Consider the following 65,757-nt stretch of genomic DNA (forward strand, 5'->3'; position numbering starts at 1 on the left):
TCCCTGCCCCCTCCCCCAGTGACTGCTGTGCTGCCAATTAGTCAGTACAGCAGGAGACCCCACCTGGTGGCTGCAGAGAGGAGCAGCCACTGGGGGAAATGTGAATTAACATCCCTCAGCCCAGAAGCATATTTATTATTGGTGCAGGGTGTGCGGTGCACAGGGCTGCCCTCAGAAATTGTGGGGTCCGTGACTGACAAACTTGCCAGGGCCCCCCTTCCCCCACTACCTTATTCCTACAAAAAAAATTTGCCCAAAATATATCAAACCTGCCCTCTTATGTGCGTCCAGCTAACCCCACCTTATGTGTGTCCAGACAGCCCTTATGATCATCCAGCAAGACCCCCTTTATGTGCATCCAGCCAGGCCCCTCTTGTGTACATACATCCAGTCCCCCGTATGTGTGTGGCCAGCCAGCCCCCCTCATGTGTCCAGCCAGCCCCCCTTCTGTTTGTGTCCTGTGTCCAGCCAGGCCCCCCTTATTTGTCCAGCCAGGCCCCATTCTGTGTCCAGCCAGGCCCCCCTTCTGTGTGTTTCCAGCCAGGCCCCCATTCTGTGTGTGTCCAGCCAGGCCCCCCCTTCTGTGTGTGTCCAGCCAGGCCCCCCCTTCTGTGTGTGTCCAGCCAGGCCCCCCCTTCTGTGTGTGTCCAGCCAGGCCCCCCAATCTGTGTGTGTCCAGCCAGGCCCCCCAATCTGTGTGTGTCCAGCCAGGCCCCCCAATCTGTGTGTTTCCAGCCAGGCCCCCCCTTCTGTGTGTGTCCAGCCAGGCCCCCCCTTCTGTGTGTGTCCAGCCAGGCCCCCCCTTCTGTGTGTGTCCAGCCAGGCCCCCCCTTCTGTGTGTGTCCAGCCAGGCCCCCCCTTCTGTGTGTGTCCAGCCAGGCCCCCCCTTCTGTGTGTGTCCAGCCAGGCCCCCCCTTCTGTGTGTGTCCAGCCAGGCCCCCCCTTCTGTGTGTGTCCAGCCAGGCCCCCCCTTCTGTGTGTGTCCAGCCAGGCCCCCCCTTCTGTGTGTGTCCAGCCAGGCCCCCCCTTCTGTGTGTGTCCAGCCAGGCCCCCCCCTTCTGTGTGTGTCCAGCCAGGCCCCCCCTTCTGTGTGTGTCCAGCCAGGCCCCCCCTTCTGTGTGTGTCCAGCCAGGCCCCCCCTTCTGTGTCCGTCCAGCCAGGCCCCCCCTTCTGTGTCCAGCCAGGCCCCCTCTCCTCCGCTTTCACTAGCACAGCACATTTAACTTACCGTCTGCTGCTGTGCTGTCTCAGTGTCTTCTCTGCTGAGTCCCGGCCCCTGAATACTGATGCGCCTGCACGTGTTCCCGGGCAGCAGGAGCAAGACTGAGAGCCGCAGCGGGTCCTAGCGCCCACCAGCTCAACTTAATATGAGAGAGACAGCAGCAGCGCTGCTGCTGCTTCTCTCCGTGAAAAAAAAATAAAAATGCTAGAAATGACGGGTGAGTGGAGCGGGCCCTGCCCTTTCTGCCAGGTGTCCGGGCCCGGGACTCCAGTCCCGGCAGTCCCCCCCCTGATGGCGGCCCTGGCGGTGCACATGGGCCCCTGGGTCCAGGGGGGCCCACACCGCACACTATGCACCAATAGTTAGGTATACTTACCTTTTCGCAGATTCTGGTGTCCTACTCTGCAGCGATGGACCGGCGCTGCAGAGCAGCAAAAAAAAAAAAAAAATCACAGGAAAAATGGCTGCGGCATGCACAGTAGATGCTGGCATGAAGCCAGAATCTACTGCGCCGGCAGAGAGAAGGAGGCCCAAATGGTGCTGCACAAGACCCCCTCCTCTCTTAAAACACCACTGCCTCAGCCCCCCAGTGTGTATGTGGCGACTGCTCAGAGGAGCAGTCACCGGGGAAATCAAAGTCGCAATGTTCCGTACATTGCTCGTCTGATATATCAATGACCTATATAATAAAAATCAATATTAATGTTATGTTTCAAATATAATATATATATATATAAATCAGTGAAGATGGTAGTGAGCGACAATAGTGCCACTGCCTATACACTGTATACAATAAAAAAAAAGTGGTGTATATAAAATTAGTATATAAAGTGTCTAGTGCATATGTGCAAAATATCTATGAAATAGATAGTATTCAGTACAATTTTGTTATTAAAAACTTAATTTTATAATGGATTTGCACTATTTTTAACAATTAAGATAAAAAACATTTCATTCACATAAAAAGCAGACATATAAATACAAAAATACAACAAATGCAATTAAAAAAATAGGCCATGTAGGACAGCATAAATATGATATAACGATTTTTAAAAACTAGTACTCCATAAAAGTAAAAATAAATAGATCAAGGGGATGAAGTCTAATTATTGACAGAACGCGTTGGACCTTGCTATACCTCTATGAATTTGGGTTTGAACACCCTATCAAGATAAGCATATGATTTACCTTTTCAATCTATTTATTTTTACTTTTATGGAGTACTAGTTTTTAAAAATCATTATATCATATTTATGCTGTCCTACCTGGCCTATTTTTTATTGCATTTATTGTATTTATATGTCTGCTTTTTATGTGAATTAAATGTTTATCTTAATTTTATAATGGATTTGCACTATCACTATTTTTAACAATTACGTATTTAATAACAAAATTGTATTGAATACTATCTATCTATTTCCTATTTATTTTGCACATATGCACTAGACACTTTATATACTAATTTTATATACACCCCTTTTTTATTGTATACAGTGTATAGGCACAATTGTCGCTCACCTACCATCTTCACAGATTCATGTGTTTTATGTGGTAATTAGCCAATACCAACTCACTGTGGTCAGAGCAGACAGACACTTATAACACAATAAGAAAGTGCAAAACACTACATATATAATAAGGAAGCCTTGTCAAAACCAGTCGCCGAGTCCATTCACACCACACACACACACATATACATATACATATATATATATATATATATATATATATATATATATATATATATATTTTTTTTTTTAGATAAAATTGTGTGGGATAACCTGCAAATAGTTGTCCTTTCCTCAATTCAAGCATTTAAAAAAAAAAAAAAAAACACAAAATCGCTCAGAAATATTGTGCATTTTTTTTTTTGTAAGTTAAGTGATTGTGGGGTTGATTTACTAAGCCTTGGATGGAGATAAAGTACCAGACAACCAGCTCCTGTCATTTTTCAAACCTGTGACACGGCAGATTGGCTGGTACTTTCTGTCTCCATACAAGGCTTAGTAAATAGACCCCTAAATCATCTGTGTGCAGTCCTGGATATCCTTACTCTAAATGAATCGGGTACTAATTAAATCACTTGTGCAGAAAAATGGATATCCTTAAAACCTGGATTGGTTGCTATGGGAAACGCCTCCCCTTGAAACAAGCAGTTTAGTAAAATATACCCCTAAATGTTAATTGCCTTGCCTCTACTAACAATATGCATAACTTTTGTAGTAATACTGATCACACAAGCAGTGGTCACTATTTCCTAGTAAACAATACAATGAACGTTTTTTGATTTTAACTTTATTTACTTTCCACAAAAATATACAATGGTGCAAAACCAGTGCAAAAATTTTAAAATGAACACTCAAATTTACAATGCAGCCATTTTCTCATACTTTGTATTGAAAGCAAAGATTAAAGTTATTAAAAAGGCTTATTCATAAACACCAAGCACAAAATTCTAGTAAAACATTGTTAAGCAATGTATATTTAAAAAAAAAAAAAAAATCATAAAGTACAGTACTACATTTTAATGCAAGACAAGTTTGCAAATCAATGTATCAAAATATTTCTAGTGGTCTTAACTAATGTGGGTCATACATCTATTGCCAGATTCCCTGTTCTGCTGATTAGGGCCATATTCAATTTGAGGCGAAAAGTTATCGGCGATAATCGCCAACATCGTAATTTTTGCCATATTCAATTTCAAAGACAAAAGTCTTTGTAAAAGAACGGGGATAAGTTTTCTCCACTGCATAGGTGTGAAAAAAAAGTGCAGAATTGGGGTTTAGGGGTGCAGAATAAAGAAAAATAGCCTGCAGCCTTTGGAATGTCCCCTTAAAGTAATCTGTATAAACCATTTTTTGAAATCTTCCTCTGGACACCCCAAAAAAGGTACTTTCATTTTGGGGGTGAAAAAAAATGAATGTTGTGGAACAAACTTTAAAACTATCGAAATAGCCTCAGGGGGAAGGGGGTTCCCCATGTATGCGGCAGGTGTTTTCTAGAATGCGGGTTGTTGCAGCAGGTGCATTTTTGAAGAATTTTTAAAAGTCACTGTTGGGACTTAAAAATATGCTTGCACCCATTTTCATGAACCCCAAATTTGATGGGACTATTTTTTTTTTTTTGGAAAAAATAACGCTAAATGCTATTCTTCACCAGTTCTTCAAAGCCGCATTTATGCACCTGCCGCGGCTGTTTAAAAACCCAATTACCTTCAGCAGGCCAAACCGGGGGTACCCATAGTGATCCCCATGTCAAACCATCTTCTAGGGGGTGACAGGCTGATTTTCCCAAAAGTGACAGGACTTTGATACTTACCTTTCCTCTGGGTCCCGTTTTCGCTGATCCCTAATTGAATACGGGGATAAGCGGGCTCACGCCCGCTACTTTATCCCAGGAAAAAACGGCGATGATGGCACAAAGTCTGACCTTGGACTTTTCGCCTCAAAATTGAATATGGCCCTTAGTCTGGGAAATTCAACATGTCAAAAACAAAAAAACACAACTCGCAGATTTATTTTCAGGTTGGAATTGGGGAATGGAGATTGTCCAACATATTGGATGGATCTCTCTAGCATTGGCAGAATGAGGGAATTGCCCCAATACTCAACATCATTTCCTAAACAAATGAAAAACAAAAGTACCGTGCATATCAGACAAGGCTGACATATGCATAGTCAAAGCTACTGTACAAGACTTAATTTATAAAAAAAAAAAAGGGTGTTGATGGGCATATCCAAATTGGCGCAAAGTTTTGTCTGCAAAAACAATCCGTGGATCTAGTGACCAATTTTGGATTACCACGAGTATGCTCGCTCCTGCTACCTGCAGTATCCTATCTAAAAAGAAAATATTGCTGGGTTTTTTTGCGGGCAAAATCCAGTGGGAAGGGAATTTTTTTTTTTTAACTGAGCCTGCGGACGGCTGCAGATGCCATGTGCGAGGAGCAGGTGCAGAGTTAGCAGCAGTAGTGTAGGTCGTGTGCGGGAAGCTGGTGCAGTGTAGGTAGTGTGTGCGGGGAGCGGATGCAGGGTTAGCGTCTGATGCATAGGCATCTTTATAATGGGTGCAAGGTGTGCAGTGCACACGGGCCCCTGGGTCCAGGGGGGCCCACACGGTACCCATAGGTAATTATATACTTACCTCTCCGCAAATTCCCGAAGTGCTGCTCCACAGCGCCAGATCAGCGCTGCAGAGTAGCAAACACTCACTGGGAATGTGCAAAAAAGATGTCCCCCGGGAAAGTAGGTGCGGGCGCCATTTTCCCGGAGACCTGAGCATGCGCAGTAGATTCTAGCATGAAGCCAGAATCTACAGCGCTTAGTGCCGCTGAGCCGCCGACAGAGAGGAGGGGGCCCAAACGGAGGCTGCACATGGGCCCCCTCTATTAAAACGCCCCTGGTCGGATGTGTAGTGAAGGTAGCGTGTGTGGTGATTGGGTGCAGGGTTAGTGGTGGTAGAGTAGTTTAGGTAGTGTGTGCAGGAATCGGGTGCAGGGTAGTGTAGTATGTGCGGGGATCGGGTGCAGGGTTAGGATTAGTACCTGTCCTGTGCCCGGCCGGTCCATGGAAGCGGACTGTGAGGGAAGAGGGAGGAAACTTCCAATTGCCTAGTCATAAGTGGGGTGTCAAAATAATTATAGAGCAAGTGGCAACAATTTTGCCTTAAAATATGGACTTTAGGAAAAACTGAACGTTCTCTGGGATGTGCTCAAACCCTCTACCCCCCCCCCCTATACACACAAAAACAAAAAACCTAGCACCCAATTGTATACCAGAAATCTCGCACCTGCGGGAAAAAAAACCCATGTGCAAGATTTTTAGTAAACTCGCACCTAATTGAATATGCCACTAAGAGTCTCTAAACTTCTAAAGCTCAGGATTAAACAAATCAACTCATGACGAATGGCATTTAAAATAGTGTTATTCGTATATGGCCTTTGCAAAGACTTATTACAATCACATAAACAGGAGTGAAAAATCTACCGTAAAAAAATACTAGTTGCCAGTCCCGTTTACTGCAATTCTAAACTTTCACTCTGGGTCACTGGGATGTCAGAGTTAATCTGTTAAACATTTCCACTGCAAAACAGTAAATTTTAAATGCTCTTCAAAAAAAAAAAAAAAAAACACCCCACAAACCAAAACATGCCTCCCAATGATAAAGCACTTACGGAACCAGTGATTCTATTAAGCTAGTAAAACAATTAAAATAAAGTCTTATTTTTTTTATAAAATTCACCATTTAAAATAAGTATAAAAACATTCATACAATCCGCATTAGTTATTTTTAGTTCAATACACTAAATGCCAAATCGTATCCAGTGATTAACAGGTCTCAATTTTATATGTACATTATATACAAAAAGCAGTTGCAAACAGGTTACATTAGGAATATTTTTTTAAAAAAAGCATTGCTAAGGCGATACAAGAGCAATAAAGTACCATAGGTATCTGACATCAAATAACTATACCACTGAATCTATTTACAGTACATACCAGAAAAAAAGAAAAAATTCTCTATAAACAGTTATTGTTTTGTTACGGGAGTTTACAGCCAACACCACAGTGGCACACAAATGGCAATCCCTATACTGAGCCATTTAACAAATTTTATGCTATTTAGATACATATGGTTTGCCAAAATTTGATGGTTTGGTGGTTGGTTGAACACCTGGATGGCTAAGGGGAATCAGACTTCATGGTCAGCGAATAGTGTATCGATAATGAGGCTCAACTCCCAAGGAATTTCAAATTACCCAAAGCCCTTAGTGGTAAATACAAATGACCAAATTAGTATCTTTCAACAAGTGGCCAGTGTTGGGCATGTTATACTTTCAAAATGTAATAGTTCATATGATCTTCATAGCGCAGCCCTCTGTAAGGTTTACATTTACCAAATGTCTAAAGCTGGGCACACACAGTAAGATATATAATTCGTACAGCCAACAAGCGATATATAATTGCTAAGTGCATTGGACTGTGAATGACATCGTTCAGACATATCGGCGGTACACAAACATATCATGCTAGCTTACCGAAATATCGGTACATTTGCCTGTGTGTATGTACGACCTGCTAACTAACCCATAGGCCGGCTGCAGGAACCACAGACACTGTATTGACTACCGATCCCGGTGGCCAGGCATGTCCAATCTCGGATTGGTAGGTGTGTATGCACAATTCGTAAGTGCTGAACACTTGCCAAATCGTTGGACCGGTTGGCCTGGCAGGCGGGCGGCCGTTCCATCATTCTGGTGTGTACCCAGCATAACACTGGGAGTTGTGATCAGGTGTAATAGTAGATTAATAAAAGAACAAGTCACAATAAAACCCTTAAAAATATTTAAATTATAATATCTGAAAATCCGGTGACAACAAAAATAACAAACATTGTTGAATGGTGATGGCTATCTTACAGTAAACCATATATTCAACATAGAAAGTGTATGCAAGAGCTCTCTAGCAATAACATTTTGCATATGTTTCATATATGTGCACTGTAAACAAACATTAACCTACAACCTATTTAGGGAAAAAAGTCGGTTAACGGTTTCCCCAGATAGGTTTTTAGTTTAGTATGCAAACAGTCAAAGGTGGATATTAAATGCTACATTCTGCAGTGGCCAAACATGTTGTTTTCATTATGTGTTAGATTTTTTTTTAAACCAGGAAACTTTGCATAATGTTACAGTTTATTCACATATTTTACCTATATTCTTAAAAAATATTTAGTATTAAAGGAAAATCATCTTATGTCAGTAATTTAAATTTTGCAGCAAAATGATAAAAAAAATATTTATTTTGAATTAAAACATTTTTGTAGGACGAATGGTATTTCATAAGGATAAGATAAGCCTGTATTAAGCTTGAAGAGGTTGGGTTTAGTTGACTAGTACTGGAGACAGGCTGTGGAGCCAACATACTTTGTATGGGACTGGTTGTGCCTGGCTGAACAGTCTATATAAGCTGGTTCTTGTTGGTATTAGGGCCTCTTTGTTCTGCAAGATTACCATTATCCCACCCCTTTTTTGTGCTTGTTCTTTCCTTTTCTTTGTTGTTGTTGTGAATGGTTGATCCCGTGCGGGAGGAATAAAACATCAAATCAGCGATCAGTTACTTGTTAGAGTGCACTCTCCTTCACAGCTATGATTTTAGAGTGATATCATCACAAACCTTTCACAAGGGTCCACAATGATTTAAGAGGGCTTGGATGCCTTGTATTGATTGGTAAAGACACCTGGGACTAATGCCCCAATGTATGTACTGTCTATCTATTCTCTGCTGCCATATGTTTTAACAGCTGACTTTTTCCACCAAGTTATATATTATATTTTATTTACTGTTATTGATTTAGTAGTATAAGTGAACACTAAAAAAACAGTCCTCAACCATTAGCGGGTTTAGGAGTACTATATAACAAAAAAAAAATAAAAAAATAATTGGGGGTTCCCAGATTGGACCTATTCATCTGAAGATTTTGTAGCACCTAGAATAATTGTGTTTGATAAGCACGGGATAGCCCCTTCATCAGAATTAATGTAACCACCAATGCAGTCAGATTAGGGTTAAGTACAGATAAAACTTTCTTAACTATTGCAACTTTGTGTAAAATTGGTATACATGTCCTGTGACGTAAAGGTTTCCTGAAAGAACAAACTTTTATTTGTAGTCTCAAAAATAGAAAACAGGGTTTGCCAGGAGCTAAAAACCCTCTTAATTCTTAAAATAAAATTTTACAATTAACCTATATTTTGTGAGTAGATTAAGAGCGTGTGTATTGTACAGTGCTGTATTTTGTCACTCTGTTTGTTGATTTCCCTACATTGTTACTTGAAGGTTGGAGTTCTTCTACCAAATAGCCACCCTGATTATAATGGGTATGTCCCTGCATTCCACTATCCAAGATTGAGATACTCTCGTTTACTATGTTTTGCCCACCTGATCGCTCTGTAGGAATGACAACATTCCCATTAATCGCAGATATAGGAGTATAATGCCTCTCTGTCACCAATACATTCTGTCCCATGGAATAGTCAGAAACTGCTACGGAGGCCTTTACATTAGAGCTGGGTCCAAGACGGCGCTCTGTTACCATTACGTATTGTGATTCAAGAGGCTCGCCAATACCCACCAAGCTAGATAATCCTTTATCAGACTTGAGAACTCTTTCCGTTACCATAACATTTTCACCATCAGAAATGTCAATCATGTTATGCAAGGTAGTGGCAGGACGAATAACCCTCTCTGTCACTAGCACATTTTGCTGACGCACTGGCTCAAGAATTACAGTAGGGCCTGTAGTGTATGACTTCTCGGTCACAAGAACATTACCACGCATGATGGGTTCTTGTACATACCTAGAAGATACAAACGATTCTTCAGCAACCACATTCTCCACAGGTACAGATTCAAGTTCTAACCTTTCAGTTTGGAATTCAGATGAATAGGCATTTTCCATACTGTAGCTATGTTCTTCAACAGGTTCTTCATTCTGAGTTATACCAATATATGAAACGGCTTCTGAATCTAGAGCACCTTGTCTGAGTTCGTCATAGGAATTATACTTAGATATTTGCACATCATTTACATTAGTAACCTGACAAATGTCTGCTAAGGCTTTGAACTTAATTCCTAGGTCATCCAAGTAGTTTTCTTCAAATTCACTTTCAATTAAGCTACAGCAGCCAACTGATCCAGCAATTGAGCCAGTTCCTTCCTTTGAATAAATAAGAATGCAATCTTTTGCTGCTTGGGCCAGGTCTTCATCGGCACATGCATTCACTTTCTGCAAAAGGGAAAAATAGAATGGTCATTAACAGGTATTGTTAACTTGAAAGAAGTTCAATCACAACACACAAATGTAGCATCAAATTGTCTTTTAACTCTGATTCTGTTCCCATGCCATATAAATTTCTCCATGTGCAATGTTAAAATTCATCACACTGATAAATACCATGGCTATAAAGCTTGGTTTACTATTAAAATACTCTAATTGTATGAGGTCCCTGTGAGAACCACGGTTCACTCTGAATGACAGATGCAGGCTATAAGCAATATAAATCAATTTTAAATCCTTAAAATCAGCAACTTCTTTGGTCTGAGTGGAGGTAACTGTCAGTCACAGTTTTTTGCTATTAAGCTGCCAGTTTCTTCTGCAATCGATTGTATGTTACCCGTGCTTACACTTCTATTGTGACACTGTGCTACCAGTAATAAAATAAAGTGTAGTATAAAACAGTAAGACTTTAACGTATGGCAAAGGATTTTTTTTTAAAATCACTTTACCATTTAGAAATAAGAACACTTATTACAGTATTAATACTTTATTGCTGATGCAATGGGGAGGTCATGGACTGAATCTGGTGTTTATTTCAACTTCTACTCTGCACAGTTTTAACGACCATCTATGATCCTTCACAGAAAGTCACTCCATAATCATCATCTACTGAACAGATTCTAAAATCATGAACTGTGAGTGAAATAATAAAAGTTCTTATTAAAAGAGAAATATACCCTAAAAGCAAGTAGTACAAATTATTTCTATATGTATGGGAAACTCACAATATACTCTGAACATGGGTAAAATAATTTTTTCTCCCACATTTTTTGTTTCCAGCAGAAATAGGGGGAGATTTATCAAATCTTTGAGAGAGATAAAGTGGAGAAGTGGCCCATAGCACCCAGCATTTTACTGGCTGTGCTAAATAAATTCTAGTTAGAAGCTGATTGGTCGCTATGAGCAGGGGCAGAACTATGGGAGACAATGGAGGCTCCTGCCGCCGGGCTCCAGCTCTGAAGGGGCACCTCCTCCATTGTCCACAACACATTCACTCCACTTAGGGCTGAAACTATGTATCCGGAGTGTACAGTCACGGCCGCCAAATACGTGGCAGCCCTTCCTGGCACCCGAGAAGCCACCATACACTAGTGGAGAGCTCCATGTCAGACCATCAGCTGCTGCCTTCGTCTATATATAGGCTGTCTGCATGAATTGCTACATTACAGTGTCAATGGCTGTGATGGGGGCAGGGCCAGATTATAAGGGGGGATGACAGGGGTGGTCGTCCTGGGGCCCCCAAACATAGGGGGCCCCCATACACTGTTCCCGACCACATCCTCTTTATGAATTTTTTTTTTCACTGAGCAGCCTGTCGCCAGGACTCCGTGCCAGTTCCCGCTGGGCTGGTGCCTTTAGTGGACGGCGGCCGCTCAGCCCATCACTTACTGACCCCCTCCCCGGACATCCGTTGCCGCGATCGGAACTTTAAGCTCCGATCGGGCAGCTAGCACAGAAAAAAAATAGCAGATGGGGGAGCTGCCGCAGCAAGGCTGCCAGCGTCCACCGGTGAGCTCTGTGAGCCCCCTCTCTCCCTCTATACTCAGCTACCTCATACATTATGACATATATCATATATGAAACACACACATATATATATATATTTACTCCATTCTTACAAATTCCTGGCACTCACTCCTGATGAGATGTTTCATGCACTGGTGCCCTCCTAGGAGCAATACCAACTGGCAGCACTCAGCGTCTTCTTAGAAAAGTTATAATTTTATCTCCGACATTTCGGGTTTCTGTCTGTTATCAAGGATATCTTTTCTATGAAGACAATGAGTGCCGCCAATTGGTACACACACAGATAATAATAGATATATATATTATCTCAACTTCTATTGATAGGGGCCCCCACACATTTGTTGCCCAGGGGCCCCCGCAGACCTTAATCTGGCCCTGGATGGGGGACACCAAATTATAACTTGCTTCCCAGCGTCAGGGATGAACTAACGCCACTGGCTATGAGCAACTACTCAACTTTCTCTTTTTCCACGTACTCTCTCCAAGCTTTGATATATCTCCCCCAAAGTAACAATGAATCAGCTTCTGTCATTTTTGTTTATCGCTATCCAAGGTTTGATACATCTCCAAATTTGATTAATCTCCCTGAACGAATTCCCACCGAGCTGTACTATGAAGATGTTAGTACCCTATGAGTTGAGGGAAGAGTGATTTAAGGAAAATCAATGATATTTCGGTTTAATATCCTGGATTTAATATCATGGCCCCTCTATAATCTCTTATGAATATGCTAATCTCACCAGGCTAATAAAAGATCTTACACCAGTGCCCAGTGAGTGAAATGGATCTACTGTATACCAGCAATTGTTTTAATTGGTAATGTGTGTACGACTAGTCCAATGGCGTACGTTCATCCCAGAGGCATGTTATCATTTGGTGCCGTCCCAACCCCCAGCCTCCCGAATGTGTGACTATATATTTCTATTAGGCCCATCTGCGAAAGTAAATTTGCAGGATATCCCCCAAAAACACAATTTTTCAGGAGATATCTGCAGATTTATAGAATCCCCTGAAAGTATCTACATTCCGGAGACTGGCCTGTGTAGCTAATACTATTCGCAAAATGGCATTAGCTGCTGCTGCCTATGGTCTACAGATCACAAAAAGTACCAGGAGAGGGATCCCTAGCATCCCTCCCTGGCACTTTCCACTCAGACCACTCATGCACAGTAGCGCTGAAGAAGTGAAGGGTTAGCATGAGGGTTGTGTCTAGATCCCCTTCAGTTACAGTGCCTGGAACACATGCAAAGTGGGTGAGTACCGGATGTCGGCAGTCTGGATCCCAGCGTTCAGAATCCTGTCTCCAGCATCCCGTCACTTGTTGTTCGGTATGCTAACCCTCCCTCTTTAGTGCCTAACCTTAACCTCTCCCTCTCTAGTGCCTGAACCTAACCTCCCCCTCCCTGCATTCTAAACCTAACCCTCTCTGCTTAGTGCCTAACCCTAACCCTCCCCCTAGCATTGGCATCCAGTCTGCCGGGATGGCGAACGCATCTCCATGCAAAGGTATACAGCTCTCCCATCATATACCAGAGACACAAGATAAGGGATAACATTGCAACATTGTCTATTATAAAGATGGGGACTGCACTGAGGAATGTAATGTATGTTTGTTTGAAGCATGACCTCAGCTACAGCCATGGGGTCAGGGCCGGACTATAGGGAGGGCGACAAGCCCACACTGTCCCCGGCACAATCAGCAGGAATTTTTTTTTCAATCTAAACAGAGATGCGGCCCGCGATTAAGCCCCGCCCCCTGCATTTTGCTCCACCCCCTTATTCTGCTGCTGGCCTGCTGCCACTAAAGTAAGCAGCACTGAGGGATGAAGAGGAAGAGGGAAACTCCCCCCTTAGAAATCCTGCATTTGCCACTGGAGGAGGTGCCCCTTCAGTGCTGGCGCCCCGTGGCAGATGCCTCCATTGTCTCCCATAGTTCTGTCCCTGCTACCAGACATTAATACAAATAATGCTGCTGTCTATTTTGCAATTAGCATACAAATACTAGGCTGCTTTATTTTTATACTGTAATTCAGAGTTGATAAAGAACATGCCCCCTTCCTAATCTGTCTGCACATATAACATTTGTCCTGCAATGCAAGATTGTTTTGCCAAGGTGCAATATTGCACTTTTGTAATATTTATAGATGTGGTCTGGTAACTGCAAGAACAAAGATCCCCACAAGTGCCCTCTACTGGCTTGATATGCTGAAATGATGCATTGGGACACATGGATCACATCCCACAAGAGGAGCAAAAAAGAAAACAAACAAGTCAAACATGTAGTTTTGTTATAGCAAAATGCAATACTTTTAATTTGGTCATGGTTATTTTTTAATATCTATATTAAAAACAAGGACATCTCATACATGGCTATAAATGCCTATTGCTGACACACAGAGCAGAGGTTTTCAGTTTTAGACAAAATCAGATACCAGCAACTGTCAATCACAATTCTAAAGCCAGTGCTAGAGATGTATATTTTGCCCACATTTGAAATGAATCAATGAACAGAATTGAAAAAAAAAAAAAAAAAAAAGGTTATTTATAGTGTAATTAAATAGTTATTAGTTTTTCAGTTTTATAACACATTTGCACATAGGAGGTAACAGAATTAATGCACTTTAAAAATAAAAAAAAATAAAAAAAACTGTGTAGTACTTACATCATAGAAATAGCCTTTCAGGAACCCTTCATTCAGAGCACCCTGACTCCCAGAAGCACCAAAAGAGACCTGAGCTCCAGATCCTGCCCCTGCCCCTTGGCCACCGATAGCTCTCATGCCACCTCCAGCACCAGCTCCAGCTGCAATTTCTGCTGCAGTCAACAGCCCCCCATGTTCTTCATATCGTCTATCTACCATCATGCTGGAGTGATACATTCCCTTGGAGTAATCATACCCTTCCATGCCATACGCGTCTCCTTTTATCATTCCGGCCCCAGCCCCAGCCCCAGCCCCAGCTCCAGCAAAACCTATTGCTCCAATTGTATGTGGAAGTACAGCCTGCAATAAAAAATAAAAAAAATGACCAGCAAAATTAATAAATGTAAATTGTATAAATAAAAGTATGTTGCAAATCAGGGAAAAGGGAAGAGGGGCCACTGCACTAATAAACAATTGATCAATATACCCTGATTCAATCTTACCAATTCAAACTGGCTAAGCAGGGGTGCTGCCACAGACCATATAGAAAACAACATGTGTGTGAAGATCAGAAGAAAAAAAATGATTGTCCTATGGTGGCGCACAAATAGAAATATTAAAAAAAAAATGTAACCTTTATTTATACAATTCATTTAATACCTTCTTCAGTGAAATATTAAAACAAATAGAAGGATTCAGAAATGGTGAAAACAAAGTTAGAAAAGTGATACACTAAAAATCACGCTGACACTATGTGCTACAGTCTTATTATAGTTTATTGTATAATATTATAAGTATCTATGGCTCTCATAGTTGATCCATGTGTGAGTAATTTCCAATACCATTAAAGGGCAGTACATTGGTAATATATGAACATAAACGGATAAATAAATTAATCCCATTGTCACTTGTTTGCGATTATTTACAGTACAGTTATACAGAATCAATGTGTCCTGTGTATGATTCAATTCAAACGATATAAAAAGAGCAACTGTACACAATATACTCGAGCAGTCATCTAAATATTACTATTTAGTATAGTATACTTTAGTAATCTAAATATTATACCCGGTTATGGTTATTGTTTGTATATCACAATCAATCTACCCTTCGTATATATTGTATATTTTTTCTCTTTTCTTTGGGCGTTTATAACATAGTCACCCTTAAGTATGTAAGTCACCTCAGTATGTTATTACATCCTTATAAGCAGTAAACTCTAGACTTCCCTGCAACATTTACTGCTTATAAGGATGTAATAAAATACTGATATATACATATTCATACCCTCATATTTTCTGATAGTAGGTACCTTAAGGGTGATTATGTTATAAGCACCTAAAGAAATAAGATATTTGTAGGGACTTGCAGTAAAGTGAGGTCCCTTGATGGGGGCTGCAAGCTTAAACACATTGATCAATTCATGAACCAAAACCTCACTGATCACAATTATTGTTAGTTCTTATGGCGAGTGCAGAGCCCACGTGATTTCTATTCAAACAATGTAGACACATACCATGTTGCACCCCAAATCTAGGTATGGTAAGTGCCGTGGATTAGCGATTATGATATATATATTATAATATAATACAGTGTGTGTGGGACCTGCAGAGAAACAGGGTCCCGTGTTGTGTGCTGTAGTCTTAAATGCATTGATCAATCCATGAACCAAAACCCCCCCCTTTTTTTTTTTTATGTATTATGGTGAGCAATTTAACAATGGCGAGAGTCTATCTATCTATATATACACACACATATATGGCAGCATCCAATTGGGGGCTGAGTACAGTGCAGTCTTGGGAAGGACAATTCCACCTTGCTAGCAAATGCTACATCATGCAGGACACTATTTTGCTGATTTGTAAAGCTGCATACACACAACGATTTTGTTACCAATGATTTTATGAACAATTTTCTGTCAAATTATCTGTCAGATTTTTTTTTTTAAAAGTGTAATGAATGATTTTTTGAACTACAAACGATTTTTGTAACTTCCATTAATGAAAATCATTCAGTTGGTCAGTCAGAATGAACTACAAACGGGAACGCGCATGAACGCTAATCGTTTATTGTTATAACTCAGAAACTGAACAATTTTTTTAACGATTGAACGACGTCGTTATAGTTAAATCGTTCAAAAAATCTTTACGTTTGTATGCACCTTAAGTCATAACAATGCGTACAAAAATACTGTAAAATTTCTTTGCACCAATATTTTTACACACAGTGACCTAAGTAAGCAGTCTGGTGAAATACTTGAATTTATAAACTTAGATGTATGTATTTGCTACCATTAAAAGTTGTGTTTTTATATATTATCTTGCCATTGTGCGCCCCCTTGTGTGCTTATACTTCTAGATAATCTGAAGCCGAATGGAAAGAGGTTTTAAAGGGGAGCTGCCACCTTATTACCGATACTCCTCCTAGGATAAACAAATAAATATTTGAGATCTTTGGTCACATTGCACTGGACTTTTCTGAACACAATTAAAATATGCCTGTTTGGAGCACTAGAATGTAATATTAAGAAATTCTTACTTATCAATTAAAACAAATTAAAAATCATGGCCTATATAATCTGAACAGTGGAGTTACGCTTATTAAAATTGTGAGTTAGATATATTATACACACACTTTAGTAAAATTTACCCCTAAAGGTTGTCCCTGGTGCTGCCGATTTTTTGCTTTTTTATCCCTTTCCTCTTCCTCCATCTTCCCCCACGTTTGTCCATATCTCTCAAGAGCACTTGATTTTATTATATCATTTATCCTTAACAATACCTTTTCCTTTTCTTCTATAAGGTTATACATTTTTCTTTGCAAATAAAAGGATGATATTATTGGTTGATATCTTTGTTTTCATGTAATAAGTAAATATGGGTATTAACAGAAGTGTTGGGAGCCTGTAGATGTGTGTTACGCTGGATCTCTCAGGAAGTAACACTAGTGGGAGGGTCAGAGCTCATAACAGCTTCTATTATATGTCATAATGATGACATCATTGGTATCACTCTTCAAGATAGATATATACATTTGTGGCTTTCCCACAGTTTGTGTCGCCGCAGAAGATGAAACTTCCAGGGTAAACTCCTACACAGAACCTCTGTTGTAACCAGTTATTCTTGTATTTATTAAGCCCCACTGAATAAATTATACTAGCTTAAAGACAAGGAGGGGAAATGGATCAAACCTTGAAGACATATAAAGTGGAGAGGAAGTTTGCCATAGCAACCAACTAGCTTTTATAATTGATCTAGCACAGGTTGCTTTAGACAACTTCTCTATCTCTCTCTTGAAGGTTTGATGCATCTTCTCCAAGATCTCATACATTTATAGAATGCAAATCAGGAGGGTCCTGGCACTAAGGGGGTTGTGAACAAGGGTGGAGGGCATATCCATGTCCCATTGTGAATACCGAGGCCCGGCTTAAATGGGTGATGGTAAAGCGTGTGTGTGTGTCCACCACTCTTTCAGCACTCCTGACATTGAGATCTAGGCAGATTGGCGTGAAGACTTCAGCTGCATTTGCATGTATTCAGCCAATGTACTTCTAAAAGTGCATCAACTGGTGTCAGATAACTGCAAGAATTGAAAACAATGAAACAAACTAAAAATTGTTGTTATCTTTAATCTGTTTTATTTTATTAGTTAAAGCTACTCACAGTATCTTCAGGTGAAGCTCCTTCATTGTTGTGTATTAGAATGGACTCCTCAGGACCATCTGGTACAGCTAGAAATCCTTTCCCTCCTGAGCCACAATAGCACAAAAGCAGCAAAAGGGGGACCACTGTGTAAATAAAATAATAATAAACAATAAAATATTACACACATTAAATGACTCATTTTCGATTATGCTTGACACACGCAAAAAAGAATAAAATAATCCTAGAAGTATTCTGCAAATTATAGTTCGATCAAGGAAGGATAGTCTACATATAGACAATAGGAGGTTTATCAATATAGGTGGAAAAGTGGCCTTATGCAGTAACAAGCAGCCAGCAATCCACTTTGAACAGTCTAGAACAATTTAGACTAAGCCATTGCTGGATTGGTTTTCATGCTTTAATGAAATCATGAGCTGTTTTTTGTAATGCTTTCAAAGAATCTTTAAAAAGGTCAAACTTTACTTTTAAATTTAATTAACATTAATTTGGATTTTTCACTTGAAAATTAAAATCAAAAAATGATCACAGGATTATTTCTGCCTGATTTTTTATTCAATTATTTCACATAACAATTTTGAACAATGTTTTAAAATGTATAAAAATATGTCCCAATAACTTTTCGGCCTGTGTCACCAACTTCTCTTATGCCACCACTGCACCATTGTCAGTCACATTTGCATTTCACAAATCTCTTCCACTGTATACTCACATAGTAAGAGTAAACAAGCAAGAATCATCAGTCCAACTGCACCACCTCCAAGCCCTATAGACGTGCCAGCCAGCCTCGAAGAGCAGCCATCAGTGCCACTTGGACAATTGCAAATGCTTAACTTTAGGATCTGTTTTTCTGGGCAGCTCATTCCTTTATTGTCCGTTATTAGAATTTGAATTTGATGTATCCCTTCCCAAATTTTCTTTGGTATTAGTTGTGCACTTACACCTAGGATAAAAATATAAGTAAATGTCAGGCTATATACAAATATAGAATACAGAGTGAGTGAGAGAGTGAGTGTGCGTGTTGTATCACTGCAGAGGCGCATGTTGCCCTCATTTGTGGTGTCAAGGTGTTGTTGTTGTACTGTATTGCTGATTTTAATGGACATGCACATGGATTGGCCCAACAGTATGACATTAGTTGCTGGAGAATCAATGTTTTGCTGTTTCACTTGGTGCAAATGCTCCATTAAAAATCTTCTACTCCACAGACCTGTATTATATCGTAGAAGTAAAGCGCATATTATATTTAATATATTTGTGTTACATAAATGAAGATAACATTTACTGGCAAAGAGCTATTTAAAGACCACCTTGGCCTGGCGAGAGATGGCTATGCCCGCAATGTATTCTATTTACTTACTAGGCAGTGTTATGTTTCTATTCCGCCAGTCCTCTCCTACATGTCCACAATTGTCACAGGTCTAGAACTTTGACTGTGCACAGGGGCAGCAGTGACAGCAATTAACATACAAAATTGGCTGTTTAGCAAACTAACCACCAGACTTACCAGAGCCTTTCCAAGATTTGGAAGGGAGGAAAGGTTTTATATTACCTTAACCACTTGCCTGGTGTTGTCACATGTGATGTGATGGAGGCCAGGTGAGCATTTCCTGTTTCTGTCAAATCCCATGCGACTGCAGGCTCTCCTTCTCTCTAGTAGTCTCCTGTATCCTGTAAGAGGAAATGGTTTCCTCTTCCGGAAGGGGCTGGGATGTGACATCGGTGGTCTCTGATCACCAACATCACATGCTCTTTGTGCACCCCAGAATGCCTTGCGATCGGCATTCTGGAGTGGTAGTTCTAGAGTCCGGCCACTAAGCTTGTAAGCTTAGTTCTTCAGAGTAATTGGAGGGGAACTTTTGTTCCCCACTGATCACCGATCTCTGTACACACAGAGTAGTGCGATCATCAGCCCCTCTGCTACATGCTCCACTGCATAGGGATCTATGGCTACTGGGATGGGGGTGAATAATGTTACATAAGCAGGTCTGCAAGACATACCACAGGGTTTGCTGCACATCCCCCTATTAGGAGGTTATTTTTTACTAAAATTGTTTTTAATATGATTTTAAGTAGATGTTATTTGCCGAATTTTAATAGTATACGTAATTAGGCTATTTCTAAAGTATTTTTTTTAATAAAAAAAAAAAAAAAAAAGACCAAAATCAAGTGGATACGTTTTGAATTACTGCTACTTATGGAGGTCCTTATTAAAATATAAATGGAGTTCAAGTGTCTTAAAAAAAAGAAAAAGAGCCAAAACAAATCAGAGTGACTCGAACATAATTTATATTTTAGTCATAGACCAAGCATTTTTCATTGATCCAAATCTCCCCCATTTGAAATAATACGCATTATGGAGAATTGAGTACTGGTCTCAGCATACTTTACAAATGTCCTGATTACCAGACTGTGAAAAGGGTGGAGGTTACACAAAAGAGTGGAGCTCGGCAGGGGCATTTTAAGAGAGGAGGGGGCCCGTGTGCAGCCTCCATTTGGGCCCCCTCCTCTCTGACGGCGGCTCAGCGGCACTGAGCATTGTAGATTCTGGCTTCAATCTACAGTGCATGCGCGGGTCTCCAGAAAAATGGCGCCCACGCCTACTTTCCCGGGGACATTTTTTTTTGCACCGCCGCCATTTTCCCAATGAGGGTTTGCTGCTCTACAGCGCCGGTCTGGCGCTGCAGAGCAGAACTTTGGGAATCAGCGGAGAGTTAAGTATAATTACCTATGGGTGCAGGGTGTGCGGTGTGGGCCCCCCTGGACCCAGGGGCCCGTGTGCCCCACACACCCTGCACCCATTATAGACACGCCCCTGGGGCATCATTAATTTCTACAAAAGCAGGTGAAAATTAACATTTTCACCTGTAATTGTAGAAATTAAGTTTTCGGGCCATTCATCAAGAAGGTAAAGGAGGAGATATCTCCTGCTTACCGTCCTCTCGTGGAATGGCCCGCTGTCCCCATACACTAGTATCACAGATATCACCTGCTTACCTTTCTTTCCCCCAGAATGGCCCGCTGTCCCCATACACTAGTATGGGGCAAGAATTCATCAAGCTCCGAAAATATTATATTTTTGGAGCTTGACTGCGGGAGCATTCGCCATCTTCAGATGGCGTTTGCTCCCACTCACTGCGAGCAACCTGTTCCTTTCCTATGGGAAGGAGGTCTGAGTTGCAAAGAGGGATCCTTTCGAATCCCTCCGTCCCTGTCCGGCTCCTTCCACTGGACGTCGGGGCTCTTGTGTGCATGCGTGACCTGTAGGTACCGAAAGGACCAGTAAACAGATTCACTACTCTGCAATGAGCAGTGATACTTCGGGGAGACAGCGGATTTTCGGTTCAGCTGTCTCCGCACCAGAGCAATGATGAATTGGTCTGGCGTGATAAAATTTTAATGAATAGATCCCACAGTCATTTTGGCAGCAGTTTTGCATACTGAATTTTCACTACCAGTACTAGGCTTTAAGGGTTGGAATGAACCTAACGGTTATCAGCATTGGGCTGGGTTGTTTTTTTTTTTTTTTTTAAGGGGTGGGGTGCACTTTTTTTTTGTTTTTTGAAGAAGGCTGCAAAGTTTTTGCATCAGTTTTGCACCATTTGAGAACCAGAAAGCAAATTCCGTGGTTTTGAGTTCAAAACCGCTGGTGATCAGTGACCAATTCCCAGAAGTTGTAAATGCTGCAAGTGTCTAAATATTAGGAGGTGTGGTTTCAGTGTTCAAAGAGCAGATATATGCCCCCCCCCCCGCCACCCTAATTTACACATATGTAGTTCTGTGCAAGAAACATGTATTCCCCAACGGATATTACTGCATTTCAGGTTAGTGGCAAGTATACAAGATCTTCAGAAATCTACTAACAACGTAATTTTAGTGTGGCCTTAACGATGCAAGAATTTTTTTTTTAAAAATCACTCATTACTTCATACCTGAGCAAACAAAAAACAAAACCCCCACCTTAGGAGTGTTAAAAAGTTTAAAAAAAAAAAGAAAAAAAAAAATCTTACTATCAGTTTTTCCAATTGACCAGAGTTTGGCATTGCCGGGAGGCTCATCTATCACGGCAAACTTGAGGGGGGCGCCATTTGGAAAGGAATCACGATCCATCGCTGTCAAGTTGATGAACGGTGAATTGTCACAAACAGTTTGATTTGCATTTACTAACACTGGACAATTGTCATTCACATCTTCGACCTCAATAGCTATGGTTCCAGTGGCAGTTTTTCCCGGGAGATCTAAAAGGCAAAGCTTTATCAGAAAAAGGTGATGTCTTCAGATAGACAAAGCTCTCTTACTTGTGTGGCTAGGATTATGTTTGCAGTACTAGAACTAGAATGGCAACTAAACTAGAAGACAAATAGTAAGCAAAGGGGAGTAATAATCCTTATCAAGTCCTTACAATATTGTTTGGAATTAAAAATTTATGCAAAAAACAAAAAAAGCTCCCAAACCCCCCAAAATTACTTACCTTCACTAATCGCCAGTATTTTAGCTATATAGGTGCCATTAACTAAGAATGTAGACTCTCGGTCAGGCATTTTTATAAGTTTAATTTCAGCTGTAGTTGGATCAATTGTAAACCAATTATCTGGATCATATTCTTTTGCATACCTGTAGCAGGACAAAATAGGACTATGATAAATTACATGTCTTTGAGTACTCTTCGTTCATGATCAATTTTTAAACAGTCTTAGAATTTACAGTTCATTGTAAAAAGGTATTTTTTCTAAGGTATAAGTATTCAATAGCATTGCTAACCAGCATTTCTCTGACAGAGTTTCTATTTATATAGAGTGTGTACAAGTACAACCCCTGAAAGAGAGGCTCTTCATGTTGGCAGTACCTACTGCTGGCTTTGGTTTGTTTTATCCCCTGTAACCTGGGGCAAAGAAAGGCTCTGTTTCACCATGGGTAACACCAGCTTGGCATCCCCACCTACTACCTCTCTCATTGCACCATTCCTCCATATATCTCTCCTTCTCCCCTCCCTCCATATCTAGATCTATTCCTTTTATTGTGACAGACTTCTGCTACATTTTATCAAATATTGAAGGGAGATAAAGTACCAACCAATCAGCTTCTAACTGTCATTTTACAGACTGTGCTAGAAGCCGATTGGTTGTTGCTTTAGCTCTCTGTACCATATCTCTCTCCAAGATTTGATATATCTCCCCCTTAATCTCAGAGCACGGGGTTGTGGGAGCTGTCTGACATCTCCTATCACTCAGACAGGAAAATGATTAGCCAATAACATTCTACCTCCATCCGCTCGACGCCCCTGCTGGCATCCAGCGCCCAACCTTCTGGCTGATACACTTATTGATAGTAATCAAATGTTTTATTTGCATTTTTGTCCATTGTAATCAGGCAATATGGTAAAAGGGTTGGCTCATTATTAGGTCTGCATGCAAATGCATTAGTGTGCAGTCATTTTCTGACCACACTAACAGACCCCTATATCACTGGCCAGGTGGTACATGTTCCTGTTGCTTGGCGTTCTGACCACGTGACAACATTGGCTTGTGTTTGCCCTTATTAGGCAGTCTGACAAATATGGTGTCGCCGGTCACATGCTGCGAGCAGTCCAAGTCTCTGAGGTCATTCTAGTCAAAAATCAATTGAGCAAAACAGATATGCAATGCCCAATATTGGCAAGTAGAGGAAACACGCTGTTAGGAGCTGAACGTTGAGCCACTGATACACTGTGTTTGATAGTGTTGTACAGCTAATAGTATCAGCACTGAACATCGAAAAAAAGCTCAGACATTATCACAGTGCTGAGCGCCCTATATTACGATTGATAGCAATGCTGGGAAACCATTCCACTCACTACTTAAAGGCAGACACTTGATCAGCTGTAATTACAAGGTCAGAGTGACTACAGCAGTTTCACCAGACATCTATATGCAATTCACTGTAGTGGATGTTGCGAGACTATGAAGTCTTTTGGGGAGTGTATAAACACTTTTGGAGGCCACTCCCAAGGGAATGATCCTTTGCTTCCCCTTTATCACACAGTTTGTCCCCACAAGGATGGCAATTTATTTGGGTTTATAACCATTATTAGATTCACACTGATGTTTTCACGAATAGTAACACTGTAGTTAATCTGATGAAATTTCACATTTGTTATGTATTTGTATAGATTTTTATGCTAAGTTAGTGATTAAGTGGGTGTAATATTAAAAGTTATAGTTTACTATAGTAACGGACTCCTGAATATTTTTTAACCATCCAGTAGCGCAGTCTCTTTGCTTTCTATTCTTGTGTACCTGTTTTAAAGAGACAGCTGCTTAGATATTGTGTCAGCTATTAACCAATTACCATAACACATTTGTAGCGTCATTGGCTCATAGTTGGTTGATTAACAATTAAAAGTCATCGACTCGAGTCAAATAAAAAAAAAATAATAATAAAAAGGATGACGACATTTGATAATGTAGCCATGTTCTTGTACAATGTGAATATATCATCCATATTTATTCTCCCATAGTAAAAAAACAGGCCAACTTACTTGACGTGCTCTGCAACTTTCCCAGTGTCTGCATCAAATGCTTGGTATGATCCAATCACTCTATTTATCACGGTTTTCCCCTCACTAACAGCAAGTATCTTCCTCCTTGGCTTAAACACAGGACCCTCGCGAACATTCTTCACCATCACTTTGATCGGAACAGGTTTTCCGCCTCCTCCTGAACCTCCCCCTGCAGCTCCTCCACCACCACCACCACCACCACCACCACCGCCTGCGCCTCCTCCAGCAATCAAATACTTGACTGAGCTGTGATATTCTGCTCGGTTTGATACGATCACGCTCAGTACTACGCTTTGCAGCACTTCATAGTCTGCTTCCTGAAAAAAATGTAAAAAAATTATTTTACATGGAGCTCATCGTACATTGGATGCAACTTTACTAAATGTCAGTGATATGTACTGCAATGCCAATATTACTCAGGGAGAAGTCTGTGCCCTAAATATGAACTCGCATTATATTACTATTTCAGTGTAAAATCCCAGTATAACTGGGAATAGTAACGAAGGATACATTCTGTAAAACAAAACATGTTCATTCACGCATTCAACAAATAATTCATGCAAAAGTTGGTAAGCTACCATCCTTCATAACACAGCATTGGTGAATTTCTGGATGTTAAAACATCAAAATTGCATAAACCAACAGGAAAATAAAGCCGCTCACATTATGTTTCCTTGTTCAATTAAAATCACACTTTCAGTAGGAAAGTTATAAGGATCTATTGCTTTTGGAACGGCTGTCCAGGAAAACAGCGGGCCTGATTCAGCACGGACGCAAATGCATTTGCAACAGCTTACGGATCGCAGTTGCTAAAGCCTGCTAAAGCACAGACATAAAGACGCCCACTGCAGCCTTCTCATATCCATGCAATGTCACACTCCTGCGTAAACATCGGTACAATCATCGCACATCGAGCAGTCATGCAGCATCTATGACAGGCCTGACTAGCAGCAATAACTGCAGCTCTCCCCACAAGCAGAGAGTGCTCATGCTGTGAATGCAATCGCTATGGTTTCATTATGCACGCCCATGAGCCGGCCTGGAAACGGTCAGACACGCCTGCATTACCTTAAGATTACCTCCCCCAAACGCTGACCATGACACTTTGCAAATGGATCCTTTGCGTGAACATAATCACAATGCAATCGCCGTGTGCACAGTGCGACTTCCACGCATGCGCAATGGCAAATAATCACTCGAACTGCGTAAACATTTGCATCAAGTCCGCTGCTGATTAAGGCCCAGCGAGACCAACAGGAGCCACCTTGTTACAAGGCCTACATTAGTCAGCACGGATAGGATTAAGCTTACACGACAACTTGAAAACAAAACACACAAAAAAATAGTTTTAGTAGACTGAGAGGCTGAAGGAAGTGATGGATGAAGTTTGTTTGGGTCAGTATACCCGTGAAACCATAATGCAGGTATTCTAAGGAAAGAGGACACATTTCCAGGAGATCAGAAGGTATTTTAGGAGTGCAGGGTGAAACCACAAAAATATAAAAATAAAAAATAAATCAAAGTAATTGAGTGTTTAACCCCAAATGTAATCAGTTCATATTACCTTCACCAACATTAGCACGCCTTCATTAGTTTGCGTATCCGTTATGATCTCAAAGTAGTGGTCTTCATTGCCTGACACTATAGTAAAGTTAGCCAGCCAGTTATCTGTGAACTCCTCGTCGTCGTCAAATGCTTTCATGCGTAATATTTCAACATTGGCAATATTTTCTTCAACGCTTCCTTCATACTGCAATAGGATTTAGGATACAGTTAAAAGCAAATGCGAAAATCCTTTACATTGGGCCAGTTTTAATGATTGCTTTTATTTTTTTATAAGAATTAGTTGTGGGTTCCCCATTGTGTTAAATAATTTAAACTCAATGCCAGAGGCAGAAACTTGGTGCCTTTCAATGACGGACATGGTCTGGTATCTCCACCTGGGGAGTCACAAATGCCCAATTTGTACCTAAGCAAAATATTTATATTAAGTTATATAAATGCTCAATGGAAAATGGTGTTGAGAAGCGTTAAAAATCAAAAATAATTAAACACTAAACCGCCTCTTTTTATTTAAAAAAAACAAAAAAACAATTACTCTGAAAAGTATTTGCAGAAATGCTTTAAGTTTCTTCTTGCTGAGCACAGAGTCCATATTGAAGTGATGCTTTGTATATGCCATTAAGCGTTTATAAAGTTTATAAAATGTGGGTACTAGGTGGTACTGTTGTTCTGTCAAGGTAACATGGTTATCTTCAGTATAAGTGACTTGGAAGCAAATTTATAAATGCAAATATAAAGAGAAGAACCTGACCAACCATATTGTGTCGAATAAATTCACATTTTTCTATGAGACCACAGACATTTCAGATGTAACGGACTGAAGTGAAAGGCGAGGAAATGGGTGGAGAAATGGGTGGAGTGTGTTCTTTAAGAAATTAAGACTTCATATTATTGTGCACCATACTTTGTCAGAGCTATTCTATGAGTGCGCTCAGAATGTGTGAATAGAAAATGATACCAGCTATACGTTTTTTTTTATTATACCTGCTCTTTTTCAAGACGCGGAATGTTGTCATTTACATCCTTCACTTTTACTTTAAGATTAGCAGTTCCAGACAAGCCTCCATTTGGGTCTCCTCCTCGGTCACTCACTTGAACAATCAGATCATAGGTACTTTTTTGCTAAACAAATAAAAAACAAAACAAAAAAAAAAAACACACATTAAATTTGTTTATTAATTAACAACATTTAGTTATATGAGCCAGCCTATTCTGTTGCACTTTACAATTGGCAATAAAACCGTAATAAAACAAGGCTCGGTTATAACATACAGAGAGAGGTAAGAGGGCCCTGCTCACCCAGCTTACAATCTGTAGGAGAACAGTCCCATGGTTCCATTAGTTGGGTTCTTGCCCCCCCCTGAACTCCCCAAATTTCCATAGAGCTCTCAATGAATAAATTACATTTTGTATGTTGAAACAAGGCCCATTACCTCTCGGTCAAGTGTAGCCACTGTTGTTAGAACTTCACCATTCTTAGTCACCATAAACATCCCAGGCTGTCCTTCTTGAGAGAGAATTTTGTAAGCGAGCTCAGAATTTATGGTATTTTCCTCATCTGCATCAGTTGCATTTAGAACCATAACAAGAGAATCTGCATTAAAAAAAAAAAAAAAAGGTATCAAGTATACATTGTATTCCTGCTTGTATAAACTGTGGGGTCTATTTACTAAGCAGTGTTAGGAGGCAGAGTGAAAAGTGATAAGGTACCAGCCAATCAGCTCCCGACTGTAATTTTTCAAACAAAGCCTGTGAGATGGTAGTTAGGAGCTGATTGGCTGGAACCTTATCACTTTTCACTCTGTCTCCTAACACTGCTTAGTAAATAGACCCCTAAATGTACTAATGGATTACGCTTTATGGCCTTATTTAGAGTTACAGAGGTATTCAATATGGAGCGAAAACTCAGTTTTGGCGATGATTTTGCACAGATGACGTCATTTTTGCATGTTTTGGTTTTACACCGTATTCAAATTTCAAAGACTTTTCGCAGGTTCGAAAAGTCTTTGAAAAAAAACGGGGATAACTTTTCACCACTGAATAGGTGGCGAAAAAAAGTGCAGAATTGGGGTTTAGGGGTGCAGGCTTAAAAAAAAAAAAAAAAAAAGCCTGCACCCCTGGGATTGACATTTTAAAAACAACTGTCAAAAAAAAAAAAAGGAAAAAAAAGTGTTTAACAATAAGGAAATAGGTTCAGGGCTATTCCGCAAGTATGCGGCAGGTGTTATCTAGAATAGATAATTAGCGGCAGGTGCATAGTTGCAGAATTTTTTAAAAAAAACTTACTTTAGGGACATAAAAATATGCTAGTACCCATTTTCATGTACCCCAAATTTGATGGGACCACTTAAAAAAACGAAAAATATAACCGAAGTGCTCTTCTGCAACACTTCTTCAATGTCGGGAAAAAAACACCTGCCGTGGCTATTTAAATACCAGACTTTCATTTGCAGGCTAAAATGGGGGTACCCATAGTGATCCCCCATGTGTTTCAGTTTTAGGGGGGGTCCTACAATTTATTCCAGATAAATTTCATTTTTTTTCGCAGATCCCACTTCGCAGGTTCCCGTTTTCTTATATGTTTTATATTGAATACGGGGATAAAGCACGCGGCCGCCCGCCTGATACTTTATCCCAGGAAAATCTCCGATGTGGAGCGAAAAGTCCAGCACGGACTTTTCGCTCCCATATTGAATACCCCTCTTAGGAGCAAAGCAAAAAATAGGTGCAAATTTGGTCCCGGACAAAGCATGTCGCGAAGCAAGTAGTACAAATGCATTCATTTTTTCAAACAGATATGGGCAGCATTATTTTTACACTGTAATTTAGAGTTCAGCTAGACAAACTTCCGACTGTATGCACAATTTATACTTGCCTGCATGCAGTGCAACATGGTTTTGCCAAGGTGCAAATTTACTCCTTATTTATTGTCTAGCTTTAAATGAGTCAGGACATCTATAACTGGTTGATATCAGCGCACGTCTAGAGATGGCTACAATAAATATTAAGACAGCAGTGCCAGCACAATTTTACCTTGAGTCAGCATATGACATGCTGGAGAAGAGTACCCCATAATTAGTAGTGATGTTGCTAGACAAATAGTACATGAGAAGTTTACAACCAAAATAACTCGCCATCTTAGACTGAGCTAGATAAATGAGAAGTAGAATCTGATTGGTTGCTATGGGCAACATTACTTCTTAAATAGAACTCCCATCTTAGTAAATTTACCCCTAGGTCTTTTTGAACCCATGTAAATTAACCTGACTTCGTGGAAGCTGGTCTATTACTGTACATAAAGTATTTCATTAATACACTTACTTGTAGGGCTCAACTCTTCAATGGTACCAATAAACACTTCCTGTGTAAATACTGGACTGTTATCATTTATATCAATAACTTTCACTCGTAGATCTATAGGAGGTTCCACATCTTTACCATACTGATCCCGAGCATATCCTTTTAGCTGACACAAGTAAAAAAAAAAAAACAAAAAAAAAAAACTGTAAGTTTATGTCCTATTGTAACGCATTAAACCTTAATAGCAATGTTTGTGAATGATAAAATAGCTTTATCTATAGATCTGTATATAACAATCTATTGTAAAATTAGAACCATAAGACAAGTCACCAAGGAATGTTGTGACCATAGAAAAACACCAGACTGCAGGGTAAGTGCTTTTATACATGTCATGGAACTCCAGATATAGCCTTCTTATTAGACAACAGGGGATATATTACTACTTACAAATAGAAACTTCCATATTGTTTTTAACAACACAGGTATCTTATATACAATAATTTACATTTACAAATGGAACAAGATTAGGCTAATTCTTTGTAACACACGGGGTTGGCTGAGGTGCACTTAACCCCTACTCTGAGTGTATCCACAATGTTTCGGCATTAACAGCAATAATTATGGAAGCCAAATAGCGCATCAGATATGTGTGCTATGTTGTTTAATGCATGAGAAGTATTGCTACCAGCTTTTGTATCTCTGTTGTCCCTTTATAATATGCATGCTCTAGAAAGAACACAATACTTACAGATTATGCAGCCCATGCTCTATACCATAAATGGGATGCAGTCAGGATACTGGCACCCGCTATCCCGCCTGCCGATATCCTGACACTTACATCCCGACATGGGACTAAAGATAGCTGTAGAAAATCCCGACACCTACCATTAGCCCCACTACGGAATCCCGACATCCGGCATACCGAACGATGGTATGCCGGGTGTCTTAGCATCTAGCCGCACTGTGGAGGGGGGGGGGGGTGCAGGTTTAGGAACCCCAGGGGGGAGGGGGGGGGATTTAGGGTTAGGCTCGCCCCAGGTGGGTTAGGGAAAGAGGAGTGTTAGGCGTAGGCACCCCTCCGGGAGGGTGGGGATTAGGGTGCGGGGAAGGGAGAGGGTTGAGGCTCTAACAGGGGGAGGTTAGGGTTAGGCACCACTAAGGGAAGGTTAAAGGTTAGGGGGGAGGTTTAGTGTACTTATCTTCAGCTATCGGGATGTCTACCCGCCGGGCTGCCGCTGTTGGTATTTGATCCGGCGGCTAAACATACAGATTCCCTGTAAAGGGTGAAGTTCTACTACCAGTGTCATTATACTAAATCAATATTTTGGAATTGTGTGTTATTATATACAGTGCATACGGAGAGTATTCACAATGCTTCACTTTTTGGAATAAATTCATTTTTGTCCTCAAAATTCTACACACAATACCCCATAATGTACATAAGTATTTATAACCTTTGCTCAATACTTTGTTGATGCACCTTTGGCAGCAATTACAGCCTCAAGACTTTTTGAATATGATGCCACAAGCTTGGCACACCTATCTTTGGGCAGTTTCATCCATTCCTCTTTGCAGCATCTCTCAAGCTCCATCAGGTTGGATGGAAAGCGTCGGTGCACAACCATTTTCAGATCTCTCCAGAGATGTTCAATTGGATTTAAGTCTGGGCTCTGGCTGGGCCACTCAAGGACATTCACAGAGCTGTCCTGAAGCCACTCCTTTGATATCTTGGCTGTGTGCTTAGGGTTGTTGTCCTGCTGAAAGATGAACAGTCACCCCGGTCTGAGGTCAAGAGCGCTCTGGAGTAGGTTTTCAACCAGGATGTCACTATACATTGCTGCAATCATCTTTCCCTCTATCCTGACTAGTTTCCCAGATCCTGCCGCAAAAAAACATCCCCACAGCATGATGCTGCCACCACCATGCTTCACTGTAGGGATGGTATTGGCCTGGTGATGAGCGGTGCCTGGTTTCCTCCAAACATAACACCTGTCATTCATGCCAAAGAGTTCAATCTTTGTCTCTCATGGTCTGAGTCCTTCAGGTGCATTTTGGAAGACTCCAGACGGGCTGCTATGTGCTTTTTGCTAAGGAGTGGCTTCCATCTGGCTTCTCCTCTCCACAGAGGAATGCTGTTGCTCTGACAGAGTGACCATCGGGTTCTTGGTCATCTCTCTGACTAGGGCCCTTCTCCCCCGATCAGTTTAAATGGCCGGCCAACTCTAGGAAGAGTCCTGGTAGTTCCGAACTTCTTCCATTTATGGATGATGGAGGCCACGGTGCTCATTTTGACCCTCACAGCAGCAGAAATTTTTCTTTACCCTTCCCTAGATTTGTGCCTCGAGACAATACTGAGGTCCACAGACAATTCCTTGGACTTCCTGCTTGGTTTGTGCTCTGACATGCACTGTCAAGTGAAGAAAGAAAGAAAGAAAGAAAGAAAGAAAGAAAGAAAGAAAGAAAGAAAGAAAGAAAGAAAGAAAGAAAGAAAGAAAGAAAGAAAGAAAGAAAGAAAGAAAGAAAGAAAGAAAGAAAGAAAGAAAGAAAGAAAGAAAGAAAGACCTTTCAAAATCATGTTCAATCAACTGAATTTACCACAGGTGGACTCCAATTAATCTGTAGGAACATCTCAAGGATGATTAGTGGAAACAGGATGCACCTGAGCTCAATTTTGAGCTTCATGGCAAAGGCCGTGAATACTTATTTACATGTGATTTCTTAGTGTTTTTTTTTAAATTAAATTTGCAAAAAATTTTTTTTTTTACACGTTGTCATTATGGGGTATTGTGTGTACAATTTTGAGAACAAAAATGAATTTATTCCATTTTGGAATAAGGCTGTAACAAACTGTGTAGAAAGTGAAGCGTTGTGAATACTTTCCGGATGCACTGTAAATCACATTAATACACAGTTTCTCAGTGGTGGCAGTTTGAAATTTTACATTGTACTGTAAATTTCATAGTCTATTATTATCATCATCATTTTTTTATATGGCGCCACAAATGTTCCGCAGCGCCTTACAAAGTACATAAACAAGTTGTAGACAAGCGACTTACAAAACAATACACTACAGGACCAGGACATGGATAATATATATTCCTACATTAGCGACCATAGCACCCAGATAAGCAACAGAGCATAAGCACCAAGTGTTAGGTGCCCTAGTGGTGAGTAAGAAGTAGATGAAACTAAAGTAGGGAAAAGCACAAGAGGGTAGAGGGCCCTGCTTGTAAGAGCTTACATTCTAAAAGGGAGGGGAAGACAAACAGGGTGACACAGATGGGGAAGAAGGAGCATGTAGCAGGGCGTTAGAATGATAGCTGGAAGGCTTTGATGAAGTAGTGGGTCTTAAGAGCCCATTTGAAGGATTGCAAAGAGGTGGAGAGTCTGATGGGGAGTGGGAGAGAGTTCCAGAGGTGGGGAACAGCGCGGGCAAAGTCTTGGAGGAGGGAGTGGTAGGAAGTAATCAGCTGGCATGAAAGGCGGCGTGCATTAGTTGAACGAAGAGAGCGGAGAGGAGAGTGAAGGGAGATGAGATCAGAGATATATATGGGAGAAGATTGGGTGAGGGCTTTGTAAGTGAGCGTGAGAACCTTAAATTGGGTTCTAAAAGGGAAGGGGAGCCAGTGGAGTGTTTGTAGGAGAGGGGAGGCAGATGTAGAGCATTTGTAGAGGAAGATAAGCCGTGCAGCAGCATTAAGGATAGACTGGAGAGGAAAGAGATGGGATTTGGGGAGGCCAGATAGGAGGAGGTTACAGTAGTCCAATCTGGAGATGACCAGTGAGTGTATGAGGGTTTTAGTAGCGTCCTGGGTGAGATAGGGTCTGAACTTAGAAATATTTTTGAGATGGAAACGACAGAACTGTGAAAGGTTCTGGATATGTGGTTTGAAGGAGAGGGATGAGTGCAAGATAACTCCAAGACAGCGCACCTTGGGACTAGATGAGATAGTTATTCCATCAATTGATAAAGAAATAGTGGGAAGTGAGGTTATGTTGGAGGGTGGGAAGATGATCAGCTCTGTCTTAGACATATTAAGTTTAAGAAATCGCTGGGACATCCAGGAAGAGATAGCAGAGAGACAGTAGAGATACGAGTCGAGTCAGAAGACAGGGGGAGAGATTAGGGGAGGAAAGGTAGATTTGAGTATCATCAGCATATAGAGGATAATGGAGCTCAAAAGATCTGATGAGTTCACCTAGAGAGGAAGTATAGTAGTGGTACAAGAACAGAACCTTGGGGAACAACTACTGTAAACGGCTGTGGGGGGAAGAGGAGTCATGAGAGGAAACTGAGAAAGATCAGTCAGAGAGGTAGGATGACAGCCAGGAGAGGGCAGTGTCACGTAGACCAAGGGAGTGAAGGATATGCAGCAGGAGAGGGTTGTCCACAGTTTCAAAAGCAGCAGAAAGATCAAAGAGAATGAGAAGAGAGTAGTGGCCTTTGGAATTGGAAACAAGGAGGTCGTTGCTGACTTTCGTGAGGTCAGATTCAGTGGAGTGGAGAGAACAGACTTTTAAGAATGGGGGAGACAAGGGCATGCTTGAATGCAGAAGGAACAGTGCCTGATGAGAGGGAGAGGTTAATGAGTTGGGCAAGATGGGAGCAGGCAGAAAGAGAGGAAGCGGAGGAGGCGGGAAGGGAGGACCGGATGAGGGCCATGACTTCATCTCCAGATACAGGGGAGAAAGATGTTAGAGTTGGTAAAGTTGATGGGGAGGGGTGATCTGGGAAAGGAGGAGGTGGAGAGCAGGGGGACTGGTTGGATATGATGTCCTGACGTATGGAATCAATTTTAGATGTAAAGTAGGTAGCAAAGTCAAGGGCAGAGAGCAAGGAGGGGAGACGAGGAGGGGGTGGGCGAAGGAGGGAGTTGAAAGTGGCGAAGAGACGCTGGGGATTAGAGGACTGAGAGGAGATGAGGATCTTGAAATATGACCGTTTAGCGAGGGAGAGAGCAGCACTATAGGATGAGCGCATAAATTTGAAATGGAGAAAATCTGCCTTAGAGGGTGATCTTCTCCACTGTGGCTCGGCGGTTCGTGAACACTTTTGCAGGTATCTGGTGCATTTGGAATGTCTATGCAATATTCTTATTGTGAATGTTGGGGATATGCTGCAATATATATATATATATATATATATAGAATTTAAGAAGACTTTAGCGTTTCCAAGCGCTGCAGCATATGCTGGTGCTATAAATTATTTTCCAGATGTGCTTTGCAAAGAAATCTCGTCAATAAAACATCCATTAAAAATCCATGGGTGGAGACAATTATTCAAAAAATAGTGAAAACAGAAGAAGTGACAACATATAACATAACATAGCACAAGCAAGCGTGGCTTAGGAGGAGCTTGCCAAGTGCGCTTCCTGTCCCAAAAAATATGTTCTGTTTCTATGCACTTTGTCATCGCACATTTTCAGAAAAGTTTGAGACACACCAAAGATAAGATTATTTACAAGTCTGAAATCACTACTCCCCAAATATATATATAAAAAAGGGATTTAGGAAGAGATCACCCTGCAATAAAAAGTAAGGATTATTGGTCATATACTGAAAATAGATTGTTACTGTAAAACAACTGTTAAAAACAACTTACAAAAAACATTGGTATTTCTTCTCTGTCCACAATCCCAGTTACATTTAATTCACCCGTTCTTTCATTAATAATGAATATACCAAGTGGTGCTTCTGTAACTCCCTTGCCAGTGATAAAATAGCGAATTCTAATATTTGGGTCCAGTTTAATGTCAGACTGTATCTGGTGGGGTAAAAAAAAAAAAAAAAAAAAAGCAATTATTTAGTATAGCCATATTATTATTATTATTATTATTATTATTATTATTATTGTTGTTGTTTATTTATATGGCACCACAAGTGTTCCGCAGCGCCTTACAAGGTACATAACCAAAAAGTGACTTACAATAAAATACAATACAGTGAAGGACAAGGACATGGATAATATACATTGATACATAGGTGGCCATAACACCCAATTAAGCAACAAAGCATAGGCACCAAGTGTTAGGTGTCCTAGTGGTGAGTAAGAAGTAGATGAACATAAAGTAAGGAGAAGCACAAGAGGGTAGAGGGCCCTGCTCGCAAGAGCTTACATTCTCAAGGGGAGGGACATAATAAAGTGACTTAACTTTATCGGGGAGCTGAAAAATCAGACAAACTAAAATAAATAAAAAGTTTCCTAGGGCTCTATTCAGCAATGTATTTTTTTTTTTACTTAAAAGCAGAAACGAGCGTTACTGCATTTAAGCATTTTCACTTTTCAGCAAAGGGTCAAAAGGAGAAGATAATGCAGTTATGTTTTCCATTACTACCCATCTCAGAGGATCGCATGCCACTCTACAGTGCGTTAATACTTTTGCTATTCTGCAAGTAAAAACATGTAAAAATACTCAATAAATCTTAACTTTATATTATGCCATCTCAGAATGGTGCTATATGAAGTAAATACTTTACCTTCACGAAAACTGCAGGGACAGAAGGAAATTTTCCCATCAGTCCCTGCAGGATCTTGAAACTCCGCCCCAGTCTCCTTCCCTAACGGCAAGTGTCCAGCTCCAGCCTCCCAAAAGTGTCTACATGATTACAACTGAATGTGTTCATAGGCTTTATATTAGTCTATAATACATCTAAAAACTAATGACTGTACTATCACACCCAATGTAAATACTGGGTATTCAGTAGGGTGGATATAGAGTGTAAAATAAAAACATAATAAAAAATGTCCGGGTTATCCAGAGGAAATCCACAAATGAAGTGGAAATTGCACAGAATAGAATATTAATAAAAGCTACCTCAAAGACTTTTGTAAAACAATAACAGTAAAGGAGAGTTATACAAATCCACAGTTAAACACTAAAGGAAACTTCATTAGATGCAGGGTGTGAAATGGACTTTTAATGCACTTCGTTCACAGACTGAAATAAATCCAAGGCCCAAATTCAGGGTCTCATTTATCAACAAGTTTTATCATTCACAATGAGTGATAAAACTCGCTGCATATACTTGTTGATAAACGAATCTGTGGGGTAAATGTAATAGACTTGCGGCTTTGAGACATCGGAAGGTCCTGTGCAAGGCAGCCCGATGTTTTAATGTAGCAGTCTTTTAGTAGGCAAAAATCAACCTGTTTACGCCTGATATTGGTAAAGGATTTGTCCATATTTGACCAACGCCACACCTCTTTATCGGACTCCTCATATAGGATGGGAGGGGTCTCCTCCTCTTGTGAACCCTCAATTGACAAAAAAACTCAACAGAGCTGAACAGAATCACTCAATTATGTATAAGGAAGAATAGCCAGACTGCTGAGGTACAAAATGCTTCTTTTTACAAAGTCGACTTTTTCAAACCAGTTTTTTAGGGGTCTATTTACTAAGCTGTGTTAGGAGATAAAGTGAACGGTGACAAGGTACCAGCCAATCAACACCTAACTTCCAGTTTTTGAAACACAGCTTGTGACATGGCAGGTAGGAGCTGATTGGCTGGTACTTTGTCACCGTTCACTTTCTCTTAACACAGCTTAGTAAATAGACCGTTTTACAGCATTTTCTGTTATTTTAAAAATACAATTTAGACATTTTTTGATGTTACTTAAAGGAAAAAAAAACCTGACAAAAATTGTTTTTTTAATCCAAGTTGCAAAATTTACATTAATTCAGATTGAAATTGACAAGTAGAATAGTCTGCAAGTTGCCATTTAGGATGAAAATACAAATTAGTAGTAAAAGGAAGTACGGAAAATACTTTTTGAGAATATATATTTTAAGAAATTTACAGACAGTTCTAAATAAGTCATACTGTGCAAAATCAGCTTCAACTTCTAAGGTAAGGTAAAACTGGGAAGGATGATTTACTAAACCTGCGGCTCTGATCGGCGGCTGTGACCAATTGTTTTAACGCGGCAACAGAAATAACTGCTAAACCAGCATGATTTATCATTGATTCTTGTTGCCATTTTAAATCAGATCAATCCGTCAAAGCTTTGACAAATCAACTTAGTAAATATACCCCATAGTCCAGGTATCAGTTACATTCAACAAGTACACTTACTTTTGCAATGGGATTCTTATAGGAATTGTCCTGTTCCTCATATATTGAAACTGGTGGGATGACCCATTCTCGCTTATTTCTAACTAAATTTATGGATCCGTCATCATTCTGTAGACTCCTTTTCACCATCTTTAAGAAATGCAAATATTAAATTGCAACATTTTACAGTACTATATATCACTTTAACCTCACAAGCCCACACCCTCTTTCATTCCCTAATTATTATGCACATAATGTTATTATAGTGAACTACTGCATCGGCTAGAACTTTATGCTATAAATGTTATAGAAATATAAGAATTAATTGGTGGAATAAGCACAGATGGAGCCTATTTAGTAATAGTCACAGCACTGCCGCCTTTATTAACAGTCTGTCTCATAACAGACATTTTTCCAAAAATACCTCCTGTACTAACTATAAAGGCCCGTACACACTAGATAATGTCTAGGGTGTACAACCTAGTTAGCAACAGGGCCCAGCACATTGTGCACACACACTTGCCGATGCAGTCAGCGATGGTGCGACGGCCATTCTGCATTCGGCAACATGGCCCACGTTAACGATATTGCCAACGACGCACGGGACCACGCATAGTCAGCGACATAGCAGTTACACACTCGATGATTTGCCAGATATGCCGCTTCAATCCGCCAGATCGGACGACATATCTTCTAGTGCAATGGTCTCCAACGTTAATTGAGGTGTTAGCTACTTCAGAAAAAAAATAAAATCTGGCTAATAATAACTGAACAATTTAAGGTAATTTAATGGGAAAAAAAAAAATGTTTCATAGAAAATGAAATTATTACAGTGATATTGTTGTAGTTTGTAAATAAAATTTAAGCACAGGCACATTCCACTGTTAATTACCAGCTCCAAGGAGGTACGTGCAAGTAGAGGAGCAATAGATATAGGAAGGCTGCTGTTTGATTTTCTGGCAGGGCTGTAGCATAGATGCTGTGGGTGGAACCACGAGGAAACACGTCAGGTAATTGCTGTAGAGGCTGCGGTAATCACCTGACGTGCTTCCCTGTGGTTCCACCCATGGCGTCGATGCCACGGGGGAGAACATGTCAGAGGTTACTTCCTCCTAGTTGACTCGGCAGTACTGCAGCTAAGTGAGCTAAAAAATTAAGACAGCGAGCTACAGGTTAAAAACCACTGTTCTAGGCTGTACTCTGCTTAAATCGCAGGGCCAGCAGTAGCGATCACCACTGTCCCTGCAATTTATATTTTTGGCATATTGGAGGAGAAAGACTCATTGGGCTCTATTTATTAACATTATTTTTACTAAAATAAAGTGAAAAAGGGTGTTTTCACACCCGTTTCACATTATTTTAGTTTCACCTGTAGTTATTACAGGGCAATTGGAGTAGAATTAGTAAAATTCTACTCCAACCCCTAGTATCACTTATTTTTAGTAAAGCAGATCGCATTTCCCATAATTGTAATGGGAAATGTGATCCGACCAGAGTTATTAAAAATAAATTGTAAAAAAATACCGGGGGAAGCCCTGTGATAATAACGCCACCTGGAGGTGGCGTTATCCAGGGTCTCCCCCGGTTACCGGGCTCCCACTATACTCTAACGGGGAGAGCAGAGGTGGAAGCCGGTACCAGTAATCAGCTATGTGGTCTAAACAGACCGCAAGCTGATTGCTGTAAAAAAAAGAAAAAAAAAAATTGAAACATTTTTTTTTTTTACTTACCTGAATCCAGGGACCAGTGATCGGGCCTCCGGTGACGGCTCCTCTCCGGTCAGCTGGTCTCCCATAGTGCACTGCGGCCCGGTCATCAGGTGATCGGGTCCCAGTGCAGTATGGGAGATCACCTGATCGGGAAGCCCGGAGAAGATCACCGGAGGCCAGGAGGATGCAGGTAAGTGTAATAAAGGGAGGGGGGGGGGGTCGCGGGGGTCCGCAATCGCGGGGGGCGGGGCTTAGCATCAGTGGGGGGTAGCAGCGACGGTGGGTCGGCGCATGCGCGGGCTCTTTGTCGCGGTATTTTTTCCAAAAATACCGCGACTAGAGTGCGGATGGGATCCGCAGGGACAGAGCTTTATCACAAGCTCTGTCCCTGATATAGTAAATCCCTGCGATATTGCCTGAATTCGCAAAGCGAATTCACTCGGTAATATCACACTACAATCCGCATTCAATATGTGGATTGTAGTAAATAGAGCCCATTCTGAGAAAAACAGACACTGTGCATGTGCATAATGTCATATACCAGAGCCGCTTGGAGGCCTGCGAGAATGTCTCCATAGGCATAAAGTGGTTTACACCATAAGAGGATGGTGTAAACCTACTGAGCCAAACTCCAAAAAGCTTTGGATTTCAGAGTTTGGTATATAGGGATCAGACCGTAGTTCCCTTTATTAATAATGGGGCTTCAGTCTGCAGCGTTAATAAGCCTTTTGCAGGAGATTTCTGTAAAATCTCACATTGAGTTATTAGTACACAACAACCGTTCACAAAATAATGCAGAAACTGTAGTTTCTGCATAATTTTATTAAAATTGGGCTTAATAAATAAGTACCATAGTAGTTATTTGAGAAACAGAAGAGACACAGATGCTGTTGTCATTGATGACCAGCAGATGGCACTGATCTATAAATTAAATCTAGTACAGGCAATAGCTCAGTTATCTGCTTTGTACATAGGAAACATTAACATATTACATTTATACAGAAGGAAAAGCTCAGCCATCAGCAAACTCCTGCAGCACTTTACAACCCGGAAAAGGTATGGGAAGTTACTGCTGATTGGCAAACTTGGCTGTTTAAGCAACGTTGCTCTCCCCATAACATTAAGTAACAATGTTCAGCCAATTAGCAAAAATATTACAGACCTATAGATAGCATACTGTCTTACCTCTATATGTAGACTGTATCCCACACCAAGAATGGCCTGCAGACAGAAAATAAATAAAATTAATGAACCTGTTAAATACAGTAAGTATATCATGCAGTTTTTAAACTTTTAAAATAAAGACAGAAAATAAAGTTACTAATATATACATTTCAGAAAAGCAGAGTACAAAGAAACATCATGAAACCACCACTAGGGGGCTTTCACCTGGGCTATACTTTTCTCCAACACTTCTGTCAGAACCGACCTCTCTACACAGGAATGTTCTTACTCTTTCCCCGCAAGCAAATAACACAAACCAGTCTGAACAAAAGACGTGTGAAGTATGTGACTAAACGAGTGCCTGTATAAAAGACACAACCTGCGCAGACGGTGTAATGCTTAGCGTTACTGCCTCACAGCACTGAGGTCATGGGTTTGATTCCCATTATGGCCCTAACTGTGTGGAGTTTGTATATTCTCCCTGTGCTTGCGTGGGTTTCCTCCGGGTATTCCGGTTTCCTCCCACACTCCAAAAATATACTGGCAGGTTTATTGGCTCCCCACAATAATTGACCATAGTGTGTTTGTGTGTGAGCATGTGATAGGGAATATAGATTGTAAGCTCCACTGGGGCAGGGACAGATATGAATGGTAAGAAATTCTCTGTACAGTGCTGCGGAATATGTGTGCGCTATATAAATAACTGGTAATAAATAAATAAATCAGTAAGGGAGTGGGCACTAGGAACTATTAAAATGCATATCAATGCTGTATTTTAATGTTGACTATTCTATGCTCACACTGTAGTGTTTGAATACATCTAACTCAATCATTTAGTTAGGATAGAAAAAAAAAAAGTATCTGAATATCTTCCACATCTCTAACCATTCCTCTTGAGCCTGTACAGGGTCAGGGGAAGACTTAGGGTTAGGCACTAGGGGAGGATTAGGCTATCGGAGGGAAGGGTTATAATGCTTACAAAAATATGTTGGGATTCTGACGGTCTCGTACCAAACTCCCTGAAAAGCCACGGATCCAAACGCGCACCAAGTATGCCAATAGCATGCTGGGCTGTACTCTACCCTCCAGCCAGCAATTCTTTCTGGTAAGGAAATTAAGTAACCACCAATAGCCTGCTGACTGGGCGGTTTAGCTTACTAGTCACCGGAGTTGCAGATCTTCTAATTTTTGTGGTCGGCTTCTGGTACAGAATTAAGATTTTCACTGTTAGACAATATGAACCGCGACCAATGAAGAATTGAGGAAAAATGATTAAATCACTGCTCCAAGAACTGCTAGGACCTCTTTGTTACTTTGTACAACTGGCTTTTGAATAATGTGACTTGGACTAGTTAAGAGTCTACTATGATAACTTATCTGACAGAGGTTTTAGTATTAGACATAAAGTGGTGAGTGTGGGAAATGGTTTTGGCCTTGTATTTTAGAACAAAAGCGGACACGTTAGCATTTACTCCTGCAGTACAGAAAATGTGACTGGCTGATGGGAGAGGTCACTGACCAAACAAAGCTGTCATTGTGATGAACTCACAGATGCAGAACATCAGAGATATGGCCAAAACACTGAGTTACTGGTATGTGGACTAATGACTATTGAAGGACCTCTTTCAGCATGAAGCTGCTGATAACAGTAGATCAGCTTCTAATAAGCGGTTTAGTAATTCAATGTGAAATAGCTCAGATTCTGTCAAGGTGTGGACAATATTACACTGATAAACTTGTAATTATCAGCTGTATTTAAATAAAAGGCAACTTGTACAGTACTATAGGAATATTGAACATCCCGCGATACACATTTTTAATTCACAACTATCTGAACTCTAACCCCCACACCGCCCACCTCCCCATGAAATGTAAAAAACGCTCCTACTTGACATTTTCCTCTCCTGAATTGTAATTATTTAAATATTGCAGATCTTATTATGCAGGACTGTAAAGAGAATATGTAATCTATACCTTCTGACATTGGGGAAGGCAGGATCGAGACTCTTGTGTGCATGCTGAAGGTATGCGTCCAACAAAATGGGCATGACCTCAAGAAACACAAGGCCATGCCCCATCGTGCTCATTTTTAGGCGAGTGTCTGCTCCCGTTCTGGTCCTGTTGGGGACTTGACCGGCACTCTGGGAGCAGTTGGGCAGCTCCGAGCCTCTCCTTACACAGTACGGATGACCATGTGGATACATTCAGCACTGCTCTGCTGTGACAGAGTGCCCACCTCCACAGGACAGTGAGACCCACTAGTGGGACAGTGCCTGAAAAGCCGAATTGTTCTGTTGAAATCGGGATGGTTGGGAGGTATGTGTAATACTTTATATCAATCCCTGCTCCATTGGCGATTACAGTCTAAAGTCAGACAAACAAAGGGGGTATATACAAACTCCAAACAGACAGGGCTCTGATCATAATCAAACCAGGGAGCCCAGTGTGATGAGGCGGCTATGCTAACCACTGAATCGCCAGGCTGGTCATAATCAAAAACTTCCGATTCTACCATGGAAAAAATGAAAAGCAAGGCAGCACTGTAAATATAATAGTTGTTGTCTCCTTCTCATATCAATGTTTAATACCTAGCCATAGACAATAAATTGCTAGACTTCTTTAGTGCGCATTTGCCAGTCTTCTGCTCCCCCCATAAATGAAAACCATTCTCATTAGATATTTTACTCATCACATGGACAAATAAGTAAATTCTCAAATTGACTGTCAACCTTACTAATAACCCTAACTTATGACTGTAGATCAGATACAAATTATTCACCATAATCATAGACAGTCACAAACTATATAAACAATGTCATAACAAAGTATTCAGTATTCAATTCTTAATATAAGAATACCATGTTATAGAAAATACACAAATATATAGAAATATACCAATTGTTCGACGAAACTGAACAAGAACTAAAATCAATTAAATTCTAACCATTAGCCAACTGACTGCAGGTATTTTGTGGGTAACAAGCATTGGCGGCTCAAGGTGTAGGGCTGCAGCACAGTACAAAATTCAAATAGGGGAGCCACACCAACTGCCACCCGAAACGCTGCCACACTTTGGTGGTCAGGACTGACTGGCAGTTGGTGTAGCTCTTCAATTTGAATTTTGGACTGCGCTGTAGCCCCACCTCTGGAGTCGCCACTGGTAACATGACTGTTTATAATGACCTGTGGATTCTAACTGTATTACTGCATACACTTCTACAATTGTTACACAGTATGAAATATAAAATGTTCACACAGTCCAAGCAGCAGTTAATTATTGACTGATTTGCAATATTGGCCTGGGAATACAGCGACATCACCAAAGCATTAATGTTGTGTTAATGCTTAACAAATGGACTAATATAAGGGAAACATACTTATCAGGAGGCCTGTGGCTAAACTAATGTCCTGAAGTCACACTTTAATTGTACCAAGCTTTTCCTGCACCTTAGTGGTTTATATATTATAGTATGGCAGACAGTAGCACTTAGTACAGTCAGAAATTGCGACTGCATTTATAAATGGCTGCATGCTGTTACTAGGTGCAAGCAGGGTAAGAGTTTATTATTCAAAAATCCTCTTTAATTCCAGTCATGTCAGCATTGTGATTACACCTCCTTACTCCTTAGTAAGGATTTTTTTCCCATGCAATCAGACTTCAGGAATCCCACCACCTGCAGTGCAATCCTCTCCCAGCCCTCATTTCTCCCTAGGATGTGTGGGAGTGTACAGTAGCTTTGTTCTGTCTGTACTAAAAGTGTAAGTAGCAGGGGTTATGCTGAGAGATTGTGTCTATTTTCTTGAATCACAATGAAAACACATTTTGTTGTGGCATTTATAATTCTGAAACCAGGAACATTGTACAGAGACCAAATACTAAGTAACTAAGCATGACTACATGATTTACTGATAGCTAATCTGTCTGTGCTCATGCAAGAATGCAAAATAAACCTCAAGTCAGTGTCTTCAGATAGCTCACTTTCATTTTATTTAAGGAGTGTAGCAATCCTATAGTTTTTATTTCTTTAAATAGTAAAGGCCCCCATACATCAGCAATTGATTGCAGCAATCGTGCAATTTGCAAAATTTGCAATCGATTGAAAAAGGGAAAGATTTTTATACACAATCCATTGCAAATTGCATAATTGCTGATGTATGGGGGCCTTAAGTTAAGTACTTATTAAGCATATAAGGGCCTATGTCTGAATCTGCAGTTTCTGCATAATTTTATGTATTATCTCTGTGTACTAATAGCACAATGCAGGAAATTTCACAGACATGGCAGCAATTGGTATTTAAAAAAAATAAATAAATAAATATATATATTATAAAATCAATATTATATTATAAAATCTCCCACTGTCCGTTAAAACTGTATTGTGGGCAGGAGACTCTGCGGACCATTAGCTTCCTATTATGATATGCTCTGTCACCCATTCCTCCAAGGCTGGTTTTGCAGCCCTGGCTTTTACCAAAGCTACCCACTTAATCAGGGCAGGAAGAGGGATGGCACAAGCTGCACACAGTTGCTCTCTTCAACATTTCTGGGGAGAACAAGTCAGTTATACACTGATCAGCAATAACATTAAAACCACTGACAAGTGGAGTGATTATCTTATTACAATGGCACCTGTCTGGGGGTGGGATATATTAGGCAGCAAGTGAAGAGTCAGTTCATGAAGATGATGTGTTGGAAGCAGGACAAATGAGCAAGCGCAAGGATCTGAGAGACTTTGACAAGGGCCACACTGTGATGGCTAGGCGACTGGGTCAGAGCATCTCCATAACGGTGTGTAGAGTGTTCCTGGTATGCAGTGGTTAGTACCTACCAACAGAGCCAGCCCTAACCAATTTGGTGCCCTAGGCAAGATTTTGGATGTTGCCCCCTAGCAGATAATCCCACCAAACTCTGCAGACACTCTCCCACCTCTTCATACATACTCTTCCTTGCTTTAGGAGTCTGGCAGAGGACATAAGACTTCTTCTTTAATATAATATAATATATATATATATATATATATACACACATACACACACACACACACACACACACGGCCTCATTATGCACCCCTTATTCATATAATGCAGAGTGCGTCGCAGTGGGGGCCATATAGAGCAGAGAGTGCAGCAGGGAGGGTCATATACTGCAGAGTGCGCCACAGTGAGGGTCATATAATGCAGAGTGCGTCACAGTGAGGGTCATATCATATAATGCAGAGTGCGTCACAGTGAGGGTCATATAATGCAGAGTGCGTCACAGTGAGGGTCATATAATGCAGAGTGCGTCACAGTGAGGGTCATATAGTGCAGAGTGCGCACCATAAAATACAGAACAGTGATCAGTGACCCACATATAACTTATAACACAGATAATATAAACACACCTCTTAGACACATACACATAAAATTAATACACCCCCCCCCACGCACACACAAACACACACTACATTAATACATCATGACCACCCCCATAGATGATACTGGCACTTACCTGTCCTGGAAGAAGTTGTGTGGTCCCTGCTGGGGCTGGGCTCCATGGCCCAGGATAGGAGAGGAAATAGAAGAGCCTGTGAGATGATGACAGAGAAGAGACTGGAGAGGATGGGGTGGGGACCTGGGGTTAGGGGGTGGAGTCTCAGTTAGGGAAAGCAGTGTGCTTGTAGAATAGACAGGGGGTGAAGACCCGAGGCTAGGGGGCGTGGTCTTGGGCAGGGAAACGAGTGGGCATGTATGTAGTATAGACAGGAGGGGATGGGGACTCGGGGGGGAGGGGATGGTCTCAGGCATAGTGACAGCCTGGTCAGAGTGAGAAGGAGCCACAGTCAAACTGCCCGAGGCCAGCTGCAGCGCAGTGTACTCTTCTAAGGGGTCAGTGGGTGACTCATTATTAGTACTGCCGGCTGTAGTCCCCTTCATTGTCACGGGACCCAGTGCATTGCACCGCTAACAGTACTGAGCCACTGGATGCCCCTTAGACATTCCAAATGCCCTAGGCATTTGTCTAGAATGTCTATGCCTAGGGCCGCCTCTGCCTACCAAAAGTGATCCAAGGAAGGACAACCAGTGAACTGGTGACAGGGTCATGGGAACCCAAGGCTCATTGATGCGTGTGGGAAGTGAAGGCTAGCCAGTCTTGTCCGAATCCACAGAAGAACTACTGTAGCGCCGGTCACAGTGCCCATACAGACCCCTGTTCACAACCAAAAAAGCCCCTAAAAAACAGTGCACAAAAAAAGTGTCAAATGTGATGGGGTTAAGGCCCCTATTAGAGAATAACCTTTACATATCTTCCCCATCCTGTGAGCTGTAGCAAAAGTGAATACTTTCCCAGCAAAGACTCATATTCAAAGCAAAAAGGTTGAAAAAATAAACAGGTAGAGCACTTTGGCCTAACTGCAGGGTGCCGCAACTAGGGGGGGATCTGGAGGTGTACCGGGTGCGCCGCTGCACCCAGCGTCAGTGACCTCCAGCCCGACGCCGCAGGGAGACTCTAAGGCGGGCGCCCACTGTAATTTTATTACCAGCGGTCGCCCGGCTCTTCTCTGCAGCGCCGCGCTAGACGGAGGCTGGAGTTCTCTCCTGAACCCCAGCTTCCGGCTCTCCCCACAGGCACTATGGGAGAGACGTAATGACGTCTCTCCCATAGTTTCGGGGAGCAGCCGGGCGGACCCAACGGCGGCAGTCACAGGAGCGGGGTTTAATGTAAGTGTGCGTGTAAGCGGCACTACGGGGGCATTACCAGGGGGACTACAGAAGCATTACCAGGGAGCACTACGGGGGCATTACCAGTGGGCACTACAGGGGCATACCTACATGGGCATTACCAGAAGGCTCTACAGGGGCATTACCATATGGCCACTACAGGGGCATTACTATGGGAACATTACCATATGGCCACTAGTACAGGGGCATTACCTCAGCAGGCATTACTATAGGTGCACTACTGAAGGGGCATTACTATGGGGGCACCAAATTACTGTCTTGCCCCGGGTGACAAAAACACTAGTTCGGCCCTGCTAACTGGATGCTAGATACCATTTTGCTATGGACAAAAACTTGTGTGTGGAGTAGAAGATTATAGTACAAAGGGCTTAATGAAACATAAAAGGGCACATTTGGATGTCTAAGTGAACTTTAGTCAGATAACCTGAAGGTTATTTCAGGTCTCATCCCCAAAAAGTATTCAGTAAAATAAACTGCAGTGACGAAAGAGCTTTAAAAAGGTGCCTACACACTTGGCAATATTTTACACGATTCGCCCGATTCCGACGCATCGCGACAACAAAGCGTGCAAAATGTGCCCAAATCGTGAGTGTCCAATAACGATCACGGTGCCGATGCGCGTCCCTGCAGGTCGTACATAGCATCTTCAGATCTGCTATGCTGTAAGGCAGATTTGCCAATCTAGGATGCAATGCACTGGAATGCAGGATAGATAGTTAGTCACATTGGACAGTTTTTACACCAAATCGTGTGCAGGACTGCCGGGGAGAGTTCAAGGGGAAGTCTTACACAATGTCAGAACGTGAGCACATCACCAAGTGTGTAGGCACCTTTAGAATTCAATTTTCACTGCAGAATTAAGCTTAAAGAATAACAACAACAAACACCGAACAGCAACAGCTGACTCATGCAGCATTACAAGTGCATTGTCCTATGAGGCCTGTCTTGGTCACCTTACATTAATTTCGAATTATTATTCTAATAAGCGTTTAAATGGCTGACTAGAAGAAAAAAAAAAAAGTTTTAAATTAAGTTCTCTTTCACTGACCACAATGTACAATGTATATACAACGCCAGTCAAACGTTTTAGAACACTGCCATTTTTACAGTTTTTACTTACATTTAAGCAATTCAAGTCCAATATGTTAAAAAAAAAATACAAATAATGTAAAATTTCATATTTAAAAAAAACAAACAAACTCCTTTTTCAAGGAATATGTAACAGGTTAAGAACTTATAGCTGTTCTGCAGCAATGATGTTTGGGCCATGAAGCACCAACAGTGTACTAATAAAGACTGGAAGGAGGTCTTATCGATAAATCAGAAGTCGAAACACAATTTTTGTATGACGGTAAGTAGGCGTGTGGGGTTCATTTACTATTTCACTTTTATTTTTTGCTATTAAAGGCATTGCCCTTCTAAATTTTGTGCCACGAAGCGGTGGCTTTTACAATAGCATATAAGAGGTTAAGTTTTCAAATCCTTATAGACAGATAGATCTCACACACATGCCAGCCATAACATTAATACCACCTGCCTCTACAGCTCTGATCGTTGAGTCTTGGGGGAAAATTTACTAAGCGACAGGTTCTAAACCCCGGCGGTTTGACGTCGGGTTCTATTCGGTTCTAAACCCCGGGGGTTTGGTGGCGGTTTTGCAGCGGTTTCTAAATGACAGCCTGTTCTATTCTATTATGTGTTTTGACTGCTGTTTGGCGACGGTTTTGCTATCTGCAGATCTACTAAGGCCAAAACCGCCGTCAAAACACAATTTTAGAATAGAATAGGGCTGTCATTTAGAACCCGCTGCAAAACAGTCACCAAACCACCGGGGTTTAGAACAGAATATAACCCATTGTCAAACCGCTGGGGTTTAGAACCCGCCGCTTAGTAAATTTTGCCCTTGGACTCCACAATACCTCTTACTGTGACATCTGGCACCAAGACGTTAGCAGCAGATCCTTTAAGTTCTGTACACCAACTTGTTTTTCTGGCATATCCCACAGATGCTCAATTAGATTGAACTCTGTCATATTCCTCAAACCATTCTTGAACAATGTTTGCAGTGTGGCAGGGCCAGGGGTGTATTAAGAGAGGAGGGGGCCCATGTGCATTCCCCAACAAGGACCCCCTCCTCTCTCCCCAGTGGCCAGCAGCGTACTGACCGCAGCAGTAGACTCTGGGCACCACGCAATTTCCCTACTGCATCCGGGAAAAACATCAGGAAAATGGCCACAGCGTTATAGTATTGGTATTGGTGCAGGGTGTGCAGTGTGGCCCCCCCAGGGCCCAGGGGCCCGTGTGCACCGCACACCCTGCACCCATTATGAATACGCACCTGGGCAGGACACATCCTGTGGAAAGAGGCCGCTGCCGTCAGGTGCCAGCAGGGGCACGCGGATTGGTCTGTGGCTATGCAGACCAGTTAGAGTGCCCATACACAGAAACCTGCAATGCACTGTGTGTTCTGACACCTATCATAGCCAGCATTAATCCATACTTGCCTACTCTCCCGGAAACTACAGGAGGCTCCCAACTTCTCTGGTAGTCCTGCACACTCCTGGAAGAGTGGCCGAATCTCCCACATCCTGCCCACTACTTAGTGAAGTGGGCAGGTTGTGGAGATAATACAGGGAATGACCAGTCCGTAGGGAGGGGGCAGGGATAAAATTATGCAAATTGCATTGTTTTACCTCCGCCCCTCCCCAGAGCAGTTACCTAATCATAGCTCATGTTTTTGCCATTTTGCCTGAACCATTACTTAAAGCAGTCAGGAATAATTACATGAATGCAATTTGAACTTCAAAATGTAGGCATATGTGCCTACACACAAGTACAGTAGTTAGATTATGGATAAGATATATACATTTATTTTAAACATTTTCATAATTCAAAAGTAAGACTATATATAAAAAAAATCTAAGTCTGGATAGAAGGATGAAAGATGGTGCTCGCTTTTATTTGCATTTGGCTTAATGGGGCATTCAATGCTCAGCAATGTACACAAGGGTGGTCGAGTAGCATCCAAAGGTCAGTGATATTTGCAGACGTATCAAGGGTCCTAATGTGTGCCAGCTGAAAACATCCCCACACCATAACAGAGCCACTGCTGCCCTGGGCTGTCCCTTGTTGGCGTGTGAAGGCCACTGCCTCATGGTGTTTTCTCCAAATGCCTAAACTTCCATTTGCCTGAAATAGTTGAGACCTCGCCTCATCGGACCAGGCTACATGTTTCCAGTCATCCTGTCACACACTGGATGTCTGATGTTGTGTAGTCATGGTACACCCTTGCTGCATGTGAAAATCCAAATTTCGTGTTGATTTCTGAGATGGAGTGACCCATCTCTCTGTCACCAAATATCAAGCCTCATTCAAAGTTGCTTAAAACTTAATACGCTGCCATCTTCACTGCAAATTATATAGCAACGGATTGCAGATTATAATATATTATATATATATATATATATATATATATATATATATATATATATATATATATATACACACACACACACATATATACACACACACACATATATACACACACACACACACTAGAAAAAAAAAAATCATACCAATTATTGATAATCCTGTTTCCCAAATTTCCATTAAAATAAAACATAAACCAATCAAAACAAAATTGTAATGCTGGTACACCGCTGAGCGACCCAGCAGACGGCCGACCACCACGCAAACCAAGCGACCAATCATACACACTTACCAATCGGCCACTCGATATGTCTGGATGCCTGTTTGTGATGTCATTGTTGGTGGCTCCTGCAGCCAGTGTAACGGGTCGGTCGGTGGGTCACCTATACACACAATATATCTGCAAGAGGTATCAGCTAGTACCATATATCTGTGAACGTCGTCGTTCAGATATATATTGTGTGCACACCTGAGCAGACACATTGGGCGGAATTCAATTCTTTTCATCCCCTATCGCGCCCGACGGAGCTATTCTATTCTTGCTCCTGTCAGGCGCGATCAGCTGCCAAGCGCTACATTTCAGCTCGCAGCCCCTGGGGGATGAGAGCTGAAAAGTGACATGTTTGGGCGCCCAAACATCACTTTTCGCGATCGCGCCCAGCACTTTGGTCGGGGTTAGCCGTTTTACGCGGCTAAACCCAACCACTTTGGGTGCGATCAGCGTGAAACGCTGGCACAATTGAATAGCGGCCCGCGATCTCCTGTCACTTTAGACGGGAGATGCGGGCCGCGAAATCAATTAAATTCCGCCCATTGAACAATATTTCATTGGTCGGTTGTACAAACAATATATTGCATAGTGTGTACCCAGCATTAGATTCATTCTTGTGGGACAGACAAATGTATGATATTGGACACGTTCTCCTTGTTTCCATGCAGAGTCAAGAAATACATTAAATATTCACACCTGTTTGCAGTTGCTTCTAGACTCAAGCTTTTGTTTCAGTGTTACCAATTGATTCACAAATTCAAAGAAGCTCACCACTTCTGTGAGTAAACACACCACTTATGCTGGGCATACACAGCCAGATAAAATGTCTGTCAGACCGACAAACATTTTATCTGGCAGCCTGCCAGCCGCAGATGTCGTTGGCATACACTGCGAGTTCTCTCAGTATATTCGGCAGACATCCGCGCTCCGCCCCCGGGGGAGGAGACATTTACCTGTTCCTTCCGTAGGAAGGAACACAGGAAATGTCTGTCTGTCGGCCGCGCTGGGCATACACTGCCCAATGCGGCCGACAGTTTACCGGGTAAATATCGCATCGGACGGGCATGCTGGACAATCCTGCATGCCCGACCGAGCAATATTTAGCCCTCGGTCGCCCGCACACACGCTACAATTATCGGGGCGATCCGCCGATATCAGGGGGATCGCCCCGATAATTGTAGCGTGTATGGCCAGCATTAGTGAAAAAACAAAAAAAATATGTTTAAGATGTACACATTTCTATAAGGATAGAACAGAATATTATATTACAACCAGGGGTTAAAGTGGTCCAGAACGGGGTGGAACTGCGTTCCGTCACTTCTATTTGGAGACTCAACCAGTTCCACCTCCTCCAACCCACCTGAGCCGCAGGGAGGCTCCATTTGCCAGGCACCCGCTGAGATTGTGTTACCAGTGGGCTCCCTCACCACAGCGCCAGTGGCAACCGGAGACTAGAATACGGAGCAGCCAGGCGAACCGGAGGCACGCAGAAGCGGAACTTAAGGTAGGTATTTTTTTTGTGTGTAAGCGGCACTATAGGGGAGCAATACACAGGGGGCACTACCCCTACTGGGAGCCACCGCATAAGGGGCACTACTACTGTGGGCATTGTGTATAAGGGACACAAATGTGGGCATTGTGGAAAAGGGGCACTGCTGTGTGTCATACATTTATAAGAGACACTACTATGTGGTGTAATGTGAATCAAGATTGTGCTACTGTGTGGTGTAATTTGATTTGGGAATGCCATTGTGTGACCACGCCCCTTTCTTTTGAGACCATGTCTCATTTTTTCAGCACGGTGTCCCTTTTTTTCAGAAAGCGCTGAGTGGGGGGGGGGGGGGGTCCTGATACAGTGATGTATCAGGCCCAAAATTGTTTAGTAGCTCTCTACCAAGGATCTTAGAATTTTGTTGCATTTTGGTTCAGAATTTATCTTTAAAGGCTAATGCCACTGTCATTTTTTTTTTTTGTCATATATTAAATTTACTTTTTATAACATATTGGTGCAATAAAGATATATATTTCTTGATAACATAATCTGTACATGAGAAGCAAGGCGGAGCCAGAACCATAACAGGGTCTGTGTCTGCCGGAATCGGTATGTTATACCGCTGGATGTCAGCCCAGCGGATGAAATATCTACACCGGAAGGCCAGCAGAAGAAGATCCTGACGGGGAAAGTAAGTAGGCTATCCCTAACCCTCTCCCCCCTCTAACCCTCCCTTAGGGGTGCCTAACCCTAACCTCCCCCAGGGGGTGCCTAAACCTAACCCCCTTCCCCACACCCTAAACCTAACCCTCCTGGGGGGGTGCCTAACCCCAAGTCCCCCCGGGAGGCCCTAAACCTAACCCTTTCCTGCGGCTACCCACTCCCGACGCCTGGCTTACCTACGATAGGATAGGGCGTCGGGATTCTGGGGTGGGGCTAGTAATAAGAGTCAGTATTTAGATGCCTGTCATTAATCCCATGTCGGGATTTCATTGTCGGGAAGCCAGCGGTCTGCATTTCGACCACCGGCTTCCTGACTACATACCTGCCTGCCATGCCTCATCATGCATAGGGGCCACCAGCCCCCAGAAGTGCAGCAGTGCCCAGAGCATCTTCAAGCTCTGGACAGTTGTACACATGGCAGGGTGCCTGCCTGCAGCTTCCAAAGGACTCTACGGGCGGCAATGCTGCTGCGATACTGGCTGCAGGTTACCTTCTATAAAAATGAATAAAAAAATAAAAAAATAAACAACCACCCACAATTACGGGCCTATGTATCAAGTTTGTTTTCATAAAGTGATATAGAAACTGCAGTTTCTGCATAATTTTATGTATCCCAAATATGCACTAATAGCCTAATGCTGGAAATTTCACAGAAGTCTACAGCTGATTGCTAATTAGCATTGCAGACTGCAGTCCCCAGTATGGTCTGATCCCTATATGCCAACTACATTGGTTTACGCCATCCTCAAATGGTGTAAACTGCTTTATGAGTATGGAGGGATTCTTGCAGAAGTGGGATCTTATGATCCATGACCGCAACCCCTGTCCAGTTCCGGAAACTGACATTGGGTGTATGTGCAGCGTCAGATTCACAGGAGTCTTTAAAAAAAAAATAATTATATATATATATATATATATATATATATATATATATATATATATATATATAGCCAGGATGTGACTCACGAGGACAGTGGTGCTCGCAACTGCTGTCCCTGCAATTTACATTTAGTACATAGCAGGGATACTATTTGTGAAAAAAAATTAAAAATTATGTTGCGATACAGACCTGATAATAATCTTGGCAATGGCGTGACAATTACAGAAGTTTTTCTAATTTTTTAAAAAAAATGGTATACCTTGTTGGGCTATGCTTTTATTAATACACAATGGGTCCGATTCACTACCGATCGCAACTGCGATTACACATGCAATCTGCCGATTGTTGCATTCTGTGCATGTATCACAGTGACCACGCAGTCCCATCACAGAGTGATTGACAGGAAGTGCCATTTGTGGGTGGTGATGGGGAGGTAAGAGAAATGCAGGCATGCCGGGTGCGTTTGAACACCATTGCAGGGGAGTACTTAAATTAACCACAACGATGCCTTACGCAGCCTGAGCACTCATAGCGTGCAATGAAGTTAGCAATTCCTGAGTAAAGTCAGAGCTTGTGCAAGTGTGCGTGAGGATGCGATGGTACTCGATTGTACCTATGGTTTTGCAGTCTTGCTAAACATTACGGAAGTGTGTAAGTAAAGTGGGCGTCCTTATCTAGTGTTGCGACAGCATAGCGATCGCAATGGATTAGCATACTATTGCAGTTGAACTGCATGCATAATCGCTATTGCAATCGCAGTTGCGACAGGTAGTGAATCTGGCCCATTGTTTGTGTTTAGTTTAAAACTGAGTACTAGCAATAGTGAAGATTTTATTGGGAAAACTAGTGCAGAATCAGGCTTTATACAATTTTGAAAAGAGATTAATGCTGAAGCAAAAACCAAAAAAGTATTCATTTGTGTTTTGTTTTTTTTAAACACACATACACACACTTTCACATTCTTACTATTTCAATAAAAATATTTTTTTTTATCAAATTAAAAGTATTTTCTGAAAATTCAGTCAGTCATTCTTCTGAAGGAAAAAAAATAATTGGTATTTTATATTGGTGACTAGCGCAAAAATAGGCCCAGCACAGGATAACATTCAGCAGCTAAGGCAGTGGTTCCCAAACTGTGTGCCGTGGCACCCTGGGGTGCCTCAAGTTGGTGGTCCAGAACCAAAACAAATATGTTATAGTCAATGTAATGTAAATATATGGACAAACATGGCCGTAAACCTGTCCCCCACCACATAACTGGCAGATAAGCACAATTTACTACATTTTTTTCAGAATCTCTCAATAACAAACAAACTTAGGGGGTGCCATGAAAACAATGCTGTTACTCTAGGGCACTGTGATTCAAAAAAAGTTTGGGAACCACTGAGCTAAGGCACTGAATGTCAAGGGTACTCTAGTTCAGAGGACCACAAATCCTAAAGTAAAGTTCATTTACATAGAAGAGCTTCTAGTAACAGTCACGAATATATGCTATAGTTCCCTTACCTATGCAGTTAAGCATAAATTCTCTCTCTGATAACAGACATTTCAAGCTTAAAGGGGCCTATTTATCAATCTTTATTTTTTTCATTCAATTATGTAGAAACTGCAGTTTCTGCATAATTTATGAATTGTTGCTATGTACTAATAATGCAGGATATTTCACATAAATGTCCTGCAGAAAGCTAATTAGCACTGTAGATCGCCGTCCCCATTATTATCAAAGGGGGCTACAATCTGACCCCTATGTACCAAACTATAAAAATTTGGCCTTGTTAGTTTACTCCATCCATCTTCCGGAAACTGACGCAGCACACATGAGCAGTATCAGATTCCCCAGGAGGAGTCTATTACAACTGCTGGGGAAGTAAATTACCAGGACAGCAGCTTCTGTTTAGTACATTAGTGGGGATATTTTAATTCAAAATGAAAATATCCACGGTGATACAGATTGTTAATCTCAGCAGGCCCCCATAAATTAATAATTGTGGCACTATGTATCAAGCTGCTATTTACATAAAATTATGCAGAAACTGAAGTTTCTGCATAATTTTATGTATTTAGTTGTGTACGAATGGCACAATGCATGAGATTTTTCAGAAATCTGACAAATTTCAGATTGCAGTCCCCATCATTATCAATGGGGACTACGACCTGATCCCTATGTACAAAACTTAAAAAAAAAAAACGAAGCTTTTCGGAGTTTAGCCCCAGTAGTTTACACCATAGTCAGATGGTGTAAACTACTGTAAGACTATAGGGGCTCCAGGAGCAAGAGAGAGATCTTTCGTCAGCCCCCAGCTGGCTCAGGGGGCTGACACTGTGTACATGTGCTGTAACAGCATTCCCTGAAGAAGTCTTTCACTTCTGTGAAAGACTTCTACAATTTGCTAGGGATCTAACTCGCAGGGACAGCAGTTGCGGCAACCGCTGTCCCTGCAAGTTCCCCATACATAGCGTAAATATTTTCATCCCAGGCGATATGGATAGATAATTGTGGCTGGTGCGCAATTATTAGTACATAGACCCCATAGGCCCCTACACACACTGATTACACAGATACAGAAGTTCAGCAATCTAGAAACCCTCATGGGCCAACAAATTGGAAAGATCCAGTAGGCTGGTGGTAAAGTCCCCTACACATGGAACGATATTGCACGCACTCCGACACATTTGAATGATAAAACAGCAATATTGTTCCGTTGTACGCACAACATTGTGCGCTCCCGTAGGGTTGTCCGTTGCTTCACCTGATCTTTCTGCATGTAGAAGAGATCAAGCAAAGCGACCGATGAACCTATGCAGTACCATGATTTGGGAGGGGGGTGGGTGGGGGGGGGGGAGGCTGGAGCATATTGGATGGTCGAGCAACAGATCGCACCATGTGTAGGGCCCGCCCGATACGTCGACCCTCGGTCGCATTGGTGGGTACACATCGTACCATGTGTACCCACCTTTAGTACAAAATGCCTGGATACCATAGTGCGGTCGGCCAAACAACTCTCATGCATTTAGATTGCAGTCACTAATAACTTATTTGCAGCCCAGAATGGACAGCAATGAAATATGTCACACAGAATTTTTCCTGCATGGCCCAATAAAATTACGAGCTGTGGATCCCATACAAAAATACTGCCTATAGGATTGGGGGTAACAGTATATACAGATTTATAACAACCAATAAAACAATACATAAATGCAAAACCAGTCTTACGGTAGGTCACTGAGGAACTGGAGATTCAGACAGGCCTTCCAGCCACAATACAAAGGTATGGTGACAATCTACCTGGGCCTTCTAAAAAAGGAACCGTGTCACATAAAAGCTTATATAATAGCCCCTATACATACATCCTTGTTCAAATAATATTAGGTGATAAACTTTATAATGAATACTGAACAGGCCAAACAACCTATCACAAACAAATAAGCCATCTAGAAAATGTCACACTAAACCAACAGGATTATACAGATTTTTTTAAATAGGACTTTGATTTTCTCCACAAATAATAATAATAATAATGTAGTATCCTCAGAAATGACAGACAGGGTACTAGAGGTGCTGAAAGGCTAAGCAGTAAGCTAGACAAGCAGCTGAATCATGTGGTTACAGTTCCCCTCAGTAAAAGTTACATTGTATCAATGGCTCTACTACCCTTTGTTTCCTCGCATACCTCAAATATTTTGGAGAAATCAACTGTGATGTTGAGGAAACACTATCATTCCTGGGACTAGCTGTAGAACAGACATGTCTCACATTAAACCGACGCGCAAGAGCGATATCTGTATTCACCGCAGACAATGTATTACGGAGAATGACTTGTGACATATAGGGGTCTATTTACTAAGCAGTGTTAGGAGACAGAGTGAAAAGTGATAAGAATGTGATAAGGTGCCAGCCAATCAGCTCCCAATTGTCATTTTTCAAACACAGCCTGTGAGATGGCAGTTGAGCTGATTGGCTGACACCTTATCACTTTTCACTTCTCCTAACACTGCTTAGTAAATAGACCCCTTAGGTACCAGATGCCCGATTCAATAACATTAACTGGCTATGCAATGTGCAGCCAACATGCATAGTACACAGAGAAATTCGGATTAACATGGGCAGCAAATAAAAACGCATATATTTTATACAAGGAGCCAACACACACACACACACACACATTATATATAATATATATATACACAAATATACACTTTGGGGAATGTATAATAATAATGTAGTACTGTGGTCAGTTTAGCAGTATCTGTTAGCTACAGTAGTTACAGGGCGTGGTGGATCTGCCAGACACAGGTAACAAGTCTATCACATGTATGTTACTTGGCAAGTTTAAACTAGTCTTTTTTTTTCCTGGAAGTATTAATGGTTACTTGTTGCAGCCAGGGGTATGTAAAGCATGGACTGACCAGGCTACACACAGATAACAGATGGTTCTGTAGGGAAACACACTTACCACTAGTACCAGCAGGAGCACAATCCCTCCTCCAGCAGGGGTCCGCAGCATGGCGAGTACAAGGGAGTAAGTGAGTGCGGGCTGCTTTCCTGCACACAGCAGAGTATCTGTAACTATAGACCAGTTGTCAGTCCCAGTCGTCCCAGCAACAGGAGGAGGGGGCGCAGCAGCACTGCTGTGGGGGAGACCTGGGAGCAGCACACAGCAGATTAGAAAATGGAGCCTTATGTGTGTAAGAACGAGCAGGGTAAGGTGTAGAGAGTGGGGGAGGGGACCAGGGGACACAGAGAAGGGAGGGCAGAGAGATCTGGGCTGTCCTGAAACTCCACTTTTTTTCTCTACTTCCTCACCAGGTAAATATTGTCTATGTCTAGCCCAGCCCCACCAGCTCACCATGATGTCAGCTCTGCGCAGCTATAGGTGTGTCACAAAGTGAAAGTTGCACAAAACTTCGGCTTTGAACCTGAAAACTTTTCTCTGTTTACATGCAATATTGGGTATGAAGGTTGTCACCTAATTGTTTAATACATATAAGTTTAATTTAGTCTCAATTATTTATTTAATAGGCATTTTTATTTATTTTAGCTAGCTATAACTATAAACCATAGCTATTAACCAGAAGAGACAGCATATTTTGGATTTAAAGTGGATTAAAGTCCTTCCTGCTGGTCAGTGATAGACAGCATTGTAATAGTGATTGACTGATATACATTACACAAAAAAAATAATGTTTTGACTTTAGATTTTTAAAAACATGACTTCATTATATTTTGCACTCATGCAGAAAGTGCTGTAGTAGCTGGTGTTATACACAGAGAGAAAGTGGTCTCCTGGAGGGAGCAGTCTGGGATCAAATGAAGATTCAAATGTTTAATACTTTATAAATCTTTATTAGTTCAAAATTTTTATATTTATAAATTCAATATTGTCTTTTTTTCTATACTACAAAATCATTACCCTGTTTATAATTGAATAAATTACAGTATACGTGTAATTAATATCTCTCAATTAAGTAATGATACTTGATATTTATATCAAATTAGAACTGCAGGAATGATGTCTATATACTGTATTATTCTACACTGTCAATCAGGGGCATAAATTCATGCCAAGTGCCTAGAGGCAAAATAGATGGTGGTGCTCCCATGGTAGCATCTGCTTGCTCAAGTCCCCCACTGTTTCTCTAGCTCCAGCCAGCCTCCTTTTGTCTCTCCTGCCAGTCCCCTTCTGTCTCTCCAGCCCCCCCAGTGTCTCTCCAACCAGCCCTCTTCTGTCTCTCCAGCACTCCCAGTGTCTCTCCAACCAGTTCCCTTCTGTCTCTCCAGATCCCCGAGTGTCTCTCCAGCTAGACCTCTTCTTTTTCTCCAGCCCCCAGTGTCTTTCCAGCCAGCTCCCTTCTGTCTCTCCAGCCCCCTTCCAGTCTCTCCAGCCAGCCCCTTTTGTCTCTCCAGTCCCCCCAGTGTCTCACCAGCCAGCCGCCTTCTGTCTCTTTAGCCTCCCCAGTGTCTCTCCAGCCTTCCCAGTATCTCTCCTGCCCCCAGTGTCTCTCTAGCCTACCCACTCCTGTCCACCCCCCCCCTTCCCCCTTATGGTTTCTGGAGGCCAATGACTCGACTTCCAGGAGTTCCATCACTACTGTTAATATATAATACACAGAGCCCCATTCTGGTGACTCTATATAGTGCACAGAGCCCCATTTTTGTGACCAATATATAGTGCACAAGGTTCTATTCTGGTGACCAATCTACAGTGCACAGAGCCCCATTCTGGTGACCAATATACAATGCACAGATATTGGTGTCTATAAACAGTGCACAGAAACCCCATTCTGGTGACCAAAATATAGTGCAAAGAGCCCCAATCGGGTGACCACAATACAGTTTACAGAGACCCATTCTGTTGACCAGTATATACAGTGCACAGAGACCCAATCTTGTAACCAGTATACAGTGCACAGAGACCCATTGAGGTGACCAATATACAGAACACAGACCCCCATTCTGGTGACCAGTATACAGTGCACAGAGGCCCATTCTAGTGGCCTATATACAGACCACAGAGCCCCATTCTGGTGACCAATATACAGAGCACAGAACACCATTCTGGTGATCCTAATGTCTGATGTCCTCGATTACCACCTAACTGGAGAGCAGATTCAGGTTCTACTACAAACATGGTGTACTGTCCACTCTGATACTCTGATTCTTTGGATTTTTTATTCCCAGTAAATTAAACGAACAATAATTTTCTTCGATCACTGTTTGGATTAAATGATCTGTCTTGGATTCCCATTTGGATTGAGGGAAGAAGATTTGGCTTTCCCTATGGATTACTATGTAAGGACATTTCTCTTTGGATTACGTATTAAATACATTTCCCATTGGATCATATGTTTTCCTTTTGTTTTTATGTTCTTGATTTCCCTTTGGATTATACATTTAGATTATTTCCCACTTGATTGCAAATTATACCATTTGAATTACAAATTAATTCTCGGTCTGATTACCACTGTAGCAGAAGGATTGCATGCTCATTTTCCCTCTGCTTTTGTGGGAATCTAACCAGATGGTCTAGTGCTGGGAATTGGGTGGGAACCACGCTGCATGATTTTTCATTGATTTATTTACTAGTAAAATGCCTCCCCTTCATTTTGCGCTGGAAGCCCCACTGAAATTAATTACCAGTTGAAATTAATGTAACTGGATGCATTTCCAAATGCATGCTAATGTGCTCAGTGTATTTCAAACACTGGTATACAGCATGTGAACTGCATTACGGATGCATGCACAAACATATATAGTATACTGTATATGTGTTTTAGCATGTTGTTTGCATTATTCACAATAAGGCAGTGCCAGGGGGCAGTCAGTATTAAGCCTATTTTGCTGTCAAGCAATTGATTGCAAAATGATTTTGTTTGCTAATTAGAGTCGGTCTTACATCACTTGCACCTTTTCTAGTTACTATTGATTGAGTGATCTTCATGTCTTCACATTGTTCTGCTTCTTTTCATGAGCACCTTATACCCCTTTCAGACATACAACCCGGGAAATTTCCTGCTCAGACCAGGGAATTTCTCCTGTGCAAATTCCCGGGTATTTGGTCGAGACCCCCCTTTCACACTGCAGTGTCTACCCGGGAAATTCCCAGGTAGACCCCTTTCAGACATAAGCCAGGTTTTTTAGTTTTAAATATTACCTGCCTCTCCTCTGCTCTTCCTAACCTATCCCCTCTCCGGCTGCCGCTGATGATGTCATCATCATGCAGCAGGCAGCCATCCAATCAAAGTGCAGCCTCTATCTATAATATAATAACTCCTATCTACCCTGGTGGTAGAGCGGGAGTGCGGGTGGCCCGCTGTGGCTGCAAACCACCGGCGGTCTCCAGCGCCGGTGTGAGGACCCGGCCATGGTCGCTGACTCGTTTGTCAGCGCCACAGCCACTGGTGCGGGGGGTGATGAGCAGCAGCGCAGAGCGTCCTACAGGACCCTCTGCACTGCCAACTCATTGTAATGAGCAGCAGCGCAGAGTGCTGTCAACTCATTGTAATGAGCAGCAGCGCAGAGCATCCTATAGGACGCTCTGCACTGTTAATGTAAAGCTGCTTGGTGTTGCCCGGGAGTAGTAAATTCCCGGGTAGCACCATTCAGACAGAAGCAAAAACCCTGGTCAATTGCAGGGGCGGCTACCCGGGAACATGTTCCCGGCGTTCCCGGGTAGGTACCTTTCAGACAGACTCGGGTACCCCGGGAATTTGGCCGAGGCAGGCCAAATTCCCGGGATTCTCGAGATGTCTGAAAGGGGTATAAGAGAGGTCTGTGTAGGGATGGCCGCTGGCATGCCTTAGCTTTTTGAAATGTTGGTGTAACCTGTTGCATAAGGGAATTCATCCCATGCCGCCCCTCTGCTTGAGTTGTTTCTCAAACAAACATGAAACATGATCTAGCTCAAATGGAAAAGGGATCATTGAAGGATGGCCAGGCTGTTGTTTCTTTTAACTAGTGAAAAGCAGAAACTGATACTAAATTAAAGTATATTTAAACTTGATGTGCAAATGGAAATGTTTTCAGAAAATGAGAACTAAACTGATGCACTCACAAATATTTGCATATTGGTCTGGCTCTAGTGACGGGAAAACATTTTCTCTGAAAATCATAACAAAAACAAAACTCCATGTAGATATATTGGGACCATAACAGTGATAAATCTGCGACATGAATTTGCAAGCTCTGTCTCTATTGATTAAGTCAGTTTCCCAAACACTGCCATTACAGTCCAGTTTTTAAGGCTATCCATGCTTTAGTCCAGGTGATTGAATAAAACTGACTGAGGTACTAATTAAGTCTCCTGTGCTCAAGCATTAATATCCTTAAAACGTGGAGTGTAATGGCTGAGTTTAGGAACTTCTGGATTAGGCGAAGCAATGGTGCTATGATGATCAATAATGAAAAATGACATATTTCCATAGTGCTGGTGAAGTTGACTGGTGATGGCAGCTGATCACCAGAAATAGTTGCTAAGGTGCCACATGATTTGAAAAATGGGACTACCCTATTTCATATGCCGGTGCCCCCACTTGTACAGGTACAGTTATGGGTGTAATAGTCATGTATTGCCCTCTTGCCCATATACAGGAAACATATTTTCTGCAGAGCAGGGTAATATTGTCTGTTGTTTACGGGCGATCACCCGGCTATAGCTGCTAGAATACAGCATCATTTTACAGGTGTGTGCTCCTGAATTTATGGAAGTCAGGTTAGGGGAGATATTCCCCCATGGTTAGGTCTAGAACGAGGTGCTGTAAAGGACCTCTGATGTCACAACCACGTGGCCTGCGGCAAAAGGGGGAGGGGCAAGCTTCAGAACGGGGCTAAAAGTGTCCGCTTGCCACGCTTCGGGCATGGTGGCTTGCTTCGCTCACCACAGGTTTAAACATTTCCCTTTTATGCCCACGTGGATAGTAACACTGGTAGCTGACCGGTCCTGCTGTAGTGGTCACATGGTTTTGACATCAGAGGTCCTTTCTCCAACTTGGATCTAGCAACAACCATTCCCCCATCCCTGGACTCCATGGTTTTCCTGCATCTTCAATGGTGTATACAGTATGAAAGAGGGGACTCCCTTATTCAAATTAGTGTGTCCCCTTCTTTTTAGGTCTCTCTAGGTGACCTAGGGGACCCTTGCGGCACCATATAAATAAAGGATAATATTAATCCTATTTTAACGCATGTTTCAGGCCTTAGGGCCTGATTCAGACCCGGTCGCGAGCGCTGAGCACTCGCAACCGGGTCGATGTTTGCCCACTGGGCATGCGCATGACGGAGCCGGCTCCGTCGTGCGCATGCCCGAGACCCGGCTAGCAACAGGTGCTCCATCGCTTCGGGTCTCGCACCAAAGGGGGCGAGCTGTCGATGGTAAGTGACAGCTTGCCCCATTTGGTAGGCATGGCGGGGGGTGGCTTCACAAACAGAGGCGTTCCCAAGCGAATGCCTGCCGTTTGTGGGCGGCCCCACTGACATCACAAGTGATGTCAGTGGGAGAGCTTCTGGCTCTATTAGAGCCAGAAGCTCTCTGTGGCTTGCGGCCACGAGACCCTACCACAAGGTTTCGTCGCAAGCCCGATGGTCACAATGGTCTTGACCATCGCGACCATCATCCTGGCCGCTCGTAATAGCTGTGGGCGGTCATCCACAGCTATGCGAGCGGCAAGGAGGCCGCACAATAAAAAAAAACGCCCAGATTCAGAGCGAGCGCTCTTTCAGAGTGTCCGGCTCTGAATCAGGGCCTTAGGGCCTGATTCAGACCCACTCGCGAGCGGCTGTCCGCTCGCAAATGGGTCGATGGTCTGCACTGAGCATGCGCACGACGGAGGGAGCTCCGTCGTGCGCATGCGCCAGACACGACGAGCGAAGGACTTTCCTTCGCTCGTTGTGTCCGATCAAAGGGGGCGTGCTGTCAATGTTGATTGACAGCACGCCCCCTTTGGTTGGCGTGCCGGGGGCGTGCCTCCCTGACGGGAACGCCTCCCGTCAGAAGCCGGCCCACTGACATCACTAGTGGGAGTGATAGAGCCAAAATCACTCTGGAGTTTGCGGTTGAAAACCTCAACCGCAGGCTCCGGCTCGCAATTTCGATGGTCGCGATGGTCACGACCATCGCGGCCATCAAAATGCACGCTCGTATAGCCTGTGGGTGGTGACCCACAGCTATACGAGCGTCCAGGAGGACGCTCCATGAAAATGGAGCCCGGCCCTCATTCAGAGCGTGCGCTCTGCTCAGAGCGTACGGCTCTGAATGAGGGCCTTAGTTAGCTACTAAAAGGTGCAGTAACAGCATATATCTCAGAATGAACACAGAAAGGGCTTGCCAATGAGAAGGTATGCTCTTACAGAATAAGCCCCATTAACAAATTCTTATATAAACTCATTAATAGTAATAAATATAGTCTCTTAAAATTGTTATTATTAGTAAGTACGTGTGAAATATTCAAACAAGTTTAATCAACAAATTGAAACATAGTAAACAAAACAAAACAAACTTGCAACTTTTTTTTAAAGTTTGTTTTAGTTTTTTCCAAACCATTGCTGTGGTTTAATATAGCTATGTTAGCATTCTGTTCCCTGAACAAGTCTCAAACTGTGCACAAGTTCCCCACCTTATTGTCTGATAACTCAGTGTGATGTCAGAGGTGCCTCAGTGAGAAATTCTTTGCTTCTGACTCATCCCCAGAAACTCCACGATCTCTATCCGATGATCACTCATAGTGTAAACCTCTAGGGAACACAAGAATGATTATTTCATTATCATTTATTGATATGGCGTCACAAGTGTTCCGCAGTGCCACAAAGTACATAAACAAATAAGTGAACAAAAAAACAGTGACTTACAGTACAATACAATACAGGACAAGGACATATACATTGCTGCATTAGCGATCATAACACTCAAAATAAGCAGCAGGGAATCAGCAATCAAGTGTTAGCTGCACTTGTGGGGAGTAAGGAGTAGGAGAAGAGTACATAAACAAAAAGTTGACCAGTGACTTACAGTACAATACAGTGCAGGACAAGGACATGGATAATATACATTGCTACATGTACAGTGCATCTGGAAAGTATTCTCAGCGCTTCACTTTTTCCACATTTTGTTATGTTACAGCATTATTACAAAATGGAATAAATTCATTTTTGGCGTCAGAGCCCCATAATGACGATGTGTAAAAAGTTTTTTTGAGATTTTTGCAAATTTAATAATAAAAAAAACCTAAGAAATCACATGTACATAAGTATTCACAGCCTTTGCTCAATACTTTGTTGATGCACCTTTGGCAGCAATTACAGCCTCAAGTCTATTTGAATATGATGCCACAAGCTTGGCACACCTATATTTGGCCAGTTTTGCCCATGTCTGTTTGCAGCACCTCTCAACCTCCATCAGGTTGGATGGGAAGCATCGGTGCACAGACATTTTCAGATCTCTCCAGAGATGTTCAGTTGGATTCAAGTCTGGACTCTGGCTGGGCCACTCAAGGACATTCACAGAGTTGTCCTGAAGCCACTCCTTTGATAT

General features: G+C 42.0%; 1 protein-coding gene across 1 annotated transcript; it reads right to left on the reverse strand.

The window, feature by feature from the left end:
• Nucleotides 1–6,541: 6,541 nt before the first annotated feature.
• LOC148526854 (desmoglein-2-like) lies at nucleotides 6,542–58,474 on the reverse strand. The gene is made up of 15 exons (XM_088469579.1): nucleotides 58,189–58,474; nucleotides 40,238–40,273; nucleotides 37,365–37,493; nucleotides 34,894–35,055; nucleotides 29,313–29,457; nucleotides 27,425–27,585; nucleotides 26,976–27,113; nucleotides 25,993–26,178; nucleotides 24,408–24,745; nucleotides 22,362–22,504; nucleotides 21,901–22,128; nucleotides 18,603–18,833; nucleotides 17,891–18,015; nucleotides 14,250–14,588; nucleotides 6,542–10,009 (listed from the first exon to the last, which is right to left on the reverse strand). Exons 1-15 carry the CDS (start codon nucleotides 58,237–58,239, stop codon nucleotides 8,987–8,989), a joined length of 3,435 nt encoding a protein of 1,144 aa, XP_088325705.1. The 5' UTR covers nucleotides 58,240–58,474; the 3' UTR covers nucleotides 6,542–8,986.
• Between the last annotated feature and the right edge of the window lie 7,283 nt (nucleotides 58,475–65,757).

The sequence above is a fragment of the Taudactylus pleione genome, unplaced genomic scaffold, assembly GCF_031769625.1.
Source record: "Taudactylus pleione unplaced genomic scaffold, aTauple2 ptg000093l, whole genome shotgun sequence".
NCBI lineage: Eukaryota > Metazoa > Chordata > Amphibia > Anura > Myobatrachidae > Taudactylus > Taudactylus pleione.

Excerpts from the sequence above, each read along its gene's own strand:
- LOC148526854 (XM_088469579.1), bottom strand. The coding sequence starts at position 58,239 with ATGCTGCGGACCCCTGCTGGAGGAGGGATTGTGCTCCTGCTGGTACTA. Across the intron at positions 18,016-18,602 it reads TGCTTGTTTACTCTTACTAT|TGGTCCCCCTTTTGCTGCTT; the intron begins GTGAGTATACAG and ends TTATTTACACAG. Across the intron at positions 10,010-14,249 it reads TGAAAGGCTATTTCTATGAT|AAAGTGAATGCATGTGCCGA; the intron begins GTAAGTACTACA and ends TCCCTTTTGCAG.